Source organism: Pteropus medius, unplaced genomic scaffold (genome assembly GCF_902729225.1).
Source record: "Pteropus medius unplaced genomic scaffold, Ma_sr-lr_union100, whole genome shotgun sequence".
NCBI lineage: Eukaryota > Metazoa > Chordata > Mammalia > Chiroptera > Pteropodidae > Pteropus > Pteropus medius.
In genome coordinates, this window is record NW_024356249.1 from 17,654,749 (window position 1) to 17,726,837 (window position 72,089).

General features: G+C 36.0%; 2 protein-coding genes and 3 pseudogenes across 2 annotated transcripts; 1 reads left to right on the forward strand and 4 right to left on the reverse strand.

Moving 5' to 3' along the window:
* Positions 1 to 18,151: 18,151 nt before the first annotated feature.
* On the reverse strand, positions 18,152 to 33,120 carry ANKRD7 (ankyrin repeat domain 7). Its single transcript, XM_039860782.1, has 7 exons — positions 32,360 to 33,120; positions 26,433 to 26,547; positions 26,100 to 26,273; positions 25,137 to 25,243; positions 24,416 to 24,553; positions 22,776 to 22,883; positions 18,152 to 22,196 (listed from the first exon to the last, which is right to left on the reverse strand). Exons 1-6 carry the CDS (start codon positions 32,581 to 32,583, stop codon positions 22,823 to 22,825), a joined length of 819 nt encoding a protein of 272 aa, XP_039716716.1. The 5' UTR covers positions 32,584 to 33,120; the 3' UTR covers positions 18,152 to 22,196; positions 22,776 to 22,822.
* Positions 30,507 to 30,633, forward strand: LOC120601371 (uncharacterized; annotated as a pseudogene).
* Positions 33,121 to 46,257: 13,137 nt separating the features above from the next.
* On the reverse strand, positions 46,258 to 46,376 carry LOC120601276 (uncharacterized; annotated as a pseudogene).
* Positions 46,377 to 49,908: 3,532 nt separating this feature from the next.
* On the reverse strand, positions 49,909 to 56,638 carry LSM8 (LSM8 homolog, U6 small nuclear RNA associated). The gene is made up of 4 exons (XM_039860753.1): positions 56,481 to 56,638; positions 55,354 to 55,394; positions 52,372 to 52,499; positions 49,909 to 50,183 (listed from the first exon to the last, which is right to left on the reverse strand). The coding sequence occupies exons 1-4, from the start codon at positions 56,509 to 56,511 to the stop codon at positions 50,093 to 50,095; spliced, it is 291 nt and encodes a 96-aa protein (XP_039716687.1). The 5' UTR covers positions 56,512 to 56,638; the 3' UTR covers positions 49,909 to 50,092.
* Positions 56,639 to 62,444: 5,806 nt separating this feature from the next.
* LOC120601429 (uncharacterized) lies at positions 62,445 to 62,563 on the reverse strand (annotated as a pseudogene).
* Positions 62,564 to 72,089: the final 9,526 nt, after the last annotated feature.

Genomic DNA, 72,089 nt, shown 5'->3' on the forward strand with positions numbered 1-72,089 from the left:
GGTTCCTTTTCTCCTCCCTCTGCCAGAAGGACTGGAGGATTTTTCTCCACTATTTATTGTGGGAACCTGATCGAGCCCTGGGAGGTAAGGCTCACATTATAGTGGGAGCCCTTTGGAGTTTTTAACTCTGGAATTGTCTAAACTGCAATTTGTCAATTACAATTCAGGTTTTCCTACCCTGAGACTAGTTCCTGTGTCAGTTTCTGCTTGTGAATCTCTGCTCTGCTAAATAATGACTCTGAATTTGACTGTTTCTCTCATTTTGGAAGCAGAGGTTTGCCCTGTATTCTCCCTTGTCTAAAGGGCCCAAAAAGAGTTGATTTTTCAGTCTGTTTGGCTATTTACTTGTTAGGACAGCGACTTCTAAGGTCCTTACATGACAAACCAGAAACAGGAAGTTAGCAGTTTATTCTTGATACACGAAAAATTAGAAACCACTTAGATGTCAATTAATAGGCAAATGGATAAACAAAATGTGGTATATTCAATAAGGAAATACTATTCAACAAGGAAAAAAACATAATAATATATGCATAAATTTGATGAATCTCAAAACAATATGCTGAGAGAAAGAAGTTTGACCCAAAAGGATGAATACTGTGTGACTTATTTATATTAAGTTCTAAAATAAGCAAAACTAATCTAGGGCAGAAAGAGTAAAAACAATTTTGGTGGAGGAAGGGATGTACTGGGAAGGGACATGAGGAAATCTTCCTGAATAATGTACTGTATCTTGAAAGGTGTTTAGATCCACAGATATATGCATTTGTTGGGTACTCAGCCCTTGGTATATTTGAGACTTGAGCATTTCATTATATATAAATGTTATCTTAAAATATAAATAAATATTATACTCTAGTTAACAATAAATATGCTGAAATATTTAGGTAAAGTATACTAATATAATTACTTAGAAAGGCATCAATTAAAAAATGAATTATGGATGGATGGATATGTGATAATGCAAGTATAAAACATAAGAATCTAGGAGGTAGATGGTATATACAAATTCTTTCAAATTTTCTGAATCTTTGAAAATTTCTTCCAAAAATTTTACATAAAAAAAGGGAATGATAAAAATGTGATTAAGAAGACGGAGCTTTGGTCTTAAATTCAGAAGAACTGAGGTTTAAACACCAACTCAACTACATTCCATGTGAATTCATAAGCATTTACTTTGCCTTCATCAGCTATGGTTATTTATTCTATAAAATGAAGATACGGACACTTAGACAAGAGGGTTGTAAAGATGTTTGACCAGGAGAAGATACCAGCCCTTAAATAGCTTCAAATTCCTCATCATTCCTTAAAGTTCCTCATCAAGTATCATTCCAGGCATCACCTTGCTTTTGGAAAAGACTTTTGCAGGGAGTTAGAATATTTGAACTTGGGGACCTCTACTGGTCACTTTCAACTCTAAGATTTTCATGTTTGGACAAGTCAGTGATTCCTAACTGAATTTTTAATATTTTTCTATAAAGGCCTCTATATTTATTTTTCTTTATATATGTGCACAATTTACTCATCAGGACATTATTGAACTTAATGCCGTATACCTCTTTCATAATATATACCCCTTATAAAATAACATGCTGCACACTACTTTAAAAATTCACAGCCAAATTGTAGCAGCTCCCCAAAAGGACATAGGAAGTATACTTCTTAATCTTATATTTAACTTGTAAATTTTCTTCTCAAGATTATTTAAGCTAACATAAACACTTTGACGAAGAAATTGATAGAATGGAGGAAATTTAATCTGGAAAAGAATCCAATTTTAAACTTTCAAAACAAGAAAAAAACTTTCAAATTCATGGGTCAGAAAGGAAAAATAAGTTCAAATTGGAGGGCTGTTTTATGCTTTCATTCATTCACTATGAAAACTTAAAAGACTAACACACAAGAGATTGTACAAACTCCTTGAATGAGCTTACATGAGCTCTCCTTATGTTTCCTCATCACCATTGCCACCATCAATCATTGGTCATTACATTGACTCTGAAGAGAAAGAGTCTGCCTTGAAATGCCAATACACCTAAGAAATACTAGGAAGTTTGGTATGTTTAACACAGGTTTAATTTTTGCTGCTTTCTATTCGAAGAGATTTTACAGCAAAAAAAAAAAAAAAAAAAAAAATAGTATAATAGATGTACTTAACACATTCATAAAGAAGGTTGAAATTTGAGCTTACTTATCTTTTGATAAAAACCTTTGGAGAAATAACCAAGCACTTTTTTATAGTATGACTTTTAGGAATTTCTTAAGAATTAGTAGTTTTTATTAGCAAATTAAATGTGTTGCATAGAAAGTTTATTGTCTTAAAACAGGAAATTTTTGTTTGGTTACAACTTTTAAAATGTTACCTTTTAAAGAAATGTAATTTCTCTATATCTAAAACAAACTACTTCAAAATGCTGACATTTTGAGTTTTACTACAATTTTTAAGCTCTCCTTTTTTGGAAGAGGGCGAAAGGAAGTACTGAAACTCTAAACCCCATTTCTTCAGTTTTTTTCTTTAAGCTAAGTTCCACTATTCATTTGAATTTCTGTTCTCAGATATAATAAAACACTAAATTTATATGTGAACATATTCACATAAATATATATGAGAATAAGCTACATTTGTATGCATTTCTGTTTAATCTAAACATCACCCTCTTAAAAGATCCACCCCAAGATTTATATCTGTAGAGCTAAGAGAAATTGCTGTAATATAGAAAACTATAGATGCTTTTTTCCACTGCTCAATGACTCTTCACAAAAAAAATACAAAAGAAAAAAAAAGGAATACAAAACTTTCAATATGTGTTATACATATTAACAACATATCCAAAAAGAACTGTAAATTATCACACCAGATGCTCTAGAACAGTAGTTCTAAACTGGGGTGATTTTTGCCTCGTGGGACATTTGGCAGTGTCTAGAAACATTTTTTGTTGTCAAAATGGGGGGAAGGGGTGCTTACTGGCATCTGATGGGTAGAGGCCAAGGTTGCTACTTAACATCCTATAATGCCCAAGACAGTTTCCCAAAGCCAATAATTATCTGTTCCAAAGTGTCAATAGTATCACGATTAAGAAATTCTGTTCTAGAGAAAGAAAATAAGTCAAATTCCAAATCCCATGCAATTTATTAAAGACAATAAAACAATTGATGAAGATAGTAACATATGTAGCAATCCACAGATTCAAACTGTACCACTTGCAGTTTACGTTCCCACCAACATTTACATTTACATTCCCTTTTCTCCATATTCTTGCCAGCATTTGCTATCTATTATCTTTTTGATAATGGACATTCTAAAGGGTGTGAGGTATTAAATCCTTGTGATTTTCATGATTAGTTTTCCTGAAGATTAATGATATTGAGCCTTTCATATACCTACTGACAATCTTTATGTTTTCTTTGGAAATATGTCTATTCAGTTCCTTTGTCCATTTTTTAATTGAGTTATATGTTTTTTGCTATTGAATTGTGTCAGTTCCTTATATATTTTGGATATTAATCCCTTATCAAATGTATGGTTTGCAAATATTTTCTCCTATTTCATAGATTGTCTTTTCATTTTGTTGATAGTTTCCTTTGCAGCGCAGAAGCTTTTTAGTTTAAAGGAGTCCTACTTGCTTATTATTGCTTTTGTTGTTTGTGCTTTGGGTGCTAAATCCAAAATATCATGCCCTGACCAACGTCAAGGAGCTTATCCTCTGTTTCTTCTAGGAATTTTACAGTTTCAGCTCTTAGGTTCAGCAATCTAATCTATTTTGAGTTTTTTTGTGTGTATGGTGTAAGATAGGGGTCTAAATTTGTTCTTGTGCATATGAATATCCAGTCTTTCCAGCACCATTTATTGAAGAAACTGTCCTTTCTTCATTGTATATTCTTGTTGCCTTTATCAAAATTTGGCTATATATGTGTGGGTTTATTTCTAGGCCTTCTATTCTGTTCCATTGATCTAGCTGTCTGTTTTTATGCCAATACCATACTACTCTGATTACTGTAGCTTTGTAATATAGTTTGAAATCTGGTCCCAATTCGAGATATAAACAAATCTAGAATTGGGTTTTCAAATGCAAATAAGTGAATAATCAAAAAATTTAAACAAGATGCAAAGCAAACACAGTCGAGAGTAATGGGAGAGGATGGGATAGCAATGGCAGGAGAGATGTGGAGTGCAGTGTGGAAGGAAGAGTCCCCTGAGCCACAGAAAAAGTGACTTTAATAACTTTTTACATGGTTCCACTGACATTAAAGGAAACATTTTTTGAACACTTTAGGATATAGGCTGGGAATAAACACCAAGTAAACAAGTAGAGAAGATATCCAGCATTTTTCACAAGCATATTTATATTTGTCAAGATTTCATAGGTATCATTAAATAAAAGCTTTGCTTAGAAATATTTTTGAACAGGTGCATATGTAGAAACTGAAAACAAAGGTCCTAAACAATCATGAGGATCCTATGACCTGAGGTAGGAAAACAAAGAGAAACCCAATTTGGACAAGAACAAAGATGGTTGACACCCCTGGCCACACTGGCTAAAACTTTTAACCACATTCTTATCAAAAAGACTTGTGGGAAATTAGTAGAAATTAGTAGAAAGCCCTTAATAATAGGAATCATTGGTTAGTTCAAGGAATCTCAGTCCACACACTCAGTTATGCAAGAACTATATTATATTTTATGTAAACTAATTTAATTACAACTCAGACTCCTGTTGACCATGCCGATAGGGAATTCAACCCAATTACACTTGGGGCTCCTTTCTCACTGCAAGGTTGTACAGAGGTCCAGGTAGGCCCTTGGTCATTAGAAATCACTCTATACTGATAATCATTCTCTCAATCAGCTTGCTCCTCTGGCCTCTGCTACATTCATGCCACACTCAGGCAGGGGAACCTTCAGGAATAATGGAAACCATGGCCATAAAGGCCTACTGCCTCTCTGTGATGCCAGTATGGAAAAATGAACCATTCCTGAACCCACAGATATATGCTCCCTCTCCAATCTCTGAGAAGTTTTCCTGTCTCTCTGTGCTCAAAAGCCTTCTCCCTCTAGCATTTCCTCTTCGAAAGGCTTAGCCTTTTGCGGAACGATTTTGTTCTTTTGCGTGTTGATATCTAGTTTTCTCTACACCATTTATTAAAGAGATTATCCTTTGCTTTAGTCAAAGAAGAGAAGAGCCTCTGAGTTCAGGAGCTTCTGCTTTCAGTCTTTTCAATTCCTGAAGTGAGATATCACCAAGCCTAACAGCCTTATTAAATGGGAGAGAAAGGAAAATTATAGGAAGAACACATACTTAAATTAATATTTTAGTAGATTGTCCTTTTATACATAGTTTATTAACTTATAATTTTAGTGTATGAGCTCTACTAGGTGGTAAATGCAGATATCACATCAATATTCAAATCTCAGTGTTCAATTACCCACCTGTTGGACTATGGAAAGTTCAGTCTTCGGCATAGAACCCCAATCATGTGTGTGCCTGTACTGACAAATCAGAACAGATTTCAATGTCCCACAGTAGTGATAACTGAGCTCTGCAGCAGAATCTGGAATTACACTGTCATCTTCTTTGCTCCCACTCTACAGAAACTGTTGCCAAGTGAAACGGGAAATCTACATCAAAGTTGACAAAAGTAGCACTACCTTTGAGAGCACTGTGACTGTGACTGAGTAGAAAAGCTACATTATTGCTCCTGAGGGGAAAAAAGAATGAATCTCCTGTGTTACATTCAATAGAGGTAGAGAAAGTATCCTGTTACTTGAGATATAAAATATTCTGTTGGCTAGTAATACAGATTTTTCATTGATCACCATGTCAAACCAAGCTGGGATTTCAAAACTCAGGATAGGATGGTCCTGTGGAAAGGCACTGCCCCTGCCTGGCAGACTATTTCCTCTGGTTCCAGTACCAGCAACACTTCAACAGTGTTGCAGCAAAGATTCCCCAGGTAAAGAGGTGAGATATAGTAAAATTGCCAAAAATCAGCTACGTAGTTATAAATAGAACCTACATTTCCCTACTAAATAAGGCTCTATTAAATCACCAAACTCTGTTTTCCCTATCTCTCTGCAAACTAGCATTTATTGGAGCCCCCTTAACCATCAAATTGTCTGAATCCCATTGATGACTTTTTTTCCCTGGGCTCCATGACCTCTGCGTACATTAGAGATGCAAATGGATATTCGGGATTGGGGCACCACCAGAAGCCACTGAGCCACAGCACATTAAGTTCTAATTTAAAAAACTTCTTTGAGTACTGTTAAATTGATATACCTTACAATTAAGTCTCTAATTGGTGCCCAAAGTAGAAAAATTCATATAAGAAATAGCCATTACAGAAGGTTGTTTTAATAAAGTGTATTTTTGTCAGAGTTTTCTGGTTATTCACCTTGTGCCACCTACCTTGTCCCAGATTCATTCTTAGCCCTTCTTTGTGCCCTGTTTTATAATAAAAGATGCTGAGCCTTGTGGACTTTGTCTTACCAATTAGTTCCCATTTATATTCAGCCAATCTACAATCAGTAAATTAGAGGGTGTGAAGGGAAAGAAATTTCCATTTGCCCATTCCCTATCTTCTTTAAGATGTGTTTCTTGGCAGTGTTTTGCATCCCTCTCCAGCAATTTCTGTCCTACACTCCTTGTCTACAGACTCTAACTTTCATTGGGCTAATAAAGGTATCTCTATATTGCTAGTCTCTAAATTCCTCAACTTCTTCATTGATTTCGTTAATCTTGCCATAATTCCTTAAATTCTATGTTCATTAAAGTCTCCTATCATCTGAGTTTGATTCTATTTCTTTCTGGGACTCTGATGGTTACAATAGATATTTTACGTGGTACACATATTACTTGTGTTTTTTTTATCACTTCATTTATGTTATAATTTAGTCTTCTCAAGCTAGATGATAGATGAAATTCTCCATAAACAGCACTTATCAGAAGAAAGGTAATTCACTACTACCCACCACCAAAAACATTATAGTAGCTATAATTTAGCAGTTAAAGGATTAGCTTTCATATTACTAAAATTAATAAGGAACATGAATAAGATCTCCTTAAGATTTTCTATGATTTCGAATGTTCACTAATGATAAGAAGTCATTTCTACCACTCATGTGTTTGTCATATCACTGGGTTATTTTCAATACATAGCAGGACTAAGATTTATTATTCATTTTTAACCTGTGTAATGCCTCCTATTTATAAACTGCTCACCCCTGGTAAACCCCTTGGCTTATAACCTCTCTCACAGCAAGAACCTGCAATAGCATAACTACCATGCTAGGCTCAATAAAAAGTAGTTTCTATTTCTATTGTTACACAGTTACAGCACCAACAGGTTATGCTGATCTCAGCAGTGTTGTCAAGAAAAAAAAAAAGAAAAGAAAAAATATAAACATAGTATGAGGGCAGCACTTGTTCTATACAAAAACATCTAAGCATATTTCTCCCTCATTTAAATTTACTCATGGAAGCCATTTTTACAGATAAACTCATGTTCACAAATAAGTGAACAGTCAATGCATTTGTAATGTGCTATTGGAAGAATAGATGGAAGAATTCATGGAAACCATGTTTTCATAAATAAAAAGTTATGGGCCATGTCTTTGCCTTCCTCTTTAACTCCTTTTCCCATGAGTGTTGTGTGGTGGGGGAAGGCTTTGCTTCACACTGGGCAGGGGAATTGAATATTGATAAAAGTTTTTGACAGTTTGTGGATGAATGTTTCAGCACAGAACACAAAGGTCATGTTCACTCTAAATTTGGTAGGTTTAATTTGATTTGGTGAGTTAACTATAAATATAACACTTGCAAAAGTAAATCAAGTAAAAAAGAACCACACTACAAGGAATTTGTATACTATTTAATATTCAACCATGTTCTTCCCAGTGCAGAGTTTGTTACAGACTTGGTACACTAGAAGAGTTACATAACTCCTTTGGTATGGAATCCAAATTTAAAATGATTTAATGTAGCCTACAAAAAAAAAAAAAAGTGGCTATTATTAAATCATTTGTAAATGTCCTTGATAATTTATAGCAGCATAAATTTAGGAGTAAAAAGGGAAAATGTTGAGGCATGATTCCTTGAGGCACCTAAAATGTATCCTGTGTATCTTACATAAGTCAAATTCATAGTAAATTCTGAGGCTGCTCAAATAAGTGACTGTGTTACCTTCACTGCTATAAAGATTTTTTTTCACTTACATGCTAATTATGTGCAAAGTTTTAGGCAAAACATTTGCCTCATTACATAGACCTGGCATCTACAAATATATTTTAAAGATATCAGCCATCTGAAGTAGAAAATATAGTTAGAGGCTTTTCAATCTTTCTGTTACAATGCATTGAACTTATAGAAAATAAATAACTCTTGATTGAAGAGATTTAACAATAGTAAATCCTTAAAGAACATAAAAGTAAAAACTGAAATAAAATATAACTTCAGAGTTAAATAAAAGTCATTTGCTCATCTAGATAGTTTAAGAATTTATTTTTACAAGTGGAAAAGCTAATTCGTCATTATTATCTATTACATAATCAGATTATATATTATAGTGCTAGACACTCTAAGGGACACAAAAATATAAACCACCACCACTCGAAAAGCTGTCCTTACAGAGATAGATATATTCTTATATTCCCACAAAAATTATTAAATATCTGACATTATATAACTATGATTTGATAGTATACTGCTGTGATATGATATCTTGGTTTAGGTTTTTAAGCCATGCATTCACACCCTTGATTCAATATTGACACTCTCTCTTCCCCAACACACTTTCCAGAGTGTCAAAGTCTTTCCAGCACTGCTCATCTCTCCTGAAGTCTCTCTTTATTTCTCTAGTGAAAATAAACACTTCATGATAGCTTCTGTGTTTCCAAACTCCCAGCTCGAAGATCTTATAGCAATATTTTAATCAAGCAAGGTGAGACCGTGACAATACAGAACATGTCTACCCTGAGCATTAATTTCCAAAATGTAATGAAAAAATTTTTCTATCTTTTTGTTCCTTCCCTTTAAAAAAAAAATTTTTATAGCTGCAACTGCTAGCTAGGTATTACTGAAAATACATATTTAATACTCTTCTAACAATAGTTTGACTTTATAAATTAAATTTATTTTTAAAATTTTATTTTCTCTGAAATGTATGTGGCCCCTGTTACAGAATAGCTTACATTTACATATATTATTTAACTTAATTCTCACACCAGGTCATGTTGTAGATGAAACTGAATCTTAGGTTTGGAAATTTAACCACGGTGTCAGAGCTCAAAAATGGTAAGGCATGGATTCAAACCCAATCTCTCAATAGAAAACCTGGGATTGTTTCTATAACTCATAGAGTCACAGTTTAGGTTTTTATCCCGTTAGGCTGGGGCTAGAGACTGAAGGCCAGAACCCAGACAATTACTGCAAAACTGGAAGGTGGCTGTCTTCATGTCCTCCCCTAAATGGTTATATGCTAACAGGCACCATGAAAGAATGACAACATAAAATATAAATCTATTCAAAACAACGTAGCCTAGTGGTTCTTAGGAAAGAATAAAGTCAACAACTCTAAATATGTATGAGGTTTTACACCTAAAGAAATAATACAGAAAGCTCTAGGCTTTTGTTCTTGTTATTAAACTGGTGTAGAGGTAGCCAACAAATACTGAACACCTGAAAGCGGTAGGAAGTGATTAGTCTCAACTAGGGTGGTTCCTCAGGTTTAAAATAATGCCAAAATAAGTTTCAAATCTTAAAGGAGGAGAACAAAAAGACATTTGGTGCCTAATATATAAATTCATAGACTTGGAAGGCTAATATATCCAAATGTAAATTTTATTAGAAAATAAAGTTATGAGTTACTCGTATATTGAATATACTTAGATTTTTCTGCATTTCTAAATGTTAACTAAAATTAGAAAAGTTAACATTTGATAAGCATTAGACTTTGCTAGGTTTTAGTTAAAATTTCCAGTATGATTTGATAGAAAAAGTATTCTTATACAATGTATAAATTAAAATGTATTCGAAGGGACATAAAATTGCATTATGAAATCTATAAGTTATTTTCATATTTTTCCAAAAGAGTAGCAAAATTCCCAATGTTAATTTTAGAAAAAATGTGTTTTGGTTATTAATATGTTAATATGTTAATAATTATAAACATAAACTATGAGGAGTACTATGTATGTAAATTAAATTTAAATTAATTGTTAAAATATAATTACATTTCTTGACACAAGAGCAAGAATCATGAATTTTATTTGTTAAACTCAGATGCCACCTATTGTTTAGAAAAATAAATACATCATTGTTATTAGAATTCTATTTCTGTTAACAATTTGCAGGTCTCAAGAAATATGAACACTGTACACATAGAACAGAGACTGGCTCTCCAACTGTATAGGATAGTTTCAAGGACATAAAATCATTAAATGAAGCTCTCTGAAATTTATATTAGGCGAGAAAAAGTAAACTATCTTTGAGTACCTATACCTTCAGAGGAGTATATTTTGCCCTAGTAATTATTTTTGTATGTATATAATTTTAATTGAACTTTTGACTTTTACATTATTGTCATTTCACTGCCATTGTAAGATATAAGAGAAATCTTATTTCCTCTTTACCCTGGTTTATCCCCATGCTAAGCTATACTTCAATAACTAGAATTTTGGCATCGATAGGGTCAAAATATAGAACATTTTCGTCATCACAAGGATACCTTGTGTGGCCTTTTTATAGCCACACCCATTTTCTTTCCATCTTCCAGCACCTCTTCAAGCCCTTGCAACCACTAATCTGTTCTCTTCTATAGTTTGCATTTAAAGAATATGCTAGAAGTAGAATCATACTGTATGTAAACTTTGGGCACTGGCTTTTTCACTCAGCACAATTCTCTAGAAATTCACCTAGATTGTGGTGTGTATCAATACTTCATTCTGTTTTATTGTTGAGTAGTATTCTATAATATGGAGATATCAGAATTTGTTTAACCATTCACCCCTTGAAGAACATCTAGGTTGTTTCTACTTTGGGAGTATTACGAATACAGCTACAATGAACATTAATTACAGATTTTTGTGTAAATATAAGTTTTTATTCCTCTGGGAAAATGCCCAGGAGTGCAATTGCTGGTTGTATGGTTGTTACATATTCAGTATTTAAAGAAATTATCAACTTATTTTCCAGAGTGGTTGTAACTTTTTACATTCCCATCAGCATTGTATGAGTGATCCAGTTTCTGTGTCTTAATCGCATTGGACATTGACTCTGTTTTTATTTTAGCCATCAGATAGGTATATAGAGGTATCTCATTGCAGTTTTAATTTTCATTTCTCTAATGATGTTGAAAATCTTCTCATGTGCTATTTTCCATCTCTTTATCCTTTTTGGTGAAATGTCTTTTCATGTATTTTGTCTTTTTTTCTAACTGAATTGCTTTTTTTTTTTTTTTACTGTTAAGTTTTGAGAGTTCTGTATATATTCTAGATACTACTAGTGTTTTGTTAGTTATGTCATTTGCAAAGATTTTCTTCCAGGTTGTAGCTTGTATTTTTATCCTTTAAACAGAGGATAAAGCAGGGTCTTTCACAGAGCAAAAGTTTTAAATTTTTATAAAGTCTAATTTATCAAATTTTCCTTTTATAGACCATGCTTTTGGTGTCACATCTAAAAACTTTTTGCCTAGCCATAGAACCCAAAGATTTTCTGCTGTCGTTTTTTTTTTTCTGAAATCTTTATAGTCTTATATCTTATATTGAATCCCATGCATTTTGAACTCATTTTCATAAAAGGTGTGAAACTTAAATCAAAGGGTTTTTTTGTTTGTTTGTTTGTTTGTTTATGCTTCGAATATACAATTGTTCCAGCATCTTTTTTGAATAGGTTATCTTTCCTCCATTGAATTGCTTTTACACTTTTGTCAAAAGTCAGGCATATTTTTATGTAAGTCTATTTCTGCATTCTCCCTTCTATTCCACTGATCTATATGTCTATCCCTCCATCAATACCACACTATCTTGATTACTGTAGCTATATAATTAGTCTTTAAAACAGGTAGAGTGATTCCTCCCACTTTATTCTTTTTCAAAATTATTTTAGCTATTATCGTTCATTTACCTTTCTGCATAAATTTTAGAATCTTGCCTATGTCTACAAAAAACTTTGCTGGGATGTTGGTAAGATTGCATTAAATCTGCATCTACTTCAAGAGAACAGTTATCTCTACTATGCTGAGTCTTGTAATCTACAAAATCTACACTCTGCATATGTCTCTTCATTTACTGACATTTTCTTTGATTTCTCTCATCAGCATTTTGTACTTTTTAGTATATAAATTCTATACATGCTTTTTTAAGTATTTCATTTATAAAATTGAATTTTTAATCTTGATATCCACGTTTATTGCTAGTATATTGAAATACTATTGATTTTTGTATATTTATCTTGTATCTTGCAACCTTGACATACTTTATTAGTTTTAGTATTTTTGTAGATTTCTTCAGATTTTATATGTATATAATCATGCCATCTGCAAATAGGGACGATTAATTTTTTTTCTCTAATTTTATGCCTTTTATTTTTCTTGACTTTATTGCATTGGCTAGAATGTCTAGCACTATGTTGAATAAGTGAAGCCATCTGAATCTAGAATTTTCTTTGTGTAAAGATATTTAGCTATATATCTTTGATAGATGTCTATGTTATATATTTCTTCTTGAGTGAGCTTTAATAGTTAACACCTTTTAAGGTATTTGTACATTTCATCTATGCAATTAAATTTCATCTATGCAAATAAAGTTATTAATATCATTCCCTTATAATCCATTTAATGTCTATATAATGTGTAATAATGTCTCCTTATTCATTTCTAATACTTGTAATTTCCATCTTCTAGTTTCTTGAACATTCTGGTTATAATTTTTTTTAGTTTCATTGATTTTTGTTGCTCTTTTATTGATTTCTGCTCTTCATTTCTTTCTTTCTTTCTTCATGCTTCCTTTGTTCTTTCTCTCCTAGTTTGTTAAGGTAGAATCTCAAATTATTCATTTGAGACAATTCTTTCAATATAAGCATTGATAGTATAACTTTCCCCCTAAGTAGTCTTAGTTGTCCTACTAAAGCCGCTTTAGAAGCATCTCACAAATTTTGATATGTTCTCATTTCATTTTTTTAACTCATTATGTTTTCTGATTTGCTTGTGATTTCTCTGTTATATGATCAGTTAGAAGTGTGTTAATTTACAAATATTGAGGGATTTTCAGACATATTTTTATTGATTTCAAGTTTCATTGTTGTCATGGAACATACTTGTAATGTTTAATCTTTGTAAATAAGTTGAGATTTGCATTATGGCCCAGAATATGGTTTATCTGGGTGAATGTTCTATGTGCACTTGGGGGAAAAAAAGTGCTATTGCATGTGGAGTGTTCTATAAATGCAAATCATGTCAAATTGGGTGATAGTGTTTCTAAATCCTTGTTGATGTTTTTGCCTGATCACAAATCTGATCACACGAATTACTGAAAAAAAAGTATTGACGTTTGAAACTGTAATTGTAGATTTGTCTCTCCTTTTAGTTGTATCAGTTTTACTTAATGTATTTTGAAGCTGTTATCATATACATACATATTTAGGGTTGGATGTATTCTTCATTAAATATGAAACCTATGTCGTTATACAATGTCCCTCTTTATCCCTGGTAATATTTCTTGTTCTGAATCTTCCTAATCTAATATTAATATAACTAATGTAATTTCTTTGATTAGTGTGTATATGGCATATCATTTCTTGTTTTATTTTTTATCCTCCTTTATCCTTGTTTTAAAGTGGGTGTTTTATAGAGAATATAGAATTGGATTTTGCTTTTTTATCTGATATTGACAGTATCTGCCTTTTATTGGAGTGTTTAGATCATTTACATTTAATGAATTATTGATATGTTTGAATTTCATTCTGCCATGTGTTATTTGTTTTCTATTTATCCCCACTTTTTTGGCTTTTCCATTCCTTCCTAATTTTTTTTGGAGTAACTAAATATATTTTAAATGGTTTGGTTCCATTTCATCTCTACTATTGACTTATTAGTTATATCTATTTTATTTTTAACTTTGTGGTTGCTCTTGGATTTAATACACACACACACACACACACACACACACAAACCTGATCACAGCCTATCTTCCAATAATATTATACCACTTCACATGTAGCATAAGATCCTCATAATAGCATACTTCTACATCTTCTCCACAGTAAGATACGCACAAGTTGCATTCTCATTTGGTCCTCAGGTGTCTCTTACAAGATCATATAGGTGCTGGAAGAATTCAGTGGTTTGTATCTGCAAGATTAAGTTCTCCTTTTTCTTACTAGCTCTTGGTTAAGGGATGCCCTCAGCTCCTAGGGGCCATTTTTGTGTTCTTGCTACATGGTCCCCTTCATCTTCAAAACCAGCAGGAGAATTTCTCTCTCTTCAAATCTCTCTCATACTTACATCTCTAACTTCTTGTCTAACTTCTAGATCTAGATTTAAAAGACTCATGTGATCAGATCAGGCCCAAATAGGATAATCTCCCTTTTGTCACTTAAGATAACATAATCACAGGAATGATATCTCATCATATTCACAGGTTCCTTCCACATTCAAGGCATGGGTTACTGGAGGTCATTTTGTAATTCTGCCTATCACACAAGGCATGGAGACTCATATAAACTAAAACATAATTTCTTAAAGAGGAAGGATAAGAGATTTTCAATCTGTAATCTCTCTAGTTAACTCAAAAATCTTACTGGACATATAATGGAAAATTAATAAGTACTTGGCTGAAACTCTTTGTGAATAACAGTCTTCTAAAGTGTACATGGATTAACATTATTCTCTAACACCTTCAATTGCCTTAATAGCTCAAGGCAATCAGGTATCCTAGATTCCACTTGTATGTCCCTACTGGTTGAATATTCCAACAAAATCCCAAGTGAAGTAATAGTTCCTAGTAAAAGAACAACAACTCCACTCACTATTTCCCTGCATTATGAAAATTCTAAATACAAAAAATGTAAAAGGAGAAAATCAATCCACATTCATGTGTAATCTAGGTCTACATATTGATGATAGTAATCAGGAAGTAAGATCTGGTGGGCACTTTCTTGGAATCTTGTTGACAAAATGAGAGAAGTGATACTTTTGTATCTGACACACACTGCAAAATAAAGTACCATTTCTATTCTTTCTCTATTCATTTTTAATCCCTTTTCTCTTTTCTCTTAGACATATTTTTAATGATTTTATCTAGTTCTCTCTTTTCCCAAGCCTCCCCATTTTTTCTTCACCATTTCTTCTTTCTGTCTATTCAGGTTATTTCCTCATACCTAGATTGATCCCCACCTATTTTTTCTCTCCATGTATCCTTCTCCCCTCTCCCCTTCTCTGCCTCTCATTAGACCCCTTGTTCTCCTCATTACTATCCTATCTACTGCTTCACCTCTTATCCCCAACTCGTACTTGCTCGTTTAAACAATTGTTGCTTCCTTTTATATAAATTAGTTTTTCTTCTTCAGTTCCTGAGTATTGTCAGTAATAAGAAAAATATATTTTTTCTACGATAAGGGTACACATCTATAAAATATTAGCCTATAAAGACAAAAGAAAGATTAAGTATTTTTTTATCCTATGTAACCTGAACTGATGCACATTAGTGAAAAACACACATTGCCCCAGAATATCTCAGAATCAGTTTCTATCTCTAGCTTTATATATCCTACATAGAATCCTATTTTACAAAGCTGAGCAGTACTTAGATTGTCCACTAGATGGCAAACAATTACACAAGGAGACTGACAATGGAAAAGATTTTATAGAATTATAGATTGTGTTATAGTTTTTTTTTTTCCCCACAGATGAAGCATGTGCCAAATAAATAAAATGTCTTAAAGTCACCTTAAATTTCTATTCAGGACAAAAATTCTTCCAAATTTCTCTTACCTTTTAATTATTTATTATTCAAAAACAAAGCAAAAATAAATAGAAGAAAGGTAATGTAGAAGAAATGTTTCTTAGCTGTAGGGACTAAACAAACGGTTCACAATTATTCATCAATGAAACGGGAATAAATAAAATTGAAAAGTGCCTAAGTAGTTCTGTGAGTAAAGCAGTCTAGATTTAAAAACACTGTAATCATGTATAAGTAATAACTATGTCTGGAGGGGAAACAGTAATGATCATATAAAGAGAGCATATTCAAATAATATGATAGTTCAGTGGATGGTAAGTTTATTATTGGGGGTAGAGTTTATTACTACAGGGAATCACCAACCTAAACTCCATTAAACCAAATTAAAACCATCTCCGTTACATGCAATAAAAATGACAATAAGTCAGTAGTGTTGATATTTTAGGTATTCATGCAAATAAGCAAATAAATGGGACCACATCAAACTAAAAAGCTTGTGCATAGCAAAGGAAACAATCATCAAAATGAAAAGGCAACCTATGAAATGGGGCGATATATTTGCAAATCATATATCTAATAAGGTAATAATTTCCAAAATATATAAATAACTCATACAACTCAGGAGCAAAAAAGATAACAACCCAATTAAAAAGTGGGCTAAGGAACTAAACAGACAGTTTTAAGAAGAAATACAAATGGTCCACAGGTACACGAAAAGGTACACGACATCACTAAGCATCAGGGAAATATAAATCAAAACCATAATGAGATATCACCTTGTACCTATTAGAATGGCTATCATCAAAAAGTACCTATTCACAGACAAAGACCCGATGTAAATATAAGGCTCGTTATATGTGCAAAAGGGAGGCAGGAGAGTCAGAGAAAGAGATGTGAGGATAGAAGCAGAGGTCAGAGTAATTTATTTCCAGGAGTCATGAGCCAAGGAATGTGGGCAGCATCTAGAAGCTAGGAAAGACAAGGAAACAGACTCCTCCCTAGAGCCTCCAGAAGGAAATGCATTTTGTTGACATCTTGATTTTAGACCTGTGAGACCCATCTTGGACTTCTGACCTTCAGACCTCTAAGATAAAAAAAAAAAAAAAAATCGTGTTGTTTTGAGCCACTGTGTGGTAATTTCGTTACAGCAACAAAAGCAAACTAATACAACTTCTTAGGAAAGAAATATCAGGTATTTCTTTTAAAGCAAGAAAGTGATTACCTAAACTTGAGTAAGATTCATTTACATCTCAGAAAAGACTGGAGGATAAAAGCACTCATCTTATATAACACATGATGAAAACTTTTTCTCTGCAGCTGGTAAAGTAATTATTCATGGAGAAAGGCCTGATTTCTTGAGAATTTACTTAGGTAAGCAACTGCAAGTGAGATACATACTCTGGATCTAATGAGAGTCTCTTGCAAGTTTCACTGGCAAGAGAAAAACAATTCCGCATAATAAAAGAGACCAATGAGAGCGTACCAGTGAGCTGCTATGGGACTATTACTGGAGGGGAAAGATATGGAATCCAGGAATAGGACACTGGGTATATGTCCTGGGGAACTGTGTTAATGAAATAGCCAGGAGCTACATGTTGTGACTTTCTTACCCGTGATTTTTCTATTATTTAACTTTTTGTTGGGACAATAAACAATCCCAGAGTCTCAGTGGTTTAAACAATAAACAATTATTTCTTACTCATGAGTGTTGGCTGTGGCTCTGCTAGGCCTGGCTGGATTCCTGGTATCAGCTAGGCTTAAGTTCAGATCTGCACTATGTCATGTTGAGACCCAGGCTGAAGAAGTAGCTGCTATCTAAGTAGGCATGCTGTTCTCAAGTTGGATTGTGTAAGAGTGCAAGAGGGTGATGGGCTTCTGCTAAAAAAAAAGCCAAGTGTCACTTCCACCCATGGAAGTCACACAGGCAAGCCAAGTCAGTGGGAAAGGGAAAATGGTCAGGAAGAAGAAAGTGAATACTTGCTGAACAATATTCCAATCTACTATAACATTTCAGTAAAGCTAGGAAAATAATATACCTTGTGTCATGTGAAATCTGGTGAAAGCCAAGTTTATGGTGAGTTTTGCATTAAGGTCTGTACAGAACTGAAATGGCCCAAGGAATAAGGAAAACAGCAAAAGAAAAAAATTGGGTTACAGTTTTATTTCTTCAACACAAAATAAAAGGAAAGGAAACTAATATTTTGATAAGCAACATCTCTTTATTAGGCACTGTGCTGAATAATTTCATTCTCGTTCACTTTCACAAGTTTTTCAGATAAGAAAACAAGTTCAAAAAGGATAAGATTCTTACCCAAGTTCTTACAGTTTGTGTTCCATGATAATTCAGGAAAGTATCAGTGAGGAAAGTTGAACAACTAAGGAGCTAGGAAGGGGGTGTGGGGCTCTGAGTAAAATCAGTGGTCATAGAAAGCAACTCTAACAATAGAAGACTAGAAAAATACAAAAAGATGGCAAACCCCATCAAAACTGGAAAGGAATTGTTTTATATGGAAGTGGGGTTAAAACAAGCTAGATCAGTTGCCCAGGCAAAGGCTTGGTCCATGGGTTTCTGGAAGACAGCAATGCAGCACCAGCATCCGGGAGATGCTACAGTTTCAGAGAGATAACTAGGGGAAAAATTCAGAAGGGTTTCTGATGGAATTGAGACAGGACCACCACTAGCTCATAGAAATACCCTTAAAAATTAGAAAAATGTGTCCTCTTTCTTTGGCACAGACCTGTGTTAGGATCCACAGTTTGCTCACTGCCACTTGCTCCCTCCAAGAGAGTGGCGTAAATCTGCACGATTTCGCGCCATAACCCTATTTTGGTTGAGATATGGAAAGGGCAGGGGTTTGAAGGTTGAAGACATCAGTCGCAAAGGGTATTGCTCCAAACTATCCACATGAGTGAGAAAAAGTCTATTTCTATGGCTGCCTAAAGGAAGTTTAAATATTCGCCTAAAGTTGGATATGTATTAAATACTGTTTTCTGTAGTTTAGATTCCTAAAGGAAGAGTAAATGTGCTCGTTTAGATATTACCAGGCACACTGAAAAGTAATTCACAATTTGACAATATTCTAAGATTTTAAATACTTGGGAGAATTCACAAAAAGCAGGCAACTGAACTCAACTCAAATAGTGTTGCACTACCTTCACTAGAACATGCTGTTTTAGAGTATGCATTTCCCCAAATGGGTGGTGAGCACAAATTCAGTTACAAAATGTATATAGCTCTTTCTCTATCCCATTTAGTTTTTTATTAGATATTCCATGTCAAAATCCTACCCAACCTTCAGGACCTGATTCAAATCCCTTCTTCTCCGCCAAGGTTAACCTTGGTCATGTTCCACAAATGATCTTTCCCCACTCTGATTGTTGGGTGTTTTACTTGTGCCTCTCGGATGAATTAGCTTTCATTATGATTAGTAAGTTTGGAATGAAAGACCCACCAAAATCTTACTTGTCCTTCAAACCCAGACAAAAAGTTCTCCTCTTTCAAGTGAAATCACCCTGACCCTCCCTAACCTGCTCTAGGTAATTTGTCACTCCCTCTGTGCTAAACATAGAGGTAGAGAACATATAGTCTGACCCTCATTAACTCACATCGTTGAGAAATACTAAACATTTGTGACCTTCACTGAGGACAGAAGATATAAAATATCTGTTTCTTCTTTGCTCCCTAGTACATATTATGGAATCTAGATCAGCATTTATAAGCCTGGTCACTGTTCACATTTGGAACTAGATAAGAGGCTATCCTGTGTATTGTGGGCTATTTAGCAGTATTCCTTCTCAATCCTGACAACCAAAAATCTCTCCAGACGTTGCCAATTATTCCCTGGGGGATGAGATTGCCCCCAGTTGAGAACCACTGATCTAAACCATAGTGGAAATTAAATGTGCATTGACTTGATGTCAAGAATTGTCAGGATTTTTTCCTCCACTTCAGCTCTTCCACATCACATAGCACTAGAAAGGGTTTCAACAAATACATTAAAATAAGTGAGTGGTTTAAATAAATTGGAAATAACACTAAAATCTTTCCTTTGGCCCATTAAAAACTGAGGTTACAAGAATGATATATATTCATCAATTCACGAGAAAAGGTGTAATATATTGATTAATAGAGCAAATCTTGGAGTTGGACTGTGTAGGTTCAAGTCCAAAATGCATGGTTTATATCCCAGCTCTCGGCTTCCTAATACAGTAACCTGTAACCTGGAGCAAGTCATTAAGCCTTGCTGCACCTCACATCTTCATCATAAATTGAGGATATAAAAAGTACTTACCTCAAGAAGACTATCTGAAGATTACATGAGTTAAGATATGTCAAGTGCTTAGAGCAGTGCCTGACGAGTGTCGGTTATTATGTATTCAAGAAATCGAATATTGACTCTCCACCAGGCATTTTACAAGTGATAGGGATTTAACTGTGAATAAAAAATTCAGGCTCTCATGGAGATTGTAATTCAAAAGGCAAGGAGGGGAGGAATAAATTATAAAAGCGCTGCGAGTGATAGAGCAGCAAGGCAACCGGAAAAGGCTGCGCTGAGGTCCCATGTGAGGTGAGGAAGCTCTCCAAGGAGACAGCTAAAAGAAAAGGCTTCCTGAATATGCAGTAACGTAGTATTTTTTCAAAACTCAAAAAGGCTTTATCAGTGAAAATATTTGTAAATAAAAGAGGATTTCTAATTACACAGGATTATTTATAATTTTTCTCTATTATGTAGCTGAAATGTTAATATTTTTTACTTTATTTAAATGTTTTAATGCATTCCTAACACAATATGTTGCAAAGTTTACTCTTACTAATATTCTGTTTAGTATTTTGCCTAAAATTTTTTCAGCCCATATATTGAACAAAAGTGTTTATTTTCAACTGACATTTGTCCTTTGAAATTTCTTCACATGTTCTATGAGGAAAACTGTTTTCGATTTAACAAACTTTTCTTCAAACAAGTAATCAGTGAAAATGCTGTGACAATTCATTTAACAGTTCTTTCAAAACAGAGTTTTCTAATTCAAGGCAGCAGAACAGGATTTGCAGAAATGAGGTTGCACATCTAGAAAACTGGTGATATTTGTAATGTCTTCATTTATGTTCAAACATTTTTAGTCCTAAGTACATTTCTTAAATTCTATTCCTCAGCTATATCAAATTATAATTTAGCATTGATACTTCTGCATTTTATAGACATTTTAAAAAAGGAATAATTATCCCCTTTGAATCTGGCAGAAATATAACTTTTTAAGTTTACCATCTTTTGCAGCATCTTTTGGTAATTTTCTTGACCCAATATTTCTATTATGCTTTGAAACACACAAAGGTTAATATTTCACTAGAAATCAGAAACATATATTACCATGGGTAAAGGGTTGGGGGTGGTTTTAAAGTATAAGCCACAGAAATTCTTTATTTCTTATATCTGTGGGGGCGGGGGGAGGGAAGGAAGGAGGGAGGGAGAGAGAGAGATATGATAGGAGAGGAATATATAATGATCAAGAGTCCAGAAAAACAAACTTTCTTAAAAGAGAATGTGGGATTCAGTTACAAAAGAAGAATTCAGGTGACTAAATTAAAAAATATTTCCCATAATAGAGGCTATCAGGGGCTAGGGAAAGTTGGGGGAGGGAGAATGGAGAGTTATTGTTCAACGGGTACAGAGTTTCTGTTTGGGATGATGAAAATATTTGGAAACAGTGGTGATAGTTGCACAACATTGTGAATATACTTAATGCCACTGAACTCTATACTTAAAAATGGTTAAAATGGTAAATTTTATGTTATGTGTATTTTATTACAATTAAATAAAAACCTCCCACACCACGTACTAGTGAATGGAGCAACTGGGACTCACACACTGGTGATGGGAATGTGAAATGGGCCAACCACTATGAAAAAGAGTTTGACAGTTTCTTAAGAAGTTAAACATACACATGTGATTTAGCAACTGCACTCCTTGATACTTTCCCAAGAGAAATAAAAGTGTTATGTCCATATAAAGTACAAAAAAAGAGTAATTCAAGGAAATTCTCTCTTAAATTTACTCACCTCAAGTCAATAGAGCCAAGCATTGTTCTAAGTATCATAACTATAGACTCAAGGAGACAGAGGGCATTTAAATAGCTGTGACATTTACAGGATCTCCTGCCACCATCGGGCTTCCTTCTCTTCTCCTCCCCACCCCCTTTATTTTCTTTTTTACACCATAGATGAGGGATAGGAGTAGGAATGTTGTTGCTGATGAATGCAGAAAATAATTGTACAAATATTATTTCATCCAATAATAACAAAAAGTCAGTGTAAGACATATTCACCAAAAAAAGCTTATTTTATATGCATTTTTGAAAATAAGCACCAAAAATGATTTTAATAGATGCATGATATTTTTAATTCTTCACAAACATTGTTACTTAATTTAAGTTTTATGTAATGCTTAGGTTTATTATTATATTATCTATCAAATAAATGTACTTATCTGAAGTGTTTTCAGAATAACTTTACTAATAGTTTTATATCTATTAAAATCTTTACATAATACAAAAATTTATTTTTTTTATAAGTAGTCAAGAGACTAAGGATAAAAATTACCTTAATCACTCAGTATATCTTTACACTACATTTTCAGTAAACACAGTGCCAGAATATTTTAATCACAAATATTTTTTAAAACAGTTCTTAAAAATATTTAGCATTTCAAAATAGAAAATCTCAATTTCGAATTCTTAAGTAAATATTACTTAAGAAATCTGTGTTCCTTCCTAGAAGATAAACAAAAACCAACAAGAAAAACTACTTGTTCAGTTTCTATCTTCTTACCTTCTTTTAGTTCTTCTGTATCAAATGTACTATCTCAGGTTGTATCTTCAATTAGACAGCTTTTTAATTTTTTTCTCCTTCCTGTAATTAGCAATTAATTGATGATACCTACCCATAAAAAGAAAATATATGTGAACAACAGCATTCATAAATAATTAATTCAATACCTATTTATCAAATTAAAGCCTTAGACATTAGTTAACGCCTTTCCAAATATGTCACCCACTGGCAGCTGAACTCAAGTTTCCTCTCAAGCCAACTCCATCAACAGACACAATTTTTATGTATGTGCTCTCTTTCTCTAGCACTTCTTCCTATCATAAATAAGCCACTAGCAAGGTAGAAAAAATGCCTTTGGGATATTTTTAGATTATTAGTTTGTTAGGGCTGCCATAACAAAACACCAGACTGGGTAACTTAAACTACAGAAGCTTATTTTCTCACAATTCTGGAGGCTGGAAGTCCAAGATCAAGGTGCCAACAGGGCTGGTTTCCTCTAAGGCCAAAAGGAAATGATCAGATTTCTTTCCTTGGCTAGTAAATGACTGTCCTCTTGCTGCCTCTTCACATAAGTTGTCCCTCTGTGCATGAGCACCTCTGGTGTCTTTCATGTGTCCTAATCTTCCCCTCTAACAAGGATGTCAGTCAAATAGGATTAGAGCCCTGATGCACATTTTAACTTAAGACCTTTTAAAAGCCCTTTCTCCAAACGAATTCTGAGGTACTGAGGTAACGCATGAATTCAGTGGGGTGGAGAAGGGGTGGGCCAGAGCGGGGAGGGGGGATATACAATTAAGCTCATAACAAGCGAAGACAATTAATTCAGACTGAAACATATCCTGTAAAGAATAAAGCTTATCTCCATGCATGAAAAGAGCCCATTCTAGTCACTCATTAACAGGTATATAGTTTCAGAATGTCAGTAAAAGAAATGAGGCAATGTATGGATTAAAGCTAAATGTAAAATATCTAAATATAATATCCTACTTGACACAGTTTCACTTATTTTTTAAAAACTATCTGAGAAACATTTTCTATGTTTCCACTCGTAATAAGCCATAGAAATTGAAAGAGAGCTAACAAATGACACTGAGAAGCAGAGGTAACAGCTACTCAAGCAACGAAAATCACAATTACAGGAAACTTAGTTCTCGTTGCAAAAACAGGGAAAAAAATTATTTCGCCTATTCATTGCATCTTATTTTCTCATTGACTGTTAAAATAAAAAATACATGTTCATACATGAAGTTTTATCTTTTGGGTTAATGAGAACATACTTATTACATTACTAATAAATAAACACAATGAAAGGAATTTGTGTAGATTAGTCATAGTTTGTCCAACCCTACTGCCCAGACATTTCATTAGTGGCTATGTCACAAGTTGCTGGAATCCTTGTTCTGGCATAATTCAAATTGCAACACCACTGGGAGTTAATCTGTAGACTCCGTCTACCTGTAGTTCTCATCTTGACTGGCCCCTACAAACTGAAAGCAAGCATCCCTGGCTCGTGGGACCACAGTTTATAATGTGGTCACCCCTACTGCAGAGTCTATTCCAGCTTTGTATTTTGGGAATCACGTTTCTTTCCTTAAGATCAAATTCCACATACTTGTTAAAAGAGATGCAGTATCACTTACATAGTAAAACCATTAAAAGAAGCATATTCCTCAGCTGTGAATCCATAAATATCTCGGCAAGATAGGTCCACTTCTTGCTGAAGAAGAAGACTGACTAAACTCGTTGGTTCCTCACTTAGAGCAATCATAAGGGCTGTTCTGGAGCAAGAGATATAAATGTCTATTTATGGATTTTAAACAGGTCTTATACTTGTTTTTAAGTCAGTCTTTGAAACTTACTGTTCAAATGCATAATCTCTATCAGAAAAAGAGTCAGGGCAAGAATGTAAAAAGTGGGGCAGATCTGCCCAAAAAGATGTGCCAATCCCAGATCACATCATGGAGTCTAAAGATAAAGAGTCCGTAGGAAGCAGCTAGCTCAATGGTATTCCATCCCTGCTCCTCGAGACCCTGGTGTCTTCAAGGAGATGTCTCAAAATGCTTTGGAGGGATGTGTCTAGCCCTCTGCTTGCCCTCTGCTCCCCCTTAACGACAGCATCTAGGACTTAGGGACTGAGTTTCTGTGTAAGATTCTAATGTTATAAAAAATAATAATAGTAATAATTTATTAATCTGGTCCAACTGTTTGATTTTACAGAAAAACAGATCTCAAGACTCTAGGTAATTTGCCCCAAATCACATAGCCAGAACTTTTTCCAGCAACAACAGCAGCAACATATATGTTTATGTATCTCCTGTTAGGTAGCTTTAGTTATATGTTCTTATTTAGCATTAATTATACCTCTGATTGTTATCTGAAGCATTCACATCTGCCCCTCTCTTCAGAAGAAATTCTACCATTTCTGCTTTATTTTCAGCAATGGCAAGTAAAAGTGGAGTGTACCCATCCTGAAAAAATTATTTCAAAATGATTATTTAAAATATTGTACCAACTATTAACATGCCTTTTAGATTTAAGTTCAATTTAAAAGATAAGTGTTCTTATAATAAACCTCTGATGTAAACTTTAATTTTTAAAAGATTTTGATACATAACAAAATATGATTTCAAAGACCAAGAAAATGATTGGAGTTGGGCCGGTCAAAAACAAAATTAAAGTTTCAACTTCAGGCTTAACTCAAATTGCGGGCAAAAGCAGTCTGGATTATTTAAATGACGAGCAGCTAGCACTTAATGTAAGTATTGCAAACCATACATTCACATTTCATAATACTGTTACAACTGAATTTCCATAGAGCTTCATTTAAACCTTAGGTTGTCTTATAGACAAAATATCAGTGAATTAAAGTGTTAAGAAGCTTTAAAAAATATTCATCAGTTTTCCATATGTCTCAATAGAGTTGGATTACTTTTAGTATTGTGATTTTTTAATTCAACCCTATTCTTATTATTATTCATAAGTACATAAATAGAAAAAAATGTAGGCTTTATGATTTTTATTCAATAGTCATTTATAGGAAAATCAAATATTTATCATTTGATATAGGCCTCTGAACAGTTACCACTGTAAAATGTGATGTTGCTTTGGAAGTCAGGTTTATAATCTGAAGTAAATTGGAAAAAGACTTTTAAAAAAGGAAAACTATCAGTATTTGATAATCTCTTTCTTCTTCTTCTCCCCAATTTCATTTTGGAAAATTCATACTTTATATAGCATGTGTTTCAACAGATATGAATTATCTGCAATGAATACTTTCTTCCATTGCCTTCTAAAATATAATGTGCTGCTTTAGTAGAAGACTACCTTATTTTGAGCTTCAAGATTAGCTTTGTGCTGAAGCAGTATTCTGACTAAGGAGGTGCTGTGACCACAGACAGCGTAGTGAAGAGCAGTGTTGCCATCTAGGTCCACCAGGTCCGGGTCTGCGCCTTGGTCTAGGAGAAGGGTAGCACAGCTCTCCTTTTCACACTGGACTGCCTGTCAGTGCAACAACAATAGTTGAGTAACCAACTTACTACTCAGGATATGTTATATTAAACTAATGTTTATATTATGTTTTAAAATATGGAATTCAACAAAAGTTAACTAAGAAAAAAACTCAAGTGCATTCCAATTGAAAAGAAAAAATTAGCATACCTTAGTCAATGGAGATCTGTTTTCACTATCCCAGACATTTATTTTGCATTGTTTCTCAATTAAGAGAGATACAACATTCGAATATCCATAAGCACAGGCCAGGTGCAAAGGTGTTCTATAGCAATATAACAAAACACAAAGTTAGAGGTAAGTCTTAGTTTGAGAAGTTACTTACTCTATTCAAAAACATACCAGATCATATATTATTAAGATATATTGAAACAAAATTCACATTAATTATAATTGCTTTTTACTAAATTATTACTTGCATAATAGGAAGTTTGTCCAGCCCTCAAACCAAACACACAGGGCCAAACAACTTTAAGCCCACCTAAAATAACTCCTTGCAGTAGTTTAGCAAATCCTGGTAAATACTTTGAACCATTTTCTCCATCCACTATTATACATATCTCAAGAATTTAGTCCCAAGGAATTTAGGTGACTTTTACTGGATCTTTAGATCGACCTCTCTTTCCAACTGCAGATCTCTTTTTTCATTAATTTAAAAAGAAAAAGGTGAAATAAGCCAGACAGAAAAGGTTAAAAATCACATGATATCACTTATATGTGGGATATAAACCTAAAAGCAACAAATGAACAGGACAAACAAACAGAGATTCATGGACATGGACAATGGAATAGTGGTTACCAGAGGGGAGAGGGAAGGGGGAGAATAAAACAACAAAATGTTTTAACAAATTATGTATATATAGTATGAAAAAAATAAACTGGCATTAAAAAAAAAAGGAAAAAAAAAAGAAAAGAAAACTCTGCTCCAAGAGAAAGTAAATGGCATTTGGGTAATTTTCAGTAGGTCTTGCCAAAGTGGCTGCCACATGCCTGCTGGATAATTTCATTCTTCTAATTAAAGTCGAAACCCCACTGTGATAATTAAAGCTTTTATAAAAATCTCAGAGTCCATCTGTATGCCCCAAGGGATATAGGAAATCAGCCACAAATTCAATAAAATAAAATAGCTATGAAAAGGTTAACTTTCTAAGGAATTACTGGGTAATATAGTCCTGTGGTCTTTTACACAAAATCTAAAAACAAGACTAATCTATCTTGAGCATGCCTGAAGCACAAAGCTTACAATATCACTCAAACCTTCAAGACACTCTTATAAAGACCCTTACTCAAAATATTTGGCACCCTATTAAATGAGATACCCTGGTTTAAAAAGACAAAGTACCTTAAGAACATACAGATTTAAGATTTGCCTTCATTTCATTTCAAGTTTTAGATTTAACTGATTCTTAAATTCTAGAACTCACAATTGGGATATGCAGTTAATGATATCTGTGTTACAGCCATTTACCAAATGTTTACACAAAGTAAATGCTTTGAGGCAATATTAATGTGTCTTCATCTAATGTCAAAAACAAAAACCATTCTATTTTTTGAAATGGTCGAATGCAAAAATGTATATTTACAAATATCTTAGAGAAACACTTTAAAACCAAAAAATTCCATTTCTCAAAAATCCTTAACTTGTATTATATAATGTATTATATTTCCAATGTGATGGAAATATAAATTAGTTTATATTGTTACTTTTTAACTCATAGTACTTATCTTACAAGAAATCTAAATCCCTGTGGGGCCTAGTGTTTATTTCTAGAGATTATATTATAAATTAGTTTATATTGTTACTTTTTAACTCATAGTACTTATCTTACAAGAAATCTAAATCCCTGTGGGGCCTAGTGTTTATTTCTAGAGATTCAAGCTAGCTGGTATCATTTCATTTCATTCAATTTCAGTTTTCTCCCAGTCTCTCATTCTCTCAAATACCTGTAAAAGAACTGTCAGCATAGACTGTGGACAGGTGAAGAATTGCCAGAGTCTAGAAATCTCTATCTGAACTTTAGCCAAAGGCATGACTCGGGTGGAGTATGGATTATTACTATGGAAGCTGGTATGAAAAGTGTTATCCACTAGACAGAGCAGGACCAGAACATAGCTGCAATCTTCAATTAGGTCTTATCATGACAATACCCTTTTGTATGAACTGACTAAGGGCTCTTCATAACTTAGAATCCACAGTAGGTGAAGAACCAAGTGCTAGAATTCAGTGCTAAAGAGAAAAGTCAGGAAGCTACTTCATACTAGATCATTAAATTATTTTCAACTCTAGGCTGGGCAGTTTAAATCTAGGTCTGAGTAGTGTGACTACAAGTATTAGTTTGAAATTGAGCCTTCACCTATCAGATATATATGATCTGAGGAACTTTTTATTAAAAACCATAACAGTAATTTCATTTTATAGCTGGCATAAATAAACATCTCCTGTTCATTTTCAAATTTATTGGCACAATACTCTTGAAATATAAACATAAATAGAAGCCAAATAAGAAAAACATATTAACAGAGAGTTACTTTGGTTTAAAAACAAGTAGCTTGCAACAAGGCTTTGCAGAGCTTGGTTTAAAGAACACTAATCTAGTAATAGCTCTGATTTTACAAATGAAGAGATTTAGGGTTAAAGTTATACAACTGCAGAGCAGGCCTCAAATTCAGATCTTTATTCTCAAAATAGTGTTCTTCCTATTGGGCCACTATGGGCCAGAACAACCTGCTCATAAACTGTCATGATGTTTCTCCCATTCTCTCCTAACCAGAAATACTCACTTTTAGTATCATCATTTTTAATAGAAAACATATTTAGAATATTATCTCCATAAGGCCATTATTAATATGTACATATACTTATATGAGTTACCAGAGACATTTAACACAATGCTTCTAAAATGTTTATGAAACATTCTATAAAACACTATAATCTACCTTTTAAAAAATTTAAGCAACACAAAGCAAGTCTCCAATGACCATGCTCACTCTACCTACTTCACCTTGCCCAGATCTCATCTCCTCCTCAGAAAAAGTAATTTTTAATTTTAGTATGTGCCCTTTCAAATGTTATCTCTCATTCTCAATCTTTCTCCACACACATATAAATATTCAAATATAATATATATTTGAGATTTATTATTCATCTTAACTGAGGTATAATTTATATACAAAAATTTAAGTGTACAATTTTATGAGTTTTGACCAATATACAGTGATATGAGCACCACCGTAATCATAATAAACATTTCCACCACTCTAAAAAGTTTCATTGAGCACTTTACAATCAATCTCCTTCTCCTCCTCCTCATCTAAAACCCCAGGTAATTAAAAAAACTAATATGCTTTCTGTGGCTATCCTTTTGCCTTTTCTAGAATTTTATATAAATAAATTCATTCAATATATAATCTTGTGTGTCTGGCTTCTTTCACTTAGCAATAACACTTTAAAAATTCATCCACTTTGTTACATGTATCAGTTATTCATTCTTTTCTTTTTATTAATAAAAGATATCCTTTTATTGCTGAATAGTATCTTTAAATTATATTTATCTATGTATGGATGTATATTCATTTATCAAAAAATGTTAAGCACATACCTTGGCTAGGCAGGGTTCTAGATGATGAGGGAGGATACAGCAGCAAAAAAAACAGACAAAAATACCTGCTCTTATGAATCATACATGCTAACAGAAGAGGTAAACACAAATTTAAAATATGAAGTATACCAGACAGTATTAAGTGCTAAAGAGAAAAGTCAGGCAGGGTAGAAGGGTAGGAAGCGTCAGCAAGGAGGGGGGCTACAGTTGTAGGTGGAGCAGCCAAGGAAGCCCTCACTAAGAAGGTGACGAACACCTGAAGGAAATGAGAGCAACCCATGTGAATATCTGTGGGGAAAGCCCTCTAGGCAAAGTGAATAGCAAGTCCAAAGGCCTCAATGCATTTCTGGCTCTTCTTTGGAACACTAAGGAGGCCAGGGTAGCTGGAGATGAATGAAAGGGAGAGTTACAGGAGGTAAGATCAGAAAGACAACAGGGTGGAGGTGAAGGTGATGAAGGGCTGTATGAGCCATTGGAAGGATTTTGACTTTTACCCCTAAAGAGATGGAAAGCCAGTGGAAGTTGTTAAGGCAAGAAATGACATCATTTGACATATATTTTATATAATCATGGTCATTTGGGCTGTGTCAAGAATGAACTAAAAAGTTTAAAAAATAGAAAACTAGTCTACGGCCATGCCACCTTGAACAAGCCCGATCCTATCTGATCTCAGAAGCTAAACAGGGTCGGGCCTGGTTAGTACTTGGATGGGAGACCACCTAGGAAGACCATAAGACCAGGTGCTATAAGCGTAAAAAATAAAAAATAAGGGATTGTAAGCCGACAAGGTTCTTGCAATCTGTGAGGTCAATCAAGGGTGGCCTCACCTAAAAACATAATAATAATAAAAATTTTTTAAAAAAAGAAAGAAAACTAGCTGGAAGACCTGTAATTCTGGTTAAGACATGACAATGGCTTTGATTAGGGTGATAACTGTGAAACTGGCAAGAAATGGTTGGATTTTAGTTATATTTTGGAGGTAGAGCCAACAAGATTTGTGGTTGAATCAGGATGTAAAATAATGAGAGGAGTCAAAAATGACTTGGGTTTCTGGCCTAAACAACTGTAAGAAAGAATTTGGCATTCATAGAATAAGAGCAATCTGAGGAAGAATAACAGGAATGCAGTTTAGGGATGTTTGAGATACCTGATCAGTGGTGCAATGAAGCCAGTGGCTTTTACAAGCCAATTGTTAAATTTTCAGGAAACACTGGAACCAGTTAACATCACATTGGTAGCTTGAAATCAGGGATTTTCCTCCCTTTCCCTCCCACCCTTCCAGGAGCCTGTTCAGCAGCATACTCACAGCCTGTTAGATATCCGAGTGGAAGTATAAGCATTTATGTATGTGAGTCTAGAGTTCAGGGGAGAGGTCTAGCTGGAAATAAAAAGTTGAAAGACTGGAATATAGATATTTAAAGTGAATCTCTCTTCACCAGGCGAGGAGAGAGAGAGAATGAATATCAATTCACGGCTGGAGCGCCCAAATTTTTATCAGTCAAGAAGATGAGAACTCAGCGAAGAAGTCTGAAGTATCCACAGAAGCAGAAGAAATGCCAAAAAAAACAAATGCCCTAAAAGATAAGACAATATTTCAAATACTACTGATAGGGCAAGTAAGATACCTGGCTGAGATGCCAACCGGGTAAGACAGAAATGACCACTGTATAAAGTCATATTAAGGTTATCCATGACCTTGTAAAGTAATTCAATGAAGTGGTATAAGAATAAAGATAAATTAGGTAACTCTGTTCTTGTTAAAAGGTGAAACTATCAGCTAGCTGACACAAATCCTATTCTAAGTTACCAAATTGTGATGAAAGATGACACTTCTCATACCCTATGACTTAAAAAGTCCCTGAAAGATTTTCAGGTAGGCACAGATAGTACATATTTTCTGTTATTAATGCTAAACACGTAACTTCTTAGTTTCTTAATATATAAAATTATTTTTTTTGTAGTAAGTGGTGTTGTTTTTCTTTTTTAATAACCTGCAATTGAAATAAAAAATTCTCAGAAGACTCACATTAAAAAGTTAATTGTTTTGCTGTTTCAAAGTCTCAAAACCTTAATAACCACTGTTCTGGGATATCACCTCTAATTTTTTCCTATCAGTACATTAGTAGCATGGTAAATCTTAGGTGGCTGGGGACAATGTACTCTACAGAGAAGAAGAAAAAAATATATAGCAGGATGGGAAAAGGGTGGAGGGCCCAGTGGAGATTAAGGCAATAGGAGGAATGGAGGGAATCAGAGCAGGCACATTGAAATGCCCTCAAATATCCAGATAAGCATTTTAAAGATAAGCTGAAAGTTAGGAGTGCGATTCTCTGCCGAAAGTCACCAGACCTCTCCTGTATGGAAACCTGCCGTGACAAGCAGTCCGGTAGCCCAGACAAGTCCTGTTTCTAGCTGGAAGACTCAGTGGCCCAGCGGCCCTAACTTTTCCTTCACGCTGCCCTTCGTTACTCTAGTCACCTGTATTCTCTGTCCCGAATGTTGACATCATGTTTTTGGAGATACTTCTTCACCTTCTCCAAGTCCCCGACTGCGGCAGCTTTATGAAGTTTCTTTAAATCCTTATCCCGGAGGTTGTAGCCCAGGTGGGTGGGCGGACCAGTACTGGCCCGGCCTACAGACAGATGGGAGGAGGAGCTGTGGGGCTCATTCTTCCTTTTCCAGAATGTAAAAAGCTTCTTCATGGCAACATAGGACACGACCCTTGAGTCCTATCAGGATTTCCCTGGGATTCCTAACCGTCCCAACGCCCCCGCTGCTGACCCCCAGGCTCACAAACACCCTGGCCAAGTTCCCGCTCCAGTCTCTGAGATGAAGCATCCGGAGACGGAAGTAGGCCAGAGGCAGGAAGTGGGCCAATGACTAGAAATGGGCTGGGCTGCTTGCCTGAAATAACGCGCCAGACTTGGTTGCCTGGCAACGCCCAGGTCCTGGAGCCGCTTCGGTTTGGACCCAGTCTCAGGGGCACCGAGACCCAGATTCTCACTTAAGATCTTAAACTGACTGCCACACTCAGTCTTCCTGTTAGATTGCAAGCCTTCGGGTAGAAACCTAACAACTTTTTTACCAATAGCACCTTCTCCTTCAAAGATAGACCTAATGGCTTGAACTTTGCAAACAGATTTACCTTCCTTGTGGTGCGAATGGATCTCCTCCAGTGATCTTGCCGTCTGGCATACCCCTAGCCTCTGCCAATATTATTCACATGATACAACCCATCTCTAAAATCCCTCCATAATCTCAATTTCAAACATACTTTTTAACACCACCTCTCATATTCCAGCTCATTTTCTCTCATCACAAAACTCCAAAAATCCTTCCCGTTCGTTGGTCCTAGAGTCCATTCATTTTGCCACCTTTCACTGACCTTCGCCACCCGACTCTAATCTCACTAACCTACTTACCTAGATTAAATTCCTCTGCTAGTTATTATCACCAGTCCCATGCATAGACCTTCAATACATTTGCCCCATTCTTTTTCTACTGTTTAAACTACAGCCCTACTTAAATCTAAAACTACCACCTAAACTTGTCTGCCCTGAGCCACTGAATGTGACTAAAGAAAAATATAAAAAAACAAAGCCATACTGTCTTGTCTCACTTTTATTTCATGAAAATTTGCCTGAAGTGGATTGGTATGCTTCCCAACGATCCTTTGATATTTTTCTCATCCATTCACACTCACACTTTTCTTGACCATTTCGCATCTCTCTTTTCAAACTCATTGTTACTTGTGACCTAGTTTCCTAATTAATTGAGAAAAGAGAACTAATCCAAAGAGAAATTCTGCAGAATCCCAGGACCTACCTACCTATACCTTGCCAAAAAATATTTTAATGTATTCCCTGTTCATTTTATGATATGTCTATGTTTCTAGCAAAGGCCAGCACTTCTCTTGTGTACTAGAACTCATCCTCTGTAGCCTACCCATGGACTTGCTTCAGCAACCCCTTCTCCCCTGCTTCCTCATGTGTGTTTAAAGTTCTCTCTCTGTTAACCATTCTTATTATCATAAATACATGTTAGCAGTCAGCACCGAGCTGGTCGAGAAGGGAAGGTTCGATGGTGAGACGCCCAGTTGGAAAAACGCTCGAGGGGCTGACATGAGAATGAAATGGCAGGCGCCAACTTTATTGTGTGGAGCGCAGTTCTATTGGGGGAAGTGCAGTCTATTGGCGGAAGCGTGGTAATGCTCACACTTCTTCTGCTCTGCTTCTTGCGCTCCCTTTCTGCTCCCCAGGGAACCACATGGCTCCACACAGATCAGAGTACAATAGTGGCATTCGGCCACACATGCATGATACAACAAGCTGAATTATGTTTACATAACATTCTAAATCCGGGGTCCTATTCCTAGCCACGGGCCTGGATCACAGCCAGACCTTGGACCAGCCAATCCTTGTATTCAGCCAGGCCTGGTGCCCGCATTAGCATTTGTCCATCCTAAAAATAAACAAACACACTACCCCTACAACCATTGCCGCATTTCTTTACAGCAAAACTCCTTGTAGTTACCCATAATCTTATAAACTCTACAATTTTTCTTCCTCCGTTCTCACTTAAAGCAACTCTCATCATTCCCCTGGTCTCATCACCTCTCTCAATCAACACTGCTTCAAGTACAATTGATCATGAGCTCCATCATGTGAAATCCAATTGTCACTTCTCAGTTTTCACATTAATCTAGTAGCTTGCAAGGACTATTGCTTGCTCCATGAAATACTTTCTTCACTTAGACTCTAAGACATCATATGTCCCTGGCTTGACTCCTTCCTTTCTAACCATTTCTTCTCAGTCTAGTTTGCTGATTTCTCTTTATCGCCAATATTGGAGAGACCCAGGATCAGTCCATCAATAGCTTCATTTTGTTCCCAAAAAATTCTTGGAGTCATCCTTGAATCTTACCTTTTACACTTACATTTAAACTGCTAGTAAATCCTGTCAACTCTAACCACAAAATATATCCAGCAACCATTTGATTTCTTTCACTATCTCTAATCCTTTCTGGGTGATCTCATTTAGTCCTATGGCTTTAAATGCCATCTATATACTATCAATTCCAAAATTGGCAGTTGCAATCTGCTCCCCTTTCCTGAACTTCAGACTGATGTATCTAGTTGCCTAGAGACTACATAAACATCTCACACTCACACTTAATGTGTCTAAACCAATCTCCTGACATTCTACCTTTGCTGTCTTTCTTACTTAAAGAACAGGTAACTCCATTCTTCATGTTGCTCAGGTCAAAAGTCTTTGTGTTATCCTTGACTTCCTTCTTTCTCAAAGTCCACACTTACTTAGTCAGTAAAGCCTGAATGCTCTTGTTGAAGCCGCCAGCCTCCCATAGACACATGGACCTCCAGGAACCAGTGAGTTATAGGAAACACACTTTTTATTCAGCCAGCTGGGTATGCCAGGGGTACGCAGAACCCAAATTAAGCAGCCCCGAAATGTAGAGGTACAGGGTTTTTAAGCCCTAAACCCCATTCCTCATTCTGTCTGAACACAAAACAAAAGTCTATTTTTCTTCTATTTACTAACTGTCAACCCACAGGTCGGTTGTGCAAGTGGGGGTACAGAAGCAGAAAGCTTGTTATTAGAATGTTATGTTCCCATGAGTGATAACCCATGTTCCCATGGGTTATAGCCAAGCAGTAATTTTCCAGCCAGAACATTCCCCACTGGCCTTAGCAAAAAATCAAATCCTTGATTCTTCTCGCAGAATTTGCTCATAGCTTCTATTTTGTAATACTAAAAGTTTAATAGAATTAATTCTCTTAAACATGGGCCAAAAGTTAACAAGAGGAGGAGGATGATTAAAGGTCTAGCTACAGCAGATAGGAGGGTTGTTAGCCATGGTGACCAACTGAACATCCTGTGAAACCAGTTATTTGATTCTAATCTCTGTTTTTCCCTGGCATCTAAATTTCTCTGTACTAGTAGTAAACTTTCTCTAATTATTCTAGAGTTATTGGCATAGAAGCAACAGGTTTCACCTAGAGCCATACATAATCCGTCTTGTTTTAAGAATAATAAATCTAAACCTCTTCTATTTTGGAGGACTACTTCTGCTAGTGAATCGACTTGAAGTTCTAGCCTGCCGAGCTCAATTAAGTTTAGGGGAGTTCCTACCCTGACATAGGAAAAGGGTTTTGGGTTTAGGCACAACCAGCAATCTTGTCCTATGTCTGGGATGGTCTTATTTAAGACCTTGTGTATTGTCGTTAGCAAAGTTATTAATGTTCCTTCTGGTTTTGGTTGTGGCTGGTCGAATGCCTGAGCTAAAGAGGAAAAAAGGAAGAAACAGAGGGTTAGACTTATGTACGCTTGAGTCTTAGTCTTAAGGGCCTGTCTTCCTGAGCTGTCCACTCTCATGCTGCCTTCAAGTGGGAGTGATGAATCTATGATGGGATGCCGTCTACTTTAACTGCAGTGGGCGTCGTCAGGTAGACAGTGAAGGATCCTCTCCATTTGGGTTCTAGTCCTTTGGAAGTGAACTTCCGGAACCACACGGAGTCCCCAGGCTGAAACTGATGGGGAAGTCTGTCCCCTGGGGCTGAGTGGGCAGCACGAACCCGGGACTAAATCTCCTTCTATACACTTTGAAGGGCCGGTAAAGACTTAAGACAAGGTTACATAGTTCTGCTTTTTTCTCATCTTTTATTTTAAGTACTAAAGGTGGGAATTTTCCAAAGAAAATTTCAAATGGGGTGAATCCATCAATATATGGAGTACACCTGGCTCGGAGAAGAGCAAAGGGGAGAAGTTCTACCCAGGTCCCACCAGTTTCTAATCCTAACTTGACTAATGTCTCTTTTAGGGTCTGATTCATTCGCTCTACTTGGCCCATACTTTGGGGCTGGTAGGCGCAGTGGAGTTACCATTGAAAATTTAGGTAGCTAGCCAATTGTTGTGATATCTTTGCTATGAAGGCTGGTCCACTATCTGACCCTAAAGTTCCGGGGAGACCAAATCAAAGGAAGATTTCTTGTAGTAGTTTCTTAGTAACTACTAAGGCAGTTTCTTTCCTGGTGGGGAAGGCCTCTACCCATCCTGAAAAGGTGTCTATAAAAACAAGTAAATATTTGTAGCCCCCCACAGTTGGGGTTACCTCAGTGAAATCAACTTCTCAATGGTCCCCTGGATAAGTTTTTCTTTTCCTATGTCTAGGTTCTTCTATCTTCCCCTTCTTTGGATTAATTTGGGCATAAGCCGGGCATCGTGAGGCAATCTCCTCTGCAGTTCTCCCTTCTAACAAGTGAAAGTAGGGATCTAAAGCTTGGAGCATCTTAGTTCACCCTAGGTGTGTGGTCTGGTGTAGTTGGTGGAGGAGAGTCCTTCCAAGGCCCTGCGAGAGCCTGGTTTTTCCATCTGGGGTCGTCCACCACCCCTGTTGGTTCCTAGTGGCTCCCTTATCTTGAAAATATATGTTCTCTTCCACCATATACATCGGAGATGGAGGCAGTTCTGGGTAAGGGACAACAGTCAGTAGATGTGGTGGGGGCCCCACTGGCCTTGTGGCCGCTGTTCTTGCCTCTGCATCGGCTCGACGGTTTCCCTCAGCCTCAGGACTATTCCTTTTTTATTCCCTTTACAAAGAACAATAGCAAGAGCCTTAGTCATCTATATGGCTTCAAGTAAGGCTAAGATCTCCTGCTTGTTCTTGATGTCCTTCCCAGCTGAAGTCAGAAGCCCTCTTTCCTTGTAGATGGCTCCGTGTACATGTGCAGTGGCAAAGGCATATCGGCTGTCAGTGTACATTGTGACTGCCTTATCTTTTCCCCATCTTAGTGCCTCAATGAGGGTGATGAGTTCTGTCTTTTGAGCAGAAGTCCTATGGAGAAGAGCTTGTGACCAGATGGTGCCAGTTAGAGTTACGACCGCTGCCCCAGCGTACCTCCTTTCTTCCTGCATGCAGCTGCTCCCGTCCGTGAACAGAACTTCGTCAGCCTCAGGCAGAGGGGAGTCTTTGAGGTCTGGCTGCGAGGAACACACTGCGTCAGTGAATTCTATGCAATCATGAATGGGGGTTTCAGGGTCTGGGTCTGGGTCTGGCAACAGATTGGCTGGGTTGATGACAGTAGCTTTGGGTTTTAGCCATACATTTGGGGTCATCCGGTGCCTCCCTGTTGTTGAACACCTTCTGGGCTATCTCAACAAGTTAGGACAGGTTCATCCCTGCAAAACCTTCTAGTTTTTGTAATTTACGCCAGCTATCAGGGGCTGTCTGAGTAGCAAAAGCTATATTAATTGCCCGCTGGTTCTCAGGGGCCTCAGGATCAATGGGGGTGTATACCCAGTACGCCTCGTTCAAGAAATGCTCCAGGGAATTCCTGAGGTCCCTGTATAACTTCGGTTACCTAAGAAAGGTTAGTTGGCTGACAAGCAGCCATCCTAATTCCCCCAATTAGAATCTGGTGGTACTGATCTAATGCCATTCTCCCTGCCTGAGAATTGTGTCCCCAGTCTGGGCGGGTGGAGGGAAATTCCTCCTCGATCTGTTTCTCTGCTTCCTCAACTCTCCTCTCTCCCGCAGCTATCCTTTGTGTTTCCGCCCGAATGCGCTCACGTTCTTCCTCAGTGAAGGAGGTAATTAAAAGCTGTTTGCAATTGTCCCAGGTGGGGCAGTGAGTCTGAAAGACACTCTCTAAGAGTCCCATTAATGCCTGAGGTTTCTCAGAGAAAGGCGGATTCTGTGCTTTCCAGTTGTACAGGTCCCTAGTCGAGAAAGGCACATAAACCATAAAGGGACTGTCTGTGTGATGTCCCTGGGGTGGTGCTTCTCACAAGGGGAGAATGGCCAGGGTGTGGTATCAGCTGGTGCCCCGCCCAGAGCTAGAGCAGGAGGCCCATAGGAATTACCTGCCCATGTCCGAGGAGGCGAGGCAGTGCTATTTGGCCTCTGTTGTCCTGGATTATGGGGTGGGGGAAGGTCACTGTCCTCCGGTGGAGATTGGAGGACTGAGGGACTGGGCTGTCTTGGAGATTCAATTGCTGCATGTTTTGGGGTGCCCACAACTAAGACTCGCGCCCCCTAGAGAAAGAGCACACCACGGAGCCAAGGAGAGGGGTTCCGAACAAGGTTTAACTATTGATCAATGTAGGGAAACTGATCAGGATGTCCCAGGTCTCCCGTGACAATCTTCCAAACATTCCTCACTAAACCCTTGTCAAAAGAACCCTCCGGAGACCAGTTTACATCAAAAGACAGCCACTCAACTTCACGCAATGTTCTTAGTCTGCCTGGAGAAAACTTTATGCCATAGTCAGCTCCCACTACAAACCCTTCTTTGAAATGTCGCAGGAGACAACCCAAGGGTGTCTTTTGTGAACTCAGGCTTCTCCCCTTTGCTTGCGCAGAAAACACGAAACACTCAGACAAGAAAAATTACTTGAGTGTAGGTAGACCCAGAGAAGTCCGCCACCTACAACCTAGATAAGACCAAAGACGATAGACAGAACCTGAAAACAGGGCACAGGAGGCGGCATCCCATGGCCTGGCCACAGTCCGGGAGATATGACTGCACCCAGTCTCTCCATAGACCCCCAGTGACAGTCAACAGAAACAGGAATGGAAAGGTACCTTTTATCCAGACGTCAAGGCCTTGGAGATTCCCGTCGGGACCAGGAACAGTGTATCCTAAAGGTTGCATCCTTGACAATTGTACTGACCCCGTCACGGCATTCAAGGGCCCTGGAACGTCTCAGGTTGGCCACCCCTTTGAATCCGCAACAGGGGCAGCAACCGCTTTGGAGGCCAGTCCAGTCTTAGATCCCAGGGCTACTCCCTGAGATCTCTCTGGGGCTTCCAAATGTTGTAGCTGCCAGCCCCAGATAGACACACGGACCGCGAGAAAACAGTGAGTTATAGGAAACATACTTTTTATTCAGCCAGCTGGGTATGCCAGGGGTACGCAGACCCCAAATTAAGCAGCCCCGAAATGTAGAGGTACAGGGTTTTTAAGCCCTAAACCCCATTCCTCATTCTGTCTGAACACAAAACAAAAGTCTATTTTTCTTCTATTTACTAACTGTCGACCCACAGGTCGGTTGTGCAAGTGGGGGTACAGAAGCAGAAAGCTTATTGTTAGAATGTTATGTTCCCATGGGTGATAACCTATGTTCCCATGGGCGATAGCCAAGCAGTAATTTTCCAGCCAGCACACACTGCTTCCAAAATACACACAGAATGTGACCGCTGCTATCGATGTAGCTCAGACCGATATTACCTCTCTCATTTGCATTATTTTAATTTAATGTTTTATAGAAGAATCTTGACTGATATTCATGTTTCTTCCCTTATATACCACCCTTGCCCTACTCTATTCTAAACCCGGTAGCCTAAATGGTCCAGTTAAAATGATTTCAGATAATGTGACTTGTCTGCTAAAATTCTGCCAATTATTTCCTACATGCCTCACAATAAAAGCTAAAATTTTTGTAATAACCACATGGCCCTACACAATCTGCGGCCCCACTCCTCTGCATCCCCACCCTTTAATCTCTGATCTCAAGTCCTTCTGCTTACTTAAGCTCACATAGCTCCAGTCACAGTGGTTTCTCTGTTGTTTCCTCAACACACTTAGCATGTTCCTGTCTCATAGCCTCTGACCTTGTTGCTCCCCTTTCCTGGAGCTCTCTTTCTGCCAGCATAATGTAAGCTCTGACAAGACAGACATTTTGAATACTTAGCTCCAGGATAATTTGCAACTCCCAGAACAGACTTAGTATATTAAGTGATCAGTTAATGTTTATCAAATGAATGGATAAATATATGAATAATAACCTCTGCTTTTATCTACCTTTTGAATTCTTGAATGCAATTTTGGACACAAAACTTTTTTTTTAACTCCATGGAGCAGAGGGAAAAAGTGGGTTGTAATGTTTAATGAGAAATTTCGGGGTGGCAGATGGGAATGAAAATACAGAACTTAATGTGAAACTGGCCCACAAAGTGTTTGTTTTCCAAAATCCCAGACCCCAGTCCATCTCCATTGGAGCCTTCAGTAGGCAGCATTCTGGCCATGAGAGGATCACCATGTGGCATTGTCAATCCCTATTCTACCCTCAGAGTGCTCCTGAGAGCAGAGATCTCCAAAGAATAGTGCATAACTCTTCAAGGCATACAAAAAACAATCCACTGAGTGAGGAAAGAAAATATCAGAACATTTTTGCACCTATTATTATATCTTCCTTTGAAAATGGCTGTATATGTCTTTATGTTCTATGATAGACACGATATATTAGTATACTAACACATGCACACATATATTTAATATGTCAATCAATAAAATATACACAGAGGTGTTTTGTTTGATTTTGTTTTGCCACCATGATCGTATAGTGCTTAGTATTCTGCTTTGTGATTTTGTTTTGCCAATTCCATCAACTTAATTTAGAGGATATTGCCCTGGTGCACGTCTAAAAGCTCCTGATACCAGGCCCAAGCAAACACTAAGCTGCCTATACCTCTTAATAAAGACCCACAACTCAATCCTTCATTTCCTATTTCAAGATGTATCTTTTATTTGGATGATCAGTAAAGGAAATATCTACTCTACTTAAGGCAGTATCCCCGCTACCCAACAGAACAAGCCATCAGAACTGGAGCCCAACCTCTATATGAGGAATATAAAGACATGTGGAAAGGTTATTTTCTCATGAGCTCCCTTCTATTTATTCTACTTGGAACCTGCCTCTCTTCTTTCTGCTATCTTAATTCAGTCTATTTATCACTTGCCTAGATTACTGCTATGGTCTTCTAAATAGTCTTTGTGCCTTCACTTAAAACACCATCCACACAGTGGTGGAGTGGAATTCATTCATATCATACCCGAAGACCCATTACTAAATATTCTGGGACCACCGAAGGCTTAAAATCAGAAATAGGAATATTTACATGGTGAAAATTGGCAAGAACTACGAATCAAGTCTTGTTTTCAATATTCTTTAATATTCTTATTCTGAGAAATAAAGAAAATAGAAAATAAAAATTTAGAAAGAATAGTAATTAACATCAACTCTTAGAGGGTACAAGCAAGATTTATGAAGGGGAGAAAAATATCTCTAAATGAATGTGATAGGCAAGTCTCTGTGTTTAAATTTATGAGTGGTCATTTTTCACATTTATTTATGGTTAATTTTCCCTTCCTCTTTTCTCATAAGTTTTTCTATCCCTACAATTAGCATTAATTTTTTTTTTTTTTTTGCAAAATTCTCATAAAAGTTTAGTTTAAGAAAACTATCCTAGGGAAGTACAGAAACAGAAACTCACAAACCTAAGGATGATCTCTCTCTTGTTAGAATAGTTTCTTTGAATTAATCGAAAATAGATCATTCCTTTTCAATATTAAGGAATATATTTTTACTATGTCTTATAAATTTTATGGAGACTAGAATTAGGTGCTAATTGTGAACACTAAAAATTAATAAAAGCAAAATTACAAGATGATATATATTCTAAATTATTAGAATCAAAATTATTACTTTTCCTTACATTTCCTTTTAAAATAGTGAGTGCTCTAAGTTTGTTTATCTATTTCATTCATCCATCGAAAGTGAATTAAGCTATACTGGGACATTTACTCCCATCTCTCAGGACTTTTTTAGCTATAAACAACAATTCCTGGCTACTTCTGGTCTGTGTAGGTTGAGAAAAGTAAAATTAAAGTGTTAGTTCTTAGTGCCAATTAAAGGCTTTCCTATTTCCCTTTAAAGTTAAGCATCAGAATAATGGCAATTATACTAGATGATCCTTCAAAGTTTCATTTACAATAATGATTATTAAATATTAATTTATTCATACGAAATGCCTGTTGTACATATATTTCATGAAAAATTTCCTCTATTGAGCTTAGATGATATTCCGTTATAATGATAGTTCACAGGTACATTTATACACCTATCCTTCTTGTTTCTCCATGTCTTTTCATGGCTTGATAATGGATTTCTTTTTAGTACTGAATAATATTCTGTTGTCTGGATGTACCACAGTTTATCCATTCACACACTGAAGGACATCTTAGTTGCATCCAAGTTTTGGAAATTATGAATAAAGCTGCTATAAACATCTATGTTCAGGTTTTTGTGTGAACACAAGTTTTCAACTTCTTTGGGTAAATACCAAGGAGGGTGATTGCTGGATTGTATTGTAGGAATATGTTTAGTTTTATAGGAAGCTTCCAAACTGTCTTTCAAACTGGCTGTACCATTTTGCATTCCCATCAGCAATGAATGAGAGTTCCTGTTGCTCCACATTCTCATCAGCATTTGGTGTTGTCAATGTTCTGGATTCTGGCTGATTTAATAGGTATATATAAACCTACTTGTTGTTTTAATCAACACATTTTTAGATAGATGACAGATGATAGATAGATAGATAGATAGATAGATAGATAATAGATAGATGCTTTGCTAAGGAATTGTAGAAAAACTTTTCGAGTGGTTCATGTTCTTGAACAAGAAGATGTATTTATTTAAAATATGTGAACTTTCCACTTATTATTCTAATAATTTCCTGTAAACCAAATCAAAATAATCACAAATTAGAAATTTGTGATCTCTAATTCAAAAATTAGAATTATTTTTGAGGTTATGCTGATATACTGTTATGATGATATTAAGAAAAGTTTTTTTTTTAAAAAAGAGTAGAGATTTATTAATTTCCACTATTGTTTTACTGGCAGAACAGACAAATGAATAAAATAGAATAAAAGGTCTAGAAACATATCCAAATATATATGAGGCTTAGTACTTGATCATTGTGACAATTCGAATTAGTAGGGAAAGAGTAAATTGTTCTTAAGAGCTGGCCCAGACCTTTAGTAGTGAACTACACTTGGACTCCTTTAGTTCACACTAAAGTGCTCAGCCATTGTTTCCAAAGCATTCACCCAGTTCAGTCAGAACTTGGTGTGGAGCCCAAACCATCACCTGGGCATTCATGCTAGATTCCCTTTGAGAGCTCTGTTCTTGTCCACAAAATCAAGGCTGGGACTAGAGTGAGGCAAGTGGAACACACAAATTAAGGACTGCTAATATAAACAAGATTAAGCCATCAGATTCAAATAGTATTGCAAGGAAGAATCAATCAGTCTCCTTTCTCTGCTCCCAGATGGTCTCCCCCAACAACTATGTCCCACGTAGTCGCCTGCATCAGGCTATGAAGATTTCCATGTCATCTTTTCCCAGAACAGAAGGGGACTGTTTTCCTTAGGCTTCTACTACTAATGTTGGCCATTCAAGTAAAGAATTGCACCTAATAACAAAAATCCACAATGTGACTTGTGTCTCCACCACAAATTTAGCAAAGGCTGCCATGCTTTCCAAGGTTCAACAGGGTTCTCTGAATCTAAAGGGCCTGAGTCTGTCAGGGAGGATTCATTTAAATCCATCCATGTATCAGTATCCAAGTATAAAAGTTAGTTTCCATTTTCTAAGACAATTTGGGATCAACATGGAGACTGAGCATTATTCTCATAAAGATCATCATTTGCAATGTGTGTAGATAGAGAAGCAATAGTTTTCAAATCAGAATTGACCTCTGATAGCTCTCTCCTATTAGTATGATTGGCCACTACTAATAGAGATACTAAATTTTTTACATGTAATCATAAATGTTATCTAATTTATAATATATATACGACTTTCGTTACAAATGATGTAGTAGCTGAGCAAGTCATGAAATTACAAACCACAGACCACCTAATAGACATTAGGATTTAAAATATCTTGTGAAAACTGAAGAACTTTGAAACCTTAGAAACTGTAAAAACAAGTCAACTTGAGAGATCTAAAGACTTTTTTAAATAAAAATTTAACTTTAAAGATAAATAAAATTAATTTTAAAAATTTTAGCTATCATTATGACCTCTTTCAGATCATTTTTAAAAATGTTACATAAGCCATATTGCAGCACTCGGCAACTTGTATGCTTATGAGTTTTCCTCTTTGTAAAGTACAACGATATATTATAATCTATGATTTTCCTAATATGAGGAAAATTAGATGAAAAGTAAGATATTTTGTGCACATTTTTGGCATCAAACAGAACTCTTTATTTTCCTGTCTGCACTCCTCCCACCCCCCGCAACACACATACTCTTGTAAAACTTCAAAATTTGTTTACAGTATAAATGAATTACCCCAAAGAGAAGATGAGAAGCCATATCACATAGTTTAAAAAATACTGGAGTAGAAAAGGATGGAATTTTGATCCCATTTTTAGCAATACTTAATCTGTGCCACTCTGGCAAGCAATATGTCTATATATTTTTTAAAATATTTAAATAAAAAACATGAACAAAAAAGATGGATGTAAAAAGGTAGAACAAAAAAGATCGATATAGAAATTAAATGTTTTATCATTTTTTTAATGCTAAACCTAAGAAAAGATCTCTTGGAGAATAGTTCTCAAATCCTCCATTCACCAAATGATGACACTAGGCACAGATGGTACAATGTTAGCTAATGATAGAGAACTGCTGGTGAAATCTTATTTTGCCTTTATTCTTCATGTTATGCAACCTACACAGACTCTGCAATCTTAAAACAGAAAAAAGGCTGAGAAAATTTAATGCAAATTATATCTACTTAAAAAGACAGTTTTTAGTTGCTTTATATGAAACCGAGCTCCATTAAGTTATATCCTAGAGTTCTGAAAGGATTTGGTGAAATAACTCATGACCTTGGATAGCAAATCTTTTGAGTCAAGATGATTTGGTTGATGTACTATAGACAGATACAAGCCTCTCAAGGACAAGAACTTGTTAATATTGTGCCCTGATTTATCCAGCTTCAAGCACAGTACCTAACATACATTAATGGCTTGACAAATGCCCCTGACAAAATTCCAAAATCTGTTTTGTTTTGTTTTGAAGTTTGTGGATACATGATAAAGAAAGCAGTGATCACTAGGAGGCAGCATCAATTCATGAAGACCATCCCAACTATGCCTGTGTCACCTGATTTCCCCACTATAGAGGAGGAAGATCACATCAACGCATTTGACTAAATTTCACATGAATAATCCTTATAAACAAGATGAGAATATGAACTAAATATCTTGCAATTAAATGAATTTGTGGCTGGATGAATGAAAACACTACACTATTTCATGAACCAGTGTCAATCTGGACGGAGAGAGCTCTGCCTTGTAACATTTTTTCAGTCTTACATGTAAACAGTAATTTTTATCCATTTGCCCATGTCTTAAAAACTGCAAACGACCCAAGTTTTTTAATTTTGTTTATTTATTTATTTGTTTTATTTTGTTTTTAGGGGAGGAAACCCTTGGTTGATCTCACAGATTGCAAGGACCTTGTCATTTTATAATCCTGGTTTTTTTTAATTTTTTTTTATGCCTACAGCGCCTGGTCTTTCTAGGTAGTCTCCCATCCAAATACTAACCAGGCCCGACCCTGTTTAGCTTCCGACATCAGACGGGATCGGTCTTGTTCAGGGTGGCATGGCTGTAGACCCAAATTTTTTAAAGAGCCCCAAATTAGTAAAATAAAATATAAAATTAGTAAAAGTAAATTTATAAAATGAGGTATATAACTACACAAGTTTGGAATGAGAGGTCCCGTTTTTAACATAAAAGACTGAGTTTTCATTTTATAACTCGAGTCAAGAGTATATGATTGCCATAAACAAATTTAATCTCTTACTATATATTTGTTAAAATTTTCATTTTATTATACATATCTTCCACTTAACCTGAAATCCTCATAATTTATATACTCCAGTCTCTTATAGAGAGGACAGCCAAGTGAGACTGAAAAACTAAGGTAACAAGACCCATGTTTATAATTTTTTTACATTGATCTTCGAATACCTAGAGTAATAGCTGTTTATTATTATATCCCCCAAATCAAATCATACCAAGTTTTAAATGTGGTCAAATTTCATTTGTAACAACCTTGGAAGACAGGTATTATTATCACTGTCTTAAAGGTAAGGATTATGAGGCATAATTAGGGATTCATCTGGGCATATAACAAACACCAGCTCTTTTAATAATTTCACCACAATTTCTTTACTTAGCTATTTACCAAGTATTCCTGTTTGCCCCATTCCAGATCTACTGAAACACAATAATGAGAGTAGGGCCCAAAAATATTTAAAGTATTGCAGGTAATTATACTAAAATTGGCCCAGAGTAGAGCTTTGGGAACTGCCTTAAATCATCTAAGTATTTCTTTCCATCAGGCTTCTGACAGATACTTGACAGCAGAGATTTTGAGATTATGCTTTCTGCTGATTGGCAGTATTATGTAAGGAGTACAAAGCCCTGGTCGAATTGGAGCCCTGTTACTCACAAGTGTGATCTCTTCTAAGGCACAGAACTCTGTTGACCCTCAATTTTCACATACATAAATTGGCAACTTAAAAGCACTTAGCCTCATGCCTGGCACCTGGTATGCACTCAGTAAACATGACCTGCTAATTTTGAAGGTGAAATCCAGAATATACTATGCTGCCAGTTAAGGACTGCTTTATAACTCTGGCTACTACACAAGTAGGTTCCCATGCCATTATGAAAGGACTATATACATTCTTGTCTCCATGGGGAACGCTTTCTGAGCAAACCATGTCTGAGAAAAATGTTGACACAAGCTATATTTTCAGTAGTATTAACTACTACTGAAAAGTTTTCATCATACTTGTATCTTACATGAGGTTAAAATTTCAAATTTTATAAAGGAGTTAATACAGGATATTTAAGCAAATATTAATATTTATCTTTAATATCTTATTCTTCTGGCATCAAGATTTGTAATATTTAAGCCTAAATTGTCAGCATGTAAGGCAATATAACTTATCAAAGTGCTCTAACCTAAAAGCAATGTTTTAAACTACTATATTAGATGGTATCTTTTCAGTTAAAAAGAAATTGTCCTTTTTTGCAGTTAATTGCTTTTACAAAACTTAAGTGAAAATGTTTTGCCAAGAAAAAGTTATTTCTTTGATTCATTATTAAGCTGGGCTCAGATAGTATGAGACACAAAGAACGAAGATAATTATAGGTTAAAAATGATTTGAGCCTCTTTATAAATAAGAAACTGATTCCAAAATGTCTCATTAAAGAATATAGAAAACTTGACACTGCATATTAGTCATGTTACCACTCACAGTTGTGATTCCCTTACAGTGCTCTTGCAAAGAAATCCAACTGGAATTAGTTGAGCATAAAAAACTTCCATGTGGAACCAGGAATAAAGAATTGCATGTACCATTTGGTGTAGTTTCATTAACTTCCCCTGCCAACCATTAATAAATATGACCAATTCACATTTCGAGAATGATTTTTCTGACATCAAGAAAATACACCTTTATAAGGCATTCTAGATTTCAAAAGACTGCATCATATTAGAAACTCATTACTGTGAGGAAGGGCGACTATGTTTACTGGTTTATATGTAATTTGTGTCGATATGTCAAGTATGTTGGAGAAAGATCTGACTCTGGACTTTATTTGTACTATTAGAATACAGTTAGTTCACTTAGCAATTGAGTGGTCTTTATTCCTTACTTGATTTTTAAAATTAGTTTACCAATTTAAAATACCTTTATTAAAATAGTCCCTGATTAAACTTGCCTGTTCGTTTTACCCATTTTGCATTATTTTCATTTGATTACAAAACTGATTATAAAATCTTATATTACAAAAGCCAAATATCGGTGAATAGCCAATACTAGCTAACCTTCCTCTAAGCCTCCCAGACAGCCCTGAATATCAGAACATTGACCGAATTATTCTGGACAATGGTGCTTGATGACCAATGAAGAAAACCTATCTTAATGGTTCTCTCCTTGACAAGTCTTGTTTCTGTGAAATAGTGAAGATATCTTCTCTGAAAATGTTTTGTGTACCAAAATCTATGATGTCTAATAGTTTTAATTGAAAAATACAAATTAAATCCACCTCTAGGTTCTGAAAGAATCCATTCTAGAAGTCTTTCTCATAATTTATACAATTTAGCTGCCACTCTTCTTATTTAAGCCAATGGTCAGCAAACTATGGCCTGCAGTGGAATCCAGCCTATACCTTTTATTGCAAATGCAGTTTTATTGGGACAGCCATGGCCATTCATTTATGTATAATCTATGGCTGTTTTCATGCTGCCACATAGCTGAGACACAGACCATATGGCCCTCAGAGTTTAAAATATTTACTATGCATCTTTACAGAAAAAGCTTGCCAATACCTATTTTAAACACTTTCATTAAAAAGAAAAAAATTACTTGTTTGAATTATAAGGATACAAATATTTTTCCATTTTCTTCTTATCACAAAGATACACTTTGGCCTACATATGAGTCGATAAGATTTTTTGACTACCCTGGATATCTGAACACTACTTATAATATTGTTTCTATGGATTTTTTGAAAAGTATAATCAACCAATTTTAAGAAAGTTTTAGAAACAGCCGATTTGTAGATGAGGGATATTATCTACTTAATTGATTCCCCCAAATAATCAAAGAATAGGCCTGAAATGCTCTGAGAAACCTATTTACTTCTTTCGAAACCAGGTTTATGTAACCAGTGAGTCATAGAAAGTTGTTGACAATAATAGCAAGCACTGCCTCAAAACAAACATAAGGTTTATTAATTCACATTTAAAATAACAAAAATACTCCTCTAATACTAGTAATTCCACAATTCCTAAAATTAAGAGCTAAAATGGCTCTTAAGACTTATGGAATAAATTTTTTCAGATAATACACAACTTTGTAATTTTCTTTTTCTCAACCAAACACATTTTACCCACACTTCTAAACTGTTAGGGAGCAACATCAGGCTGTGATGCTCTTAAGAAACAGATCAAAACAACACATGTATCCTGCATGTGGTATTTATATGCTTGACTTATATAGCCCACAAACTTCTCTTTTCAAATAGTTTTCATAAATATTAAAATATCAGAATTTTTTTTCTAAAAGTTCTCAAAATAATCACTAGATATTCGTATTATTTAATTTAAAAAATCGAGCTACCAAACCTATAATTTAAGCAAAAATTGTTTATTTAAGAGTGTAAAAATATTTTAATTTACATACCATATTACAATGAATCAATATGGAGTCAAAACTGCACAATTACACATTCATTAAAATTCCACACATCATCCTCAGAATAATCAGTCTCTGTACAAAGATTTACAGATGTCCAATGCATGCAAATCTTCCTCAGTGCGCTACTGAATTTAGAGGTTCTGCTCGAATATTTCCCAAATCAAGTGCAGAATCTGTTTCTTCATCAATTTCTCCAATGACAGCACTGCAATTATGTGAGGGGAAAAAAATGTTAAAACAATCTCATTTCTGACTAAAACTGAGAGAACAAAGTAAAAAGAACTACTTAAGGTGAAAACCAAACTTTTTCATGAGGTAGTGAATTGAGCATTTAAGCCAAAAAACTCAAGAAATATTATGAAGGCAACATTATTACAGGGATCAATATTAAAAGACAGAATTCATATAGTGTGATTGGATCATAAGTCTGTGAAGGAAAAAGACACAAATGGGATAGATATGGTATGAAAACCCAAAACTTTCAATCCTATGATTTCAACTCCAGGGACTATATCGGGGGGACAGAGGAGGGAGGTTCAGCAAATAAAAGTGTCTGTTAAGTAACTTAAATGAACTAAATCCATCAATGGTATATAACATCTATAAATTTCCTTTTCATGATTTCTCAGTTTACTCAATTTAAAGACCAAAAATTACAGTTGATTATATACAAAAATAATATAATAGCAACAGGTAATTAGGTATCTAACAAATGATTTTTTGATGTGACTGGCTTGAGTTAAAGCCAGTAAACTTTTCCTTGATTTAATACAAACATAATTTCTATATTATTAATTTCACTAATACCATGCTAGGTAACCAAGCCATGGCTCTCTGGCTGGATATAGTCTTTGTTACATCCAGACCACAGGGCATGTATGAAACATTATCCCACAAAAAAATGGTTTTTTAAATATGTTTGGTTTTAATAGAGTATTCTGTAGATGGATGTTTTGAATACAGAACTTGCCCAATTTTGCTTTAAATTACATAAAGCCTTTAGTTCTCTAATAATGGAAAGTACCAAACTGGGAGATTATATTAAGTTTTCTCAGTAGAAAACTTAAGAGTGCAAAGATCTTAACTGCTCCCTTAAAAACTCAGTATCATTTGAAATCCTTACAGAAAACAGTAGAGTGCTGGTAAATGTTTTAAAACTAGCTCTTCAAAGAAAAATGGGGAGACTGGTCTGCAGTGTTTACCGACACCCATAGAGCAAATACTATCACTATGGCCAACTTCAAGCTACCAAAGAAATATCAATCAACCAGCTCGCAAAATTCCTGAAAATATAACAATCTCCTTTCGTAAGCCAGTACAAGCTGGCTTTAGCACAACCCTGGGTCTACAGCAAAGTTTTAAATTTTTTAAAATTATGTTGTTTAACTTAAAGCAGGAGAAAATGTCTTAAAATAACTATTATGCAGAGCCCCAATATAAAGAATCAGTATTGTTCTGGTCAGGAAACCTGGGCCCCACCTGCTCTGCCTTCCTCTTATTCTTTATACCCATTTTATAACTTCACACCTAAAAGTCTTCTCTAGAGAATATTTTACAAACCCTTTTTATTAAAGATGAAATTTCTCCATCGAAAGATGATTTTTAAGATAAATAATTCAAATGAATAATATTCCTTTATCTTCTATATCCTACCTGGCCCCCAAAGTAGATGCTAATGTATTTTTTGCTGCCTTCCAGCCATGTTTTAATTCTATTCAGTTCTCACTAGAAAATTGATTGAACAATCTTCTAGCTGCTATAACGGCACTGTTTATTATAGCAGCTCCTGGCCATATGTAACTATTAAAATTACAATTAAATAAAACTTAAAATTCAGTTCTTCAGTCATACCAGGCACTTGCCAAGTCCTCCGTAGCCATACATAGCTATTCCATAGTGTTTAATGCAGATACATAACATTTCTACCGTCCCAAAAAGTTCTATTGAACAGTTGTTCTACATGGTTGCAGCCATTTTTTAAATTGCTACCACTAAAATGTATCTTCTCAAACTGCCATATCAGTGTCACAAGTTAGCTGAGGCCACAGAATAAACAAAGGACATATTAAGTATGCCAATTATACTACGAAAGGAGAAAAAAAAATAATGGATAAGTACTTATTTGTAAATTCAGCTATATTACAGATTTCAAACCCTAGCTTTGGTACAAGTAAATTTATATTCCTCTGAAATTAGGAGTGTTATAGAAGAACACTCTAAGAAGCCTCTCTAACAGTGTTCAGTATAAGGCAGAGCCCTTTCTGGACCCTATCCAGGCCACTTAACTATTTGAAACATAGGCAAATCTCAGTAAATAAAAACCTCTTCTCCATATAGCAAAGCAGTACACCTATAGTATATGTAACCTGCATTAAAAAAGACATTTTACTTACACATTGTCTCCTCTTACGATGTATAACCCTAGTACCACTTGTTCTACTCCCTGTGAAGAGCTGAAAACTCGCTCATGGCTCTCATCCAAAATCAAATTAATGGTCTGGTCAAAACCTTTTAGTGTTCCCTATTAAAAAAAAAAAAAAAAAAAAAAAAAAAAAGACAAATATTCTGGTTTACCTGAATGTGTAAATTCAACCACACAATTTTCATTGCTGGGTACTCTAACAGAAGTACCTTTTTTACATATAAGTCTACTGTAAAACAGAATACCTCTTTATAACCAACAGTATTCTTGGGCACAAAACTTACCTCTTGATTTTTTTTAAGGGGTAAAACAATTACACCACACATCTGACTAGTGTGCAGAGTTGTTGAGTTAAAAAGTACATCTACGTACCAGTGTATTTCCAAGAAAGTAACATAAAAGCCCATATAGTCCAGTCTAGGAGCTAATGTTCTAAAGACACAAATTAAAACAAGTAAAATTTAAGGAAAAACTATACATATATATGTGTATACACACACACACACACACACACACACACATATAACATAATATGCATATATATGAATGTATGTATTTATATGGAACCATACGTATTAGCTATAGCAATGTTTAACAGTATCACTCCATACTAGTACTAGGCCCTGTGCTTAACAAACTGCACACATTATCTCAATAATGTGTAGATATAATTCCACTTCAGAGAAGAAAAATTGAGGCACACAGATTAAGTAATCTCTCAAGGTTCATAGGTAGAAAGTAGTAGAGTTAGAGCTGGGATCTAAACCCTAAAAAGACAGCTTCAGAGCCGGACCACTGTATGACTATAATATACTAATACAAACAAGCAAATATAATTTATCGTTTTTCAGAGATTCCAATTAGTACAATAAATATATACAAACTTCAATTGGTATTAATAGCTAATAATGAGTACTTTCTATTTGCCAGAAAGTGTTCTATGGGCCTCTCATGTATTTACTTATTTAGTCCTTCCAATAATGCAATCAGCTAGATATAATAATTAGATAATAACAATCAGAACCAGAACTTGAAGGAAATATTCAGATAAAATTTTATCGAAGAATCCTAATTTTGAATAAAGAAATACATGGGCCTAGTGTAACCTGTCTCAAATGCTATTCAAGTTTCTGAAGAAATATCATTTACGGTTTTTTGGTTGGTTAAATCTCTCAAGCTATCAAACTTTGTTTTAAAAATTAAGATATATAAAATTAGAATGAAATAACGAAAAATCGATAACCTAGGAAGAGAATTAAAATACGGCGTATGTACTATACTAAACTAGATAGCAAATAGCTATCACACCCATACATAGCCTCTTGGCTTTATTTTACACATAGTTATTCTATCAAATGATCCATGTGTCAAAGAAATACAGAACTACCGAACTTTAATATTCAAAAAAAATTTTTTTTTTAATCTCCCCTCCCCGCCACCACCACTACCACCCCTGACCTACGGATGTTGCCTTCTCCCCTTAAGAACTAGATCTCTGAAGGTGGGGCATCTCCTCCCACCCGCTCGCGGCGCACACCCGGGGCCTGGCGCACCAGGGGTATGGGCTGTGGCTCCACTAGGGCTCAAATCCAGGACCACTGCGTGTAAAGCAGACGTGCTAACCACTACTCTATGGAACCAGCCCTAAAAATGCTTTTTAAATAACTTTCTTCTTCTATAAAATTAAAATAATTTTCTAATTTATTATCTACTCTTTGTTAAAAGTAGAAAAAAATTTAAACTTGTTTTCACAAAATAAAAAAATACTTGCAAATATTTAATAGCAATAGGCTTCCTGAAGGGTTGAGATTAAAATATTTTGAACTGTCCTTATTTGACAAAATATAAGAAATGCCTAAAAGAAAACATGATTGTTCTCTTGAGTAAGAAGGAAGCAAGGCAAATGGCTTTAGCTTTGGAGTCAAAACCAATTTAAATCCCAGTATGGTTCTGCCACTTATTATCATGTGAGTTTGGAAAAATGACCCATTTTCTGAGCTTTGTTCCTTACCCAGAATACAGAAGCAATTATTCTTCAGAGATATACTGAAGAGTAAGTGATAATAATACATGTAAAATGCCTGGTACATAATATAACTTAATAAATGGCAAAGTCTAACACTTTGGTCATAAATTCACTTAAGGACCAAGAAAAATCACAAGGATTGAATAGAAAACAAAGAAACAAAACCAGAACTGCAGAATGGGAAAATAAAATATTAAATTATATGAATTAGATAATTAGAAAACAGAGAAAATTTAGCTGCCTTAAATTTTTTTTTTTGGAAAGCAAACAGCCACATGAATTAGAAATAAAGAAACAGCTAAGTAACTAAAAATCATAGGCTAAATTCCTCCGATCAAGAAACAGGTCAAGAAAAGAATCCAAGATTTTTCTGGAATTAAAATAGATACTGTGATAAAAGGACAAATGAGATAAAATAAATTTCGGGTCCATCATCATTTGTCCTACAGAAGTCATACAACCTAAGAATAGTCAAAGAATATTAATACAAGCCATAAATGTTCATTAGTCTATATATGTAGTATCTAAATCATAAAAAAGTTTCTAAGAAGCACATACAAAATTTCAAAGAAAATTATGATTTATGTAGTGACTATCAGAGCACTAAATGAGGAAGGAAATAAAAAATGGAATCGGAAGATAAATATAAATACAGCCAGATATCTGAAGACTAGATGCTCTCTGAGGGAAGACTCTATTATTATATTTAAACTAGCTCTGAAAACCATGTAACTTACACTCTAACATTTAACATAATAAAGAAAATATGGATCAGCAGCTATTTATCACAGATAAGAGCTGAATCATAAGAAAACTATAATGTAGGCATACTGCAGTGCCTACCCATTAGAGATCAGAGGTTCTACATTAAAATTTATAACCTATAAGCCTCCAAGAAAGCAGAAAATGAGTATGTCAAATACTTACCACAATCATTCTCCCGTCAGAAGTAATAACAGCGACAGTTCCTGATAATTGAATCAAGGAAAGCAATTCATGGTAAGGAAGTGGTTTGAATTACTAGGGAAAAGATGACAGAATTAAGATACATTTAACACAGCCACTACATTCACAAAATAAAAATTTTAAGTGTCGAACTTCTTCAATCCCTTATGATAATTACACAATTAGAAATGGAAAAAATAGAAAAAGAAAATTTTTTTCTGTATGTGACCAGTGTAACATGTCTTAAAACAGCTGGGCTGTCTGGTACTCTTTTTACTGAAGACTATTGTCACCCTTGACTTTGAGCAAGACATTTCCCCCTTTCTTAGACTTATCTATCTCTAAAACAAAAATGGATTACTGCTGAATTAATCAATGTTGAGTGACTTCAAGCTTAAGACACTGTCTTCCAGGACATGGCTTCTGGAACTCATAACTATAATCAGTGTATCATTAAGTCTGTAGTATTTCACTTTTGCCCCGAATTTGTATGTGAGCACAATGTAGTGTTTCCGCCCTGAGACTTTAAAACGTTAACAAATGTAGAGTGCTTTAAGATTCACATAGGCGTTTTAAAATTATTTGCCCCGTGACGATCCATTAAAACAGCAATTATTATTTTCATTTTATCAACAGAGAAGTTGAGCCCAAGTGGTAAAGGGTCAAAAATTCATTTTGTGCACCACCCTTAGTTTTTGCTATCCTCGAACAATGAGCAAAACCTAAGAATAAAACAAGCAAAACCTAAGAACAAAACAAGTACATGGATTAGACCACAGTTGCCGCTGGGACTGTTTATTTTATTCCCAAACTTCAACGCACAGGCCCTCCGGCAGTACTAAGGATGAATACCTGATTTCTACAGAAACCGGGAAAAGTTCAGAACAAGAACCTTTTTAAAAGTTAAAATTAAAAGGCGCCTGGGCCTGTAGGGCCGGTTCCAGCCCCGGGACCAGGATTGGAGGGTCCCGGATCCTTAACCTCCACATCCCCGCCATGTAGCGGCGAGGAGTCCCAACCGCCCGCCGATCCCAACCCGGCCCTCTCCAGTGTGGACGTGGGCCTCGCCCTGGCTCCGGCTAGCGCCGGCGGCGGCCACCAGAGGATACGATTGATGTAATTCTCCAAAGCGGACGTCATGATGCTCGGCCCGGACACTCCGGGAAACACAACAGCGTACGCTACAAATGAAGCTAAAAAAAGAAAGAAAGAAAAAAACGCCCGCCAGCAACTCACGGCGACTCTAGCCGATTGGCTACAGCAAATATCGCGAGAATTACAGCGCCATAGCTTCCGTGGGTCGGGGATGAAAAGAAACCAGCCAACCATACCCATGAGGCCAAGCGGTGACGAGTTTATTGCGCGTGCGCAGTGTGTTTCCGCGGATATTCCCGGCGGTAATGTGGGAAACCGAAAGAGACCAAAGCGAGCGGGAGGCAGAATGGAGAAAGGTTTCTGAAGGTGGGGTAGTGTGAAAAGATGAGAGAACGAGATTCTTAGCGGAGTCAAAGGCAATGGATAGAAGTTATTAGGGGAAAACGTTGAGGAAAGTTAGGGGAAACGGAATAAGATTTTCGTCACGAGTGAAGTAGAGATGAATGCGTTCTATGAAATGTAGGTGTGGGGAAGTGGAATCCCTAGTTTTTGACCACAGGGGCCGAAAATTAATCTTTCAGAAGCTGAATGGCCTAGGGCAAAGTCGTGCACGTTGTGATCATACGGTATAAGTCTCTGGAGAACACACCAATAAAGCATGTTCGCACAATCTGCATTTGTCTCTTAAAGTGTTCTAAGATGGTATTCACTTAGTAAGAAACAATCCAAACAGGGAAAGGTGTGTGAGCCGCAGAAAGCAGTCTTAATTTTACCGCCACAAGGTCTCCCTGTCCTTAGGATTAAGTTAGTAAAAGGTCTGGTGCACAGCCCTGGAAATGATTAAGGAAAAGTCTAGATAAGCACCAGGCTGGGCTCTAGTCTTGGCTCTCCTAAGAATTGTGTGGGTGCTCTTGAACTAGTATCATCAACACATCTGGGCCTCAGTTTCCTTAAATGCTGTCACAGCTATCATTTCGGGTATTTCCAAATGTTCCTAGAAACGTAACTTTATTTTACTGTTGTGCTGTAACTTCAAAAGTTAAAAAAGCATCTATATACGAAATACCAGCGAGAGCTATTTCTTTTTTTTGTTCTCCAAAATCTCTTATTTGTCAGGCTTGTGATTTCTTAACTGAAGAATTGTGTGTTTGAAATAACATTCATGTCAGCAGTTTTCTTCCTAAAAGTTAAGCATATGTTTTTGTTACAACATTCCCACAAAACTCTACATACAGATTACTCCTAAATGTTAATATTTTATAGACTGAAACTTACTCTGACCTATTTGCAACTACATATAATCAAGAATGAGGTTGTGAGTAACCCTGTATTTTATGAAAGTTTATGGGAAAAACAATTGTACTGTACCTAGGAGATTTGCGGCATATTTGACTAAAAAACTTAAATACTATTGTTTGTAACCATCTTTCTCTGTGGCACAAAGTTCTTCTAAATTCTGAACTTCCTAGAATTTCCTCTGTGGAATTAAGGAAAACATGAGTTTCTTCAACCCAAATTACTGTTTACTTCATGCGTATGTTTCTTACTCATTATACTGTCCTCATCATAAGGTGAAGGCCTCACTGTCAGGGTGAGGAGGAGTGGTACATGTTTAACCGTTACTGAAATTTTAAGTCTTGATCAAGCATTCACTGGGTTCTCAGCCTCCATCTCACCAATGAACATGTTCCATGGTTCTGCTCCTGTCTTCTCTGGGTTTTGTTTTGTCCAAAGTCATTTGTTAGTAAATGACAGAGCCAGTCTGAACCTAGACAGTTAAGCTCCACTGCATTATTGTTACTCAAGGGAAATGCCCAATAGAGTGAAGAAGACCATCATGTAAACAAAGGTCATTTAAGGTCATTCAGATGTGGACACTTGGGGTTCTTCCTTCAGAGTCCTTCTTAGGTAGTTACAAAGGGGCAAAATTAAACACTTGTCTGCCCGTGGTGCATTTATTCCATTTTTCTTCAATATTAGGCATCTGCGATGTTAATATTAAACTTCTGTAGCAGGGTTTGGCAAACTATAACCCTTAGGCTAATTTTTTTTTAAATAAATTTTATTAGAACACAGCCACACTTATTAATTTATATGTTATTTATGGCTGCTATTAGGTGACAATAGAAGAGTTGAGTAGTTGTGTCTGAGTTCATATGGCCCACAAAGCCCTAAAATATTTACTCTCTGGCTCTTTACAGAAAGTTTGCAGACTTTTGTTCTCTAATGTCAACAAATGAGATTTTTAAAGCTCTAAAAAGATGCAAAACTCACTCTCCCACCAGGAAGGTGAGATAATCCATCATCTCAGCCTCAGGTATTACTATAATGCCCCTTTTGACCAGCTTTGAAATACGATTGGGGTCCATTTTTCTGAACTTAACAAGTTGCACCATGAATAACAACAACAAAACCCGTCAGATTAGACTTCCGAAGAATGTGTTATTTCCTCCCTCTCTCCCTTTCTATTGGAATTTCAGTCTAGAACTGCTGGAACTTTTCTCAAGTCATTGCCCCATGTGATAATAACTCATGTAATAGGATTTTTCATGCATAAAGATAATGACAGAAAATAAAGAATGATCTGAATTTTAACATATGCATCAATAACTAAATTAAAAACCACAGATGTGTCATAATAATGCAGTGGATTAAAAGAAATTCTTAGCAGAGAGTTTTTTGGAAACGAAAAGTGGTAATTCAAATTAAAGACAACTTTATCAGGGATATTAATCATTGTTTTCAATTGTTCAACATCAGAACTCTTTATTTCTTGAGAAGTCCCAACTTTATGAGTTTAAGTGGGAGTGGTGTCAGTATAGGTACTCTATCCTGGTCTTTCTTGCAGCTATAGTGGTCTAGGCTCTGCTTATGACTCTCCTAGACTTAATTGGGTGCTACAGAGAACACAGTCTGTGGGTCAGAACAGTTGTAGCAAGAGCAAGTTCATAATGGAGCCATGCCACTGATGCTACTGGTGACATCCAGGGCATATGGGCTTGCCAGAAGTATTGGGGCCTGCAAGCTTCAGCCTGTATTGTTTAGCAATGACGTCCACAGAAACCAAGCTTTGCTGTGTCTGGGACATGCTACATGGCTGTATAACTTCTGAGTCTTATTCCTCAGCCTGTCCTGTAATTATGTAAGCTACTCAGTATGCTTTAATAAAGTTCTTTCCTGCTTAAATCATCTCAAGTTGAATTTTGGTTTCAAGCTGGCAACTAAGAATTTTGACTGAGAAGTGTTCTGGAAATGCAATGTTAGCAATGCGCTACAGTGATCTTAAAACATTTTTTGCTCATTTAGCTTATATGTTTTTTTAAACTAAAAAAAGGTTTAACTAAAACCTCTTTTTGCAAGCCTACTTTAAAATTCTAAATTTTTTATCATAAATTTATTACAATGAATGTAATTTCTGTCACATAGGATTTTATGTGCTTTAAATATATTTTCATTAAAACTCTGGAGCTGCAGATTTAACACATTATGGCAAAACCCATCCTTTCTGGGTACACTTCAAATGCAAAGTCTTGATCATTCTACTTTGGCCAATTTTATGTCCCTTCTAGCTCAATTTCTAGATAAATAAGTATATAATAATATACATTTTCCAGTTCTCTCAAAACTATTTCAGTATACTTCAGTGACTTTTGGTTATATGCATCTCTGTGTTTAAGGACTTTTTCTGGAACCCTGCCTGTCTATGTGTGGCAGGCCGGAAATGCTGGGGAATTAGCACTCACAGGGAGCAGTCATCCATGACTGACAAGGTAGATTTTTAAATACCTCAGCCCTCCCTCATTCAGGTAGGATAATTCAGATGGGATATCTCCAGTCATCTGACATAGTAGCTGACTTAATAGTGCACTTCTCATTGGCTGCCTTCCTTTCCTCGTAGCACTTCTCCACTCCCTTATTGATTTTCCCTAAATAAACTACTTATACTTGAAATCTTGCCTCAGGGTCTGTTTTTGGAGGAGACACAAACTAAGATAAAAACCACGAATAATTCTTCCTTCCAAAGGGATTTGTATCTTACTTGAGTTTGAGGACATCCCTAGCCTAACCCCAGTCCTTGTCATCTGATACTACCAGATCATCTTTTACTGGATCATCCATGATGCAAAGAATGGTACGGGACTTCTGCCACCCTCCACAGATCTATGCAGGCCTCTTTAAATATCCCTGGGTAAGCATTTGCTGCTGCCACCAAAGTTGGTTTACACAAAAACAAAATACCAGTCTATAGTAAACTGTAACTTGGTTGTTGCACTAAAACTTCAGTTAGGCTCAATGATGTAGCAAGATGAAGCGCAGAAATTGCCAGTTATCTGACACAGCAAGAAGTTATTTAATGGAGTTAGGGCAGACTACTGACTGCTGGATGTCACTCATTAAGTCCAAAACGGTGTAAATGGCAGAAAGTGACCCCATAGTTCAGAGCCATTCTAACCCGCTGATTTCTCTCTCTGGGAGGACGAGGTCATCCAACTCTGGGTGTGCCTCCCGGTTAGTCTATGTCCAAATCTCATGTATATCCTTTGCCTTGCTTGTTTACTGTTTCAAAAGCAAGCAAAAGTGAAAGCACCGTTAGGTGAGTCTGAATTACCATTCTGACCCATTCCCAAACTAGCCAGCCTGTGGGCTGGCCATTGGTAAGTGCCAGCAGTAAACTTATGCATCCCCTAAACATATTGGGCTCTTCAGATAAACGTTTGACAAGTCTGAGCTCACCTTACTCCCCAACACTACAGTGATCTAGTGGCATTTAGAAGTCTGGGCCCAAGTCAGCTTGGTGATTGGGGTGGTGGAAATGAAGGCTTTGAGGTGCCCATGCCCTTTTCTTGGAGTAACTGGCCACGGGGTGGTGAACCTGCAAGGTTCTGGAGCCTACAGAATAAGTCACTCATTGGAAATGTCAACATTTCCAATATCAGTGGCAGTCAAATACTCAAGCAAACTCCTCCTATCTTCCTCAAATCATGTTGGAATGGTAGTGGCTTACTCCAAGTTTTTGTGAGACTGTCCCTATCATATTCCTCCTTTTGAGTCCTGGGATTTTTTTATAGACCTTTCTGTTTAGAAGAATGTTTTAGGATGGAGGCTCCAGAAGCACATCTTGAAGGAAGGATTTATTTATATGTCAGAGATTTATTAAGGAAGTGTTCCCAAAAGAAATTGCTAAGTGAGGGAAGCAGGAGAGGAGGAAACCAAGCACGGCTGCATTTATAGGCTAGGTCTAGCCCCAGGCTGGCCCCTAGGGGAATGCTGGTGTGTGAGTTGATGCTGCACAGTTTTGCTGCGTAGTTTTGTCCTCATCTGAGGCAACGGACCTGTGCTTCTATAACCCATACATTGCCAATCTCGGGGAAGGCTGTCTGGGATGGAGGAGGCAAACTTCTAGTTTGCTGGGAGAGAGGTCAAAGCCCAAGTGGCCTAAGGGTGGTAGGATTCTGGAAAGGAGTAGCAGGTCCTTGCCTCAGGAAGTAAAAGCACATGAAGCCAGGAGAGAGGTGCACAGAAACCATGAAGGCAATCAGGGGATCTGGGTGGAGCGCTGACAGTGTCCACTTCAGTGAGTGATTCAAGTGTCTCATCATTTAAGTTTGGGGCATATTTAAAGTGGGAAAATGTTGGGTGGGTCAGAAGATAATTCCAATTAGGTAAAAGATTTAAAAAGTGTATTTCTACTTCTGGTCAACAAAATATACAGCTCCAAAAAACATTCATTTGTAATCAAGACAATTCTTTTGTTATATTGGCAAAGGCAAGAAAAAGGACCGGTAGAGGATTACGCACTGTATAAAAGAAAATTTTTGTGACATTAACAGAACCTATTGTCTGAGCATTTGTTGGCACACTTTATTATTATTATTTATTTGTTTATTTATTTATTTTTTAGGCAAGGCAACCTTTGGTTGACCTCACAGATTGCAAGGACCTTGTCATCTTACAATCCCTTATTTTTTTATATTTTACACCTACAGCACCTGGTCTTCCTAGGTGGTCTCCCATTCAAGTACTAACCAGGCCCAACCCTACTTAGCTTCCGAGATCAGACAGGATCAGGCTTGTTCAGGGTAGCATGGCCATAGATGGCACACTTTATTATTGGATCATTCTTTATTATATATGTAATCTAAGTTTGAGTAGGAGTTGTCATAGCTTGAAGGCACAAAGGAAGTCATATAATAATAATCACTCAGATTTCTCTGTTTCATGCCTAATCTGTCTCATGGAGGATTTCCATCCTCCATTTAAAGTCTTCCTGGCCATTTCTGGGAGTCCGTTTGAGGTGTCTCACAATAACTCACTAAGAGTCTTTTCATTTCTTCTATTCCAGATTTCATTATTGGCCATACAATCTTAAGAATTTTCTTTTTTTTTCCTTTTTATTTTCCCCCTTCTTTAACTCCCTCTCCCCCTACTTCTACCCCTGACCTATGGATGTTGCCGTTTCCCCTTAAGAACTGGATCTCTGAAGGCGGGGCGTCTCCTCCCACACACTCGTGGCGTGCACCTGGGGCCTGGCACACCTGGGGCCTGGAGCACCCAGGGTATGGTCTGTGGCTCCACCTGGGGCATGAACGCAGAACCTTCTGCATGTAAAGTAGACGTGCTAACCACTACACTATGGAACCACCCCTTAAGAATTTTCTTAAGGGTGACCCTCTCCACCAGCTCCATGACTTGTGCCTGCAGTGACAAAATAAATATCTCTGGAGGTGTGGAGAAATGAGGGAGCAGGGTGCTAACTCCCCAAACTTCCAGAACTTCAAGCTATCAAGGTTGCCAAAATGATAGTCTATTCTCAGTATCTTTCCTGAGCTAAAGCTATAGTATTCAGATCTTAACTGATGAGGATGACTCCTTGTCGCTATATCAGAGTTTGTTATTGGGTTCTGAAGGAGGGCTGCATAGATACCTGAGTCTCAGAGAATGCTTGTGAAAACAACTCTTTCTTGCTTCTGTCTGTAGCTGGCCCCTTTGGACCCAGGATTTAGACATAAGACCATAGAAATGGGTGAAGAAAAAGTTCCTTTTCATAATCTCTTTCCACTTCATGCAAATGAGCTCATACAAATAGATGACTGTAAACACATCAGAAATTCCCAGACCTGAATTCTAGAAGTTGACACAACTTTATCTTAAATTTGTCTTTCCTGTGAATCCCTCCAAAGGAACCCCCACCACCACACACACACATACCCTCATAAACAGAAAAACTCTCTGTAAATATAAATGTTGCAGTAGGATTTAATCTTTTGTACTTGTTCATTCAAAAAATTTTAATGATACTTCGTCATGCCAAGAAATTGAAAAAGTTGTTTGATAAATAGTATCAAGTGAATACGACAGTTTTTTAAAGAAGTTTACCATTCTCCTGGGGGAAAAATATATACATACATACATATAAAACCACCATAGGAAGGCAGAAAGAAAAGTATGCAATGGTGTTTGTTACCACAGTTACTGCTAGAAACAGGATCTCTCTTTACGTAGTTAAACTTTTTAGTCCCATTGTGGTTAGTATCTCTTGCTGCTTTAAGTTGCCAAGGTAACAATATCAGGAAAACACAGAACCTAACTTCTTGACCATTGTCAGTTCTACAAATATTCATTGGTGGAGCAAAGTACCAGATGCTTTGATGATCATCGGTTATCCAGAGCTGCTGCTCTTGAGTTTCCATTGTAAAGACATTACATCTAAAATAAGTAGAAGTAGGTGAGGTATTCTCTCTGTGGGTTTGGGTTGGCAGGTACAGGAATGGAATTACGCACAATTAGCTCATGTTGTAATGGGGGCAGGATCTTGGATGGAAACAAGGAATTTGGAAGGATCCAGTTTTAGCGCCAGTGGATTATTCCTTTTATCCAGTGGTGGAGGGATAGACAAATGTCTGAGACTGATTGGGATTGAGAAAATAAATCCGAATTAGGAGACTGATCTAAAATTTCCAGATTGTTTTAGTAATCAATTACTAACTGATGTCACCTCTTGCCTGAGTCGGGGATGGGTTGCCTAACTTTAATCTAGATAATATTCTTGATATCTCAGTTATTTCACCACTTGGCCTGTTCCCTTAATCATGTCATACTCCCCTCAAGACTCTGCTGTGGCTTCTCACCTGCTGAGGGGCAGATGCAGGCCCACCCACAGATGCCTATCTTATTTCACCATAAATTGTTACACTGCAGTCTACCGATTCATTGAAAATCCTCTTTCTCTAGTTTTCAACCTAATTTTCATAAATTATAAAACCTGAATACTTTCCAACATGTTTTTGTTCTTCTATTAAAAGTTATCCTGAAAAAAAAAAACATTAAAAGAAATGTTTGTTAATTGCACTGATAAAACAGATTTGATTCAAAATTACATGACTAATAATTTAAACTGAAATTATGCATGTTTTACTACCTCCATCCTAATTTATACTTAGTTTGTGAAATGCAAAAAAATTTAGTGTCTAGCTAAGTACAAAAAAAGCAACTCTCAAATCCCTGTTGTTAAACAAAATTTACTTCTTACTCACCTAGAGTCCGATGTGGGTCGAGCAGATTCCCGGGTGGTGCCCTCCTAATAAAGACTCGAAGATCTGGGATTCTGTCATCCTTAACATTTGCCCACATAGTCACTGCAGAAAGGAAAGAGAGGACTTTGGAATTATATAAGGTATTCGAAAAGGTTACACCTTGATGTGGTTTTCATCACTTTGCTCTATATCTTAGTGTCGAGAAGAACTAAGTCACAATACCCAACCAAACAGCACAGGAGACTAGTAAATGTAGTCAACCTTATGCCTGGCAGAGGAGGGGAATTGGTAGACACCTAGCCTCTCTGTGCTGTGTTTCAGAAAGCATCTAGAATTAATGCTTTCATTTTACGCATGGATAAAACAACTAAAGGATTTGGTTTAAAAACTTGTTTAAGATTACACAAATGCTCAGTGGTAAAACTAATCCAGAACTCAGGCTGCCTAAACACAGTAGTTCCTCCGATGTTCTAGATTATCTTTCTATACTGGCTGGGAGGCTTTGGGTTGCAAATGACGGAAAACTAGAACCAAAATGGATTAAGAAAAAAAAATGCAGGTATATATAGAGTCATATAACTGAATTGCCCACAGACTGTCTGACTTTAGGCTTTTGGGGAGTCTTAATTCACAGGTTCATGATGCCATCGGGACACCAACTCCATTTTGATTCTTGTAGCTCTGTCCTCCAGGTGCTGGACTCAGTTTCATGCTGGATCCTCTCATGGTGGCATTAATGGACCTCACATTCTTCTCACACTGTGAGCTCAAGTCTCTAAAGCTCTCAAAGAAGAAAAGGAAGCTGCATTCATAGGAGTCCTTAGTAAATCTCTGGCATATTATTGGTCAAAATGTGATGCATGCCTATCCTTGAACAGTTACTGTGGTCAGGTGTAAGATGCTCTGCTGAACTTAACCTGAGGGTGAGATATTCTTCAAAACACATGGCTGCTTTATACCGGGGATGGGTGAGTTCTATAGAAAATGAAGTCCTTCAGATTGGAAAAAAAGTGAAAATGGAGCTAAGGAAGAGGTCAAGAAATATCCACTTTTCCCTAAGATATAATTAAAAGTAATGCAACAAAGTTCCAATATTCAGACGCTAAGTAGCTCATAGATCCAGAGTCAGTCATATTCCCTATATATAATATCTGTAGGACCTTTTTTCATTTTGAATTTGCTTGAGGTTGTTTATGTAACTATGAACCTAAGTTTGAAAATAAAAATTTAAAGGTAACAGCATTTACAACTGCTGTTTTTTTAATGAGACATCCTAAAAATCTATGGTTCAAAATATTTATTTTTTCTAGGGATCTGTGCTCACAAACTTTTTGGACAAAGATCATACCCAGGGCCACTGCTAGGACAGAGAATCTTTTTTGAGGCTTCTCTTACGGTGTTGTCTGTAGCAGATCAGTTCCCCTATACATTTTCAAATAGCCCCTGAAAATATACTCTTTGTACTTTTGCCAAGAAACCTCATAATTTCTTATTATTTTCTTTCTCTTAATAATTACTTTCAAACATTTTACTACATCTTAAGATGTTATACATATTGAATAGAATGAGTTGTGTAAAATAAACATTTTTTGTAGGTCCAAAAGACCTATATCTTTTTATGCCTCAGAAAATGTTTTAAAATGTTTTAAAACTTGCTACCTACACAGCAAAAAAAAAAAAAAAATGGTTTAATGATAGCCCTTCAATGCGCCATCAGAACTCTTTTATACAATTTCATAAAAGACACACTAGATTATTTTCACAGAGAATTGGTCTCATTTTAAAGATATTATCCTAAGGAACATTCCATATAAACAACTCATATTTTCTATAGTCTTTTTGTTTGTTTCTTTTAAAGGTTGAACTAGCATTGACGTCAGGGTTTGATGAATAAGAGCAATGCTGATGTTAAAACAAGGTAATGCTTTTGCAATCTTCAGTAACAGGCCATGATTGCATGGGCTATTAGACCTTACATAAGATAAAAAACAATGTCATATTTTAACAGCTATGGTAATAAATGGTGGCATGTATATAGTAGTGAAATGAGTTGTTAAATAATATTCTTATTGGTTATTTTTACTTATGTCAGGTATAGAGTGGATTACTAATTAATGGTAGTAAGATAAAGTATCCTTTAAAAATAAATGTAGGTAAAGAAGTGAATTTATTTAAAGAAAAAATAAATGATGACATTATAGTTGTCCTTGGATACAGTAAAAATCCTGAAAGTGGTAGAGGTATGACTGAAATTTGGGAAAGGTTGTCTCTGCTCCTCAGCATGTGCTAATGGACTTATAAATAGGAATGAACTGTTATTTTCTATATGGAGGTGATCCTAGATGTCCCCAAAGAGCTCTGAAGTTAAACAAGAACAAGTGTAATGCACTCAGCAGAGAAATGCAGTCATCTTAGAACTGTATCTGCTCCTAGGCAGAAAGGTATTAACATCTATGAAGAATGGATTTGTACTTTAGAAGAAGTATGTTTAGAAATAAAAGTGTAGAAAAGGGAAATTTGCAAGATGGCATGCCTTCACCTGAAGAGAGAATCTTCTTTTAGGCCAATTCAAGAAGCTACTTGACAAGGATATGCTATTGTCACATGGAAGCCAGTTGCCATGACACATTCCAGTAATGTAACTTCAGTTCTGCTTCCTTGTTTTCCAAATACCTTTGTGATAATTGGGCTCACAGGTATCTAGACTGATTGGCGATTACACTCCTTATTATAAATAGATAAAGAGGCTTAAATAGCAGTCTCTGGTGAGCTTTGCTAATTTATTCACTTTGATGAGATTAGATTCTGTGTGAAAGATTGAAAGACAGATCTGGACCTTGTGACTGGATCAAGATACATGTTTACTTTGTGGGGATCTATCTGGGTGAGCAGCATACCTGAAAAATACCTAGGTCTCATGGTCACCTTTTCTCAACTTTAATTCTACCATTCATGCTATTTGTGATTTAAACCAAACTCTTAATATTATTTTTATACCATGTTAATATATGAGATACTTTGCAGATATTCCCTTAAGAAAAAAAAAGATATTTATTTCTGTCATTTAATTTTGATAATATAAGGACTCACTGTTTTGCAAAAATGATGAGTTATTTGAGTACTCACCTGGCCTGAAATTGAAGCATCGGACAACTTAAATATTTTTCAGACTACTCCATATCTTTCTCTTCTTCATTGCCAATATATTTGAATGAGCCATTTGCTCTCTCTGCCTCCACTTCTTCAGTGCCAAGTGTTCCTCTCCATCCCCCACCATCTGGCTCCCACCCCCATTATTCTGCTGAAACTTTCTCCTAGGTTCTGACTGATATAATAGATAGGGTTCTTAATCCTCATTCTACTTCACTTGTCTACAGAGTTGAATGGTATGTTTTATTCCCTTCTTTGGAAAACATATCCTTATTCCCAGGACCTGCTGTCATTTAATTATCCTCTTGATAGCTTATACTCCTCTCTCTCTCTTTTAATGTTTTTTACTGAAAGCTTTAAAGAAAGAAAGAAAGAAAGAAAGAAAGAAAGAAAGAAAGAAAGAAAGAAAGAAGAGAAAGAAAGAAAGAAAGAAAGAAAGAAAGAAGAAAGAAAGAAAGAAAGAAAGAAAGAAAGAAAGAAAGAAAGAAAGAAAGAAAGAAATATAATATGGCAGATATTCTTTTCCTCTTGTCTCCTATTCTGAAGTTGTATTATCATTAATACGCTTTTCTACATTTGTGTGTCTGCATATGTCTCACGACAACTGGCTTTCACGTGACAACAGCATATTCTTGTCAAGTGGCTTCTTGAATTGGCCTAAAAGAAGGTTCTCTCTTCAGGTGAAGGCATGCCATCTTGTAAATTTCTCTTTTCTACACCTTTATTTCTAAACACACTTTTTCTAAAGTACAAATCCATTCCTTAGAAATGTTAATGTATACGATTTTATATTTTAAAATTTCACATATATGGTATGTTATAGCATCCTTTGTAGCTTGCTTTTCCCAAACATTACGTATTTGAGATTTATTTATTTTGATGTATCTAGACTTAATTTATTTTAATTCCTCTGTAATCTTCTGTTTATGAGTTAATGACAGTTTCAACTACCGTTTAAATACACTTTTTTTTATTAAGACTTAAATTTTCTAGGGCAGTTTTAGGTTCACAGCAAAATTCACGCATGCATTATAAACATTCCCCACTGGAGTGTACATTATAACCAATGAACCTACACTGACACATCATAATCACCCTAAGTCCATAGTTCACATTACTGTTCATTTTTGATGTTGTATGTTGTATGGGTTTGGGCAATGTATATGACATGTATCCATCATTACAATATCACATAAAATAGTTTCACTGTCCTAAAATTCTGTTTATTCTACCTATTCATCCCTTACCCCTTCTCAACCCCCACAAGCACTGATCTTTTTACCGTCTCCATACTTTTGTCTTTTCCAGAATGTCATATAGTTGGAATCATACAGTATGTGACCTTTTCAGGTTGACTTCCTTCACTTAGTAATATATATTTAAGGTTCCTCTATGTCTTTCCATGGTATGATAGCTCATTCTATCTTAGTGCTGAATAATATTCCATTTTCTGTGTGTGCCAAAGTTTTCGTTTTTGTTTTTTTTTTTATCCATTCATCTACTGAATGACATCTTGGTTGCTTCTAAGTATTGGCAATTATGAATAAAGCTGTTGTAAACATCTGTGCAGATTTGTTTGTGGACACAGGCTATTAATACAGGTTTAATATAAGCATTCAATACTTAATACACTTTTTCTACACTTAATATTCCTTAATACACTTTTTTAATTTTACATTTGCTTAAGCGATTTCATCTATTTCCATAGCACCAGCTATCAATTATAGACCAATGAACAAAAACGTCCATTAGCCTTAGAGATCAATTTAGTGATAAGTTGAGCAAACTCCTTACGTATTTCTTGTAGGTATTGAACTTGTCCAAAATGAAAATCATTATTATTCTTGGAGACTTTCACTTCTCCCACTCCTTTTCTACCATAATTGAGAGCACTACCACTCTTCTGTCACCCAAAATAGACAACTTGGAGTCATTTTTTTAACCTATTTCTATCTCTTTTTCTCATATCTAATTGTTTATTGAGTCCTTCTGATTCTGTACACAAAACGACACATTTTTTTTTCTCTTTTCCATGTTTACTATGATTAGTTTAGATCAGACGTTCATCATTCTTATCTGAACTATCACAATTCCCCTTCAAATATTTTTCATGCATCTAATTTGTCCCCATTATTATTTATCCTTCATCATGCTCCAGAGTTATCTTTCTAAAACAGGCTGGTAAATTTTTCTGTAAATAGATAGATAGTAAACATTTTAGACTTTAAGGATCATAGGTCTCTACTGCAGCTACTTAACCCTGCCATTGTTACATGCTAGTATCCATTGACAGTACATAAATGAACAGAAATGGCTATGTTCCAATACAATTTTATTTACAAAAACAGTCAATAGGCTAGACTTGGCCCAAGGGCTGTAGTTTGCCAACCCCTGTCTTACTCATAACTTGGATCATGTATCCCCACCAAAGCCTTTCTATTTTCTATATAACAATATTTACCATCCTTCTAAATCTGGCATCATCCCTAATTTAACACTGAGGGTCAATTGCCTCAATCTCTGAAATTTTCATCTATATTCTGATATATTACTGCTATCTGATGATTACCGCTATTTGATGAAAATGGGAAGATGGTTCATTGGCAGGTAGGCTTGGGGATTTGGTCATGGGAGGATGAGAACACTTCCATATGGTCATTCCATATTCTCAATAAGCTATGGACTAGGATACCTGCTGAGAGATAAAAGTGGGAGAAGTGGAGTAGAAAATGAAGAGAGAGGAACCAGATCAACACGATCATCCTGGGGTGTAGAAAAGTAAACTTACTAGAGAAATGCTGCAAGATTTCTGGGCCATATCAAGATTCAAACTGTGAACTAAAATTGTGACTTTAAAGTCAAATTAGTCATCTGATTATTTAACTTCAGTGATTTCTAACACTTTCCTGTTTAGGCATAAACAGGAGAAAGTCTGAAGCAAGGTGATTGGGGTTTCATAAGGTGAGTTCAATTGAGGGAAAGAAGAAACTGAAAGTTAAAAGTATTTGCAAGGGGGCACTATGTTGATGATAATGGAATCTGTGCTGAACAAGATGAGAAGTGAAGACAGAACAAGACTATTGGATAAAGTGATAGAATGAAAGGATCGAGTGGCCCTGCACCATCGAAGAACTACATGGTTATATGGAATTACTTGTATCAATGAACTGAATGCATAGGAGCTATAGTAGAAAACTTAAAGATTTTTCTATTTAAAATCTTTGAAAAGGTTTGTACTTTTAAGAGAGGTAAAAGGTCCAGTGTGTGACCATAAAATGGACGACTTAAGTGGGAAAAGAAAAATGTCAATGGAATATGGAGATCAAGAAACTGAGAAGCTAGGGCTTTTTGATGGGTCATCCTCTTAAGTATTGAAATCGCCAAGGATAAAGGAAGGAGACTGGGTGGAGACTTGCTAGGAACAGAAGACTAGTGGATGAAGAAGTTGGCAGAAGAGTGTAAGAAGAACATGTAGGAAGCAGTGGTATATCCAGATGACATCAGCATTGAAAGAAGGGTGATTTTTGCAGGAGGGAAAAGGTGAGATAATTTGGAAGTAGCAGTGGGGAGCAAGAAAGGCACCTACTTCACTTTTGGCCCTGACATTCAATGTTTGCTCAGGGCACAGGTAGTTTTAAAGTAAGGCAAGGAAGTGAAGAGAAGTGAGGGCGAGGGAAAAAAAGGGAGTTGCTGCTCACAGACTGTAGTCACAAGAGACACTTGGAGGGTTTTGTTGTTGTTGTTGTTGTTGTTGTTCTTATTGTTGTTTCTGAAGGGAAGGATGTAGGATAAACAGAGGTCATGAGTTAAGAGTTTATGAGAAAAAGAATGACTTAGGCTGGGATTGCAGATTAATGGAGATGTGATGTGTGATGGGACTGGTCTTGAGAGGTCACCTCGTAATACTCTTGGTGGCGTTTCAGTTTCAGGCACTAACTT

Coding starts and splice junctions, on each gene's coding strand:
- ANKRD7 (XM_039860782.1), bottom strand. CDS start 32,583: ATGAAGAAGCTTTTTACATTCTGGAAAAGGAAGAATGAGCCCCACAGC. Junction 25,244..26,099: donor ATCTTGAAGCTCAAAATAAG/GTAGTCTTCTAC, acceptor TAATTTTTTCAG/GATGGGTACACTCCACTTTT. Junction 24,554..25,136: donor GCTTCAGATAACAATCAGAG/GTATAATTAATG, acceptor CTCTTGCTCCAG/AACAGCCCTTATGATTGCTC.
- LSM8 (XM_039860753.1), bottom strand. CDS start 56,511: ATGACGTCCGCTTTGGAGAATTACATCAATC. Junction 55,395..56,480: donor TTTGGAGAATTACATCAATC/GTATCCTCTGGT, acceptor TTCAATTATCAG/GAACTGTCGCTGTTATTACT. Junction 52,500..55,353: donor CTGACGGGAGAATGATTGTG/GTAAGTATTTGA, acceptor TTTTTTTAATAG/GGAACACTAAAAGGTTTTGA.